The following is a 71,477-nucleotide window of genomic DNA, read 5'->3' as shown; positions in this document are numbered from 1 at the left end:
ACATGGTCACGACGGGGGTTGCTGAGCCACCGTGGATAGAGCACCTCAACACTCGACACGGGTCAGCAGGCAGGTAAGGGGTGGGGCGGAGTAGCGAGCGGCGGAAAAGCAGGGGGCCCTCCCCTTGCACAGCATGTGTAGGGGGTGGACGTCGGAGAGAGCACTAATCCGATTAGCAAAGAGCGGGAAATCCGAGGCTCCGGATTGGACGAGAGGCCAGCGGATTAGCGGCACGTTATCTTTGATGTAGGGACGATAAAAAGGGAGGGAAGTCAAGGGCAAAGTCTCTTTTGTTCGGGTTCTTCTGGAGTGAGGGATCGGAGGAGTCATCGTGCCCTGCTACTGGAACGTCCGTGAGATGAGTCGCAGAGCAGCTAAGCCCGGTTCCCAGCAAAAGCTACGTGCAGCCTCGCCTTTCCACGGCTTCCTACACCTCGAAATCGGATTGTAAGTACGGAGGAGAGAGGTAAGACAAAGGGGAATATCCCTTAGGGAGAGTGAGTAGGGAGAGATGGGACATATTGAGTCCTAGACCGCCGGGAGATAGGTTAGACCTGCCCTGCTGGCCCACACTGACACGGGTAGATTAGCTTCGTTAATCGGAGAATAAATCGCCAGTAGACAATAAACCTTGTCGTGTTGTCCCTGCGAGTGCGGAGAGGGGTGCATGGTGTTGTAAGCCTTCTCGTTGTGGTTGCCTGTGTTTGCGCACGAGCGTGTATTTTACCCGCGTGGGTGCAATCGCCACTGTGCGGCTCGTGGTTAGCGTGTGCGAGAGGGGCACGGCGGCGTACTCGCGAGGTGGTTCATACAGCCCTTTAAATCATGCCTCGAGGGGCCGCAGCGAGGGGGGGGGGGGGAGTCGGAGAGCAGTGGGTCGCAGATGAGCGGGGAGTCGGGGGTCAGCCTCCCCGACACAGGAATCTCACGGTCAAAGCCGCGAATGGTCGAGCCATGGCAGCACAAACGGTGAACTGTACCTCAATAAACGTGGTGGAAATAGCCAAATCCACGATGGGAAAACCCGCGATGGCCAAGATTTTGGTGTACTTAATTTAATGAAATCAGACAAGTCAACAGCTGAGTCTGCCCTCAACTAAATTTTAACCTCCAACCTTCCAAATGCAAGTTGAGCACTCTGCTAACAGTGCCAAGCAGCTGGCTATTCATTGCCATGTGGCTGTGTAATTACGTGTTCTCTGTCGGAGAGATGCATTTGTCCTTCAGGGGCTCTATAGGTCCCAATTGCAAATGTAGTTAATTAAGTGCATGCTGTGCTGATCATGCAGCGGTGATGTACAGCTCACCTGGCCCGCAGCTGTAGATGGCACGCAGGAGCTGCATGGCGTAGCAAGTCCGCTGGGCAGACACCAGGACTGAGGCTACCAGTCCCAGGGATAGCATGGGGAGCCGTCCCCGCCAGCCCTGAGTGAGACCCCGGACTAGTTCCACGCTGGCACAGCGGAGAACCAGGTATATGCAGTCCTCTGCGAAAGCCACGGGGGCATTGATTAATTAATTTGCTTTGACCGCCAAACAGTCCAAATATCAGTGGTCACTACGCTCGAAAAAGCACAAGCACTTACTCATCTTTATTGGTGGCCCTGAACCACAGAAGGACATTCTGTAACTCCTCTGATGGGGGAAGGAATTTAAACAGGAAGGACTACCTTGATTTGGTGCTTTAGAGACTGCAGGAATTACTCTTTGGTTTTTTCGGTAAAGTCACGTGGAAATAAGAAATAATCATAAAATTACATAATAACATACGACGTTTCGATTGCAACGCAAGCAATCATCATCAGGTATAGAAGAGCTAAATTGAAGAGAGAGAGGAAACACAGAACCGCAGATATATATACAGACAACTAAGTAGAGGGAGTTAACACAGAGACACAAAGAGACACAACGTACGGAGCACAGAGAGATAGGGTCTATGTGCCGAGGCCTTAGCATGTAGGGGAGACAAAGAGAGATGGAGAAGCACATAAAATCGAACAAGATTTAGTAAAATTTGGAAGCAATATAATGCAGCACAGAGGGTCTATCAAAACACAATCAACGGATGGTCTGGCTGATTACGTTATTTCAAAGATTGCTAAATTATAGGTTAAGAGTGATAGAGTACAGATCGCAAACACATATATAGACATCTAAGCAGAGAGAGTTAGCAGAGAGACGTACAGAGAGAGACACACACATGGGACACAGTGAAACAATGCTTCTGTGTCGAAGCCTTAAATAGAGGGATAGGGGGGGGGGCGGAGACAGAGAAAAGGAATACAAATTAGCATGGACTGGACTGAGCAAGTAGAGGAGCCACGCACATGCCGCTGCAGCGTGGTGAGGGGGGGGGGGCACAAAAATCAGATTAGCATGACCACAGGGACTGTGGAGAGAGACAAGACACATACACGTAGACACAAAGGCAGAAACACAGGTAGAGACAACACTGAGACACAAACTTAAGTTAAGTGTGACATTTGAGAGAGACAAGACACATACACGGAGACACAAACAGAGACAACGCAAAGACACATACTTGATACCTCCCCGTAGAGGTGGTTCAAACTTGATTTGGTGCTTTCGTGACTGCAGAAATTGCTCTTTGGTTTTTTTCGGTAAAGTCACGTAGAAATAAGAAATAATAATACAATTACATAATAGCATACGACGTTTCGATTGCAACACAAGCAATCATCAGACCGCAGCCCCTTCGCCAGCATTGACTCTTAATACCTCTCACACCACGGTTAATGGTATGGTTTTACAACATGGAGTATGAGTAGCGCCTCGCAGCTGTCTCTCTCCCCCTCCTCTGTTCCGACCATGGACGAACTCGTCCGTCTGAACGGGGCCCGTAGCTATCCGTGGTGCTAAAGTTGAGGCTTAAAGGCCGTGATCTGAACGTGGCTCTTTCACTCCAGCGCTGTCCTACCAGACAGTCTCGTCCCTTCACCTGATGAAGGCCGCTTGTGTTGTGGCTGAAACGTCGTGAGAATATTATTGTGTTATTTTATTTTATCAATTTATTATTTTATTCTCATTCTACGTGACTTTACCGAAAGAACCAAAGAAGATGAATCATTGCAGTCACGAAAGCTTTAAATCGAAAAATAGAAGAGCTAAATTTAAGAGAGAGAGGAAACACAGAACCGCAGATATATATACAGACACCTAAGTAAAGGGAGTTAACACAGAGACACAAAGACACACAACGTACGGAGCACAGAGAGATAGGGTCTCTGTGCCGAGGCCTTAGCATGCAGGGGAGACAAAGAGAGATGGAGAAGCACATTAAATCGAACAAGATTTAGTAATATTTGGAAACAATATAATGCAGCACACAGGGTCGGTCAAAACACAATTAACGCATGGTCTGGCTGATTACGTTATTATTATTTCTTATTTCTACGTGACTTTACCGAAAAAAAACAAAGAGTAATTCCTGCAGTCACGAAAGCACCAAATCAAGTTTGAACCACCTCTATGGGGAGGTATCAAGTATGTGTCTTTGCGTTGTCTCTGTTTGTGTCTCCGTGTATGTGTCTTGTCTCTCTCTCAAATGTCACACTTAACTTAAGTTTGTGTCTCTGTGTTGTCTCTACCTGTGTTTCTGCCTTTGTGTCTACGTGTATGTGTCTTGTCTCTCTCCACAGTCCCTGTGGGCATGCTAATCTGATTTTTGTGCCCCTCCCCCCCTTCACCACGCTGCAGCGGCATGTGCGTGGCTCCTCTACTTGCTCAGTCCAGTCCATGCTAATTTGTATTCCTTTTCTCTGTCTCCACCCCACCCTCTCCCTCTATTTAAGGCTTCGACACAGAAGCATTGTTTCACTGTGTCCCATGTGTGTGTCTCTCTCTGTGTGTCTCTGTGCTAACTCTCTCTGCTTAGATGTCTATATATGTGTCTGCTATCTGTACTCTATCACTCTTAACCTATAATTTAGCAATCTTTGAAATAACGTAATCAGCCAGACCATGCGTTAATTGTGTTTTGACCGACCCTCTGTGCTGCATTATATTGTTTTCAAATTTTACTAAATCTTGTTCGATTTGATGTGCTTCTCCATCTCTCTTTGTCTCCCCTACATGCTAAGGCCTCGGCACATAGACCCTATCTCTCTGTGCTCTGTACGTTGTGTCTCTGTGTTAACTCCCTCTACTTAGGTGTCTGTATATATATCTGCGGTTCCATGTTTCCTCTCTCTCTTAAATTTAGCTCTTCTATACCTGATGATGACTGCTTGCGTTGCAATCGAAACGTCGTATGCTATTATGTAATTTTATTATTATTTCTTATTTCTACGTGACTTTACCGAAAAAACCAAAGAGTAGGAAGGACTACCATTCACTTCCTGCAAATTTAAAGTAATTTTACCAACCCTCGTGAATTTTTGTGTACGTTGAACTTCCTTCAAGGAGTATGTAGCCAACCGTGCTAATCAGAGGTGCGGCAGAAGGACAACAAACTAAAAACAAAAAGCAGTTCTAAAGAAATGAGTTTTCAATCTAGATTTAAGAGTGCATAGCTCCAGTGGCTTCCTAATATCAGAAGGAAGAGCGTTCCAGGAGGTTAAGTTGATCTCAACCGGGAGTTGAACTCATGGGTTCTAAATTGTGAGTCATCTTTATCAAATCATAAAATATATCCATGCAACAGCTCTTCACTTAATTCACTTACACTGCTGGATTAAATTTGTTCCGCCTGAGGACGACCGCTTGTGTTGCGATCGAAACGTCGTGATTTATTTTATTTTATACCTATATGACTTTACCGAAAGAACCAAAGAGTATGGATTCCTGGAATCACGAAAGCTTCAAATCAAGACTTAATTAACTTGTTTATATAACTGTAGACGTTTTAAAACCATGCTTCTGCACAAGTGCACCACAAATAGCAGGTAAATTGCCACCTACTGAAATAAAATCCATGTGGCTGAACAGTGTAGCGTGCGCACAAAGCACGCATCATAACCTCACCCATGCTGAAAGAGTCACAGGTGTAGACATAGGCAAGAGCTCCCTGCACTCGGCCTTGGCAGCACAGGGCCTCAGCTGCCTTCCCGTGGGCACCAGACCCGGCAAACACGGCGTGTGCCAGTACCAAACACAGAGGGGCAGTCGTTGGCTCCGTCTCACCATACCGGCAAATCACATCTCCTAGTGCTTCGGAGAATGTTAGCCTGGATGCAGACACACCATCACACCACACACAAGCATCACCTCTGTATATAATGCCTGTATAGCAATCCCTTGCCAACCGCGGACTTGCCTACCACGAAATTCATGTATACACCTTCTTTGGTTCTTTTGGTAAAGTCACGTAGAATGAGAATCAAATAATAAAATAACACAATAAAATTCTCACGACGTTTCGGCCACAACGCAAGCGGCTGTCTTCAGGTGAAGGGAACAGACGTGTCGGGACGACAGAGCTTCAATGAACGATGTTAGGATTCGTAGCGACTCTTTAAGCTGGTTGGGAGAAGTGAGGCACCTTGACAAAGGGATTTACATATCAATTAGCTGAGGGATTAGCTTGTGACTGGTCACAGAAATGGCTATGTTAAAGTCAAAACCTACACATCCACAGAGGCAACTAGTAATTTAGCATTGAAATAGCTAAGGGATTAGCTTGTGCAAATAGCTGAGGGATTAGCTTGTGACTGGTCACAGAAATGGCTATGTTAAAGTCAAAACCTACACATCCACAGAGGCAACTAGTAATTTAGCATTGAAATAGCTAAAGGATTAGCTTGTGACTGGTCACAGAAATAGATGTTAAAGTAAAGGCCTACACATCCACAGAGCTTCAATGAACGCTGTTAAGATTCGTAGCAACTTTAAGCTGGTTGGGAGAAGTGAGGCACCTTGACAAAGGGGGTCTACATATCAAATAGCTGAGGGATTAGCTTGTGACTGGTCACGGAAATGGCTATGTTATACACGTTTTATTATCTGTATACCAATTTACTAAACGCAGCCTGTAAGCACGGGTCTGCAACACGCAATTTACAAATGTTGTGGGGATGCGGTTCTACTCTGCACCTCCGCGCCACCCATGGGGCTGCGTCGTAGCCTATCAGCTGTCTGTCTGCTCTGTTGTGATTTTCGAAGGCCAAAGACCGTGTCGTATCGCAACCATAGAGGGAGGTGTACCGGAACTTACACTAAAAAAACACAGCATCCATGCATCCTAACTTTTTAAATGAAAAGTACCAACACCACCGATCCAGCCAGCAGCACAACTGATCCAGCCACCAGCACCACTGTGACTGCCTCCTCGCCTGCCTCCTCGCCTGCCCACTCATCTGTCATTGATGACTCGGAGGAAGAGGGGGAGGGTGAGCTGAGCTCCTCCTTCTAACCACCCCTTCCCCCATAATCTTATTTTAGTATCTTGCCCTTCCCCCGCACCTCCGAATAGGACGGTTGGCTATGTACGGTACAAAAGAAGTTCAATATAATACATACATTTTCATCATCACCGTTAATATTAAAGGTATGTAAAGTTAATGTAATGTTCATGTTTATTACGTTATTGTGTAATGTACTGTATTTTATTGTGTTTAGTTAATAAACAGGCAAGTTAATTAAGCTACGACGAGTCTGACCATGGCCCCTATACTTGACCAACCACGGATTTGCCTACTGTGGCTTTTTCCAGGAACCTAACCCTCGCGATTAGCAAGCGATTTCTGTACTTCGTGCATTGTGTTAATATCAGCATTTGGGGTGACATAAGTGGCCAAATATGTGAAGGAAGTGGTGTGAGTGTGATTCTCATGTACATATCGGTGCTGTGTCTGTGTGTGTATCTGTATGTATGTCCATGTGTCTGGTAATGTATCTGTGTGTCTGTATTGGCTGTGTGATGCTGTGTGGAAGCTACCTGGCTTCTTTTAAAAGCTCTGGGTCTTTTGGCCACAATTGTGTCCTCTCTACTCTATGCTTACAAAATTTGGACCCCTTTAAACATACATCTGTGTTAGCTTGAAACATTCAGGCTGGCCTGCCTACAATCCATGCTGGGTTTAAGCAGGCTGGATCGTGTGGGGAGCTCAAACATCTTGAAAGAACTGGAAAGAGTGCCATTCGTGAGCTTCTCCTGCAGGCGAGGTGACATTGGTTGGGTCATGTAGCCTGCATGCCAAGCCTCCTTGTGGCGAAGTAGGTTCTGTTTGACCAGACACAGGGGCACGGCATGGGCTGATGAGGTACAGGAGGATGTGGAGCTGATTTGACTTACCGATGACTGGTACCAGCAGTATCAATAATGGCCTCTGCTTGTGCAGGACACTACTGGGCTGTTTGAGGCAGTCGCCCTCCAACAAGGATGGAGGAATGATGAACATAACAATGAACAGAGTACCGGTCAGTTAAATTACAGCAAGTTGGCACGGTGGGCAGCACAGGTGGTGCATTTGTCTGTCATCTCAGTCAACTCATATCATATGAGGCTGCCCTGTGACCTGCTATCCGCAAACCTTCCACACTTTACATGCTCTCAAAGTACACCTAGCCTGGCATAAGCACCATGGTGACATGATCACGACTTAGTGACGAATGACAGCTGTTGCTGTCTGTATGGGGAATGGTGGCGCCGTGGTTAGTACACTGCACTATAAACTCAGCTTCCTGAGTTCGATTCATACTCAAAGCCAACATTCGTGACAAATATTTGAAATGGTCATGGGCCTCCCCTAGCTCGACTCACCACTGGGGAGACAAAGGCGGCGAAGCGTGGTACTGGTCACACCACCGCCTCGTGTGGCACGCCGGCCTTCATAGGTGCTTGCTAACAGCACTTGTCCTAACAGCATGTGTAGACTACATGGAGGATCTTTGCCTCTATATTCATATGTGTATATCGTACATATTATTGTGATTGTGTATGATTGTCACAGGCGAGTACCGGCAATGTGTCACCCAGTGCATGAGCAGGTCCAGCCTGTGCTCTTGCAGCGAACAGCAGGTGGCCTCCAGACTTGTGCGAGCATCGGGCAGGCACCGAGTGGCCGTCGCAGAACCTATCAGTGTCTGGAACCAGAGCAGCAGGGGCAGTGGCTCTCCATGCTGCCGATGGAGCGCTGGGGACAGGAGGTGTGACCAGCAAAGGGACCAGGGGAGGTGAGGTTTGATCGTAGTGAACAAAACTTTGTTTGACACACGAGTCTTCCATTGACTAAAACAAAGACACCCCATAAATGTATATAGGTGTCTGGGGCCAGTGCTGTGAGTGAGCAACTATTAAGGCTGACATGGCATACAAGGGGGTGGGTGTGGCCAGAATCATGGCTGCCAACCTTTGTTCCCTTCAACCCTGATGTTTACACACTACGCCAGATATACATTTACAGCTGAGTCGACCTAAAGGTAGTACAGAACCAGTTCAAATATCACTACTGTTATTAGCCGTCAATTAAATTAATGCGGCTCTGTTCGTAGCAAAGTATGCTAACCACTGCACTACCACTCCTACAAAAACACACAGGTGTGCACCTGCATAGGCTTATCCAATGACCTCAAGGAGAATCCAAAATATGGTTAAGTCACCACTTAACACATGTTCACACAACATGTTTTCATTAAAACGGGGTTATTCCACGAAGGAACACTTTTCGCACAAAGGAGAACACGCAACGTTGTGATGTGGAACGCTCGCCATTGTAACACGGATCGCTCGCCGTTGTAACGCGGTTTCTGAGCGGTTGACAATGAACTACTTTCTTGAGCTGCACAGCTGAGCGGTATGATGCAGTACGCAAAATGATACAGTAACGCAACATTATACCCTCAGTCATTTGTCCTGCCATCTTACCCTGTGTGCATACATCGTATCTCCCCAAATTTTATCGCTACATTATTTACAGGGAAATAGTTTTCGCTTCATGCCCTTTTCGCTTAACGCAGCACATTTTTTTCTCTTAACGCAGCGCATCTACCACATTACACGAGGACTTACTGTATGTATAAACCGTGGTAGCTTGTGTCTTCAGTATTAAGAGGCAATGAAGTCGAAATGAGTTTATTGGTCTCTGGAAATAAGCAAAGGTGAATCAAGTGGTCAATCCTAAAGATGAACGTTTTGCATCAATGAGCTTCCGCTTGATTATAGAGGGAATGTTGTTCCCCTTAGCTCTGGCTAGCCTATCCTCCTGTACCCAGTTCTCTCCCCGGTTACTCCAGGAATAAGTTATTCCTGTTTACGTTCACAGATCCTGTTGCCCCTATCTCCAGTCACTAATGTTACCAGCTGCTCCTTTGCCTTTGCTGCCATTCATCCCACCCCCTAACCTCGTCACGAGAGCCCTCTAGCCCTGTGACCGGTTGCCCCTGTGCACTGGCTCCCAAAGTCTCACTAGAGAAGCAGTGAGCGGTATGCTCCTTTCGCAGAATTCCGTGGGGGCTGCTGGCCGCATGCTGTGCCGCTTGCTCGTAGTGGCCATCTTGAAGCAACTCATTAAACCTGCACGCACCCACCCAATCACAGACCGCACCGCACAGCAGCATTGTCCGGTCATAGGATAAACACAAGCTGTTATCCTGAACTGCATTGAGTTTGTTTATACATTTGAAGTGTGTTAACTTAGGCGCACACTTGTACTTGGAGGCAACACGTTTATTTAACACAACGGGAAACTCTAACAGGATAACAGCATAGGGTGGTGACCACCATGGCTAACTAAACTGACACTCGGAGAGATAATTCTATAGTCGGACCAGGACAGCTAACTAGCTGCCTGGTCCACGCGTGAAGACCGTAGACCGCGGATCGAGGATAGCGACTTCATTCCCAGAGTTGAACGCCCCGATCCCTCTCGGGACCCTGCTTATAACTCACCTGGTGTGGCCAGCCCCGCCCCTGGCCACGCCCCCCTTCCAGAACGCTCGTGGGGACTCTGGATCCTCATCACATGATCCTCTCACCCCCGACTGGGGGCCCCCCTGCCCCCCTCGTCCGGTCATGTGCCCTCCCGGGTTCACCCCACTGTCATGTCTTGACGCGACCCCCGTCTCAGCGACACCCAGGCTCCACCCTTACAGTACCACCCCTCACACGGCACTGTCTCTACACCGCGGTGGCCCCCTCGAGGCCACCATACATTCATAATGCAGTTTTTGGGTTAGATCACGTAATTATAAATGTGTCGTAATACCACCTCCACCCAACACATAAGGTTTGTCACGTGAACAAAACGTCCCAATTAGTTACTTCAGCCTATCGGTGCGTTGGAGAGCAACCCCACAACATTTACAATTTGACACGTAGGCTTTTGCGACCAATATCATCCATAAGAGGTTGTTTTGGGTTAGATCACGTTGGGCAAACAGGATAAATGATCAGCATGAGACTAAAAGAACATCAGAGAAATATTAAATACTCCCAAATACAACTGTCAGCAATAGCAAAACACGTGTGCCAATAAGGACACTCAATTGATTTTGATAATGTTGAAGTTCTGTGCAAAACTAGCTACTACTGGCCAAGACTAATTAGAGACTCTATCGAAATTGAAAGAAGTAAATATAATTGTAACCGTTCGGATAGCTACCGACTTAGTGCTGCGTGGAAGCGAATCATCAAACAATACATTGTTTAAATGCATGCCTATACAGGGCACCATACTTCAATAGGGATTACTCTTGGTACGGCTATTTTAATACACACAATGAACATGAATGACAAGATCAAAGGGCTCGCATAATGCGCATGCATAATGTATGTTGACACATTAATCCCCCCCGCCCCATTTTGCGCAAGAGCGCAGAAGTGTGGTCACCACATCTACGCCTCTATATAAGGAACGAAACAAGCGGACTTCTCCAAAAATCTGGCTGTCGCCTGATGAAGCTAGATGTAATTGTAGTGACTGTGAATGTCACTGTGTGGTGCCGGCCTTGCGAGGCTACGGCGGATAATATGTTGTCATTATGTGCAGCCCGGTTACTGGGCATAGTACCAGACCTAGCGGGGCTTGGGTGAGCGCTGGTTAGCGCAGAGGCACCACGTACAGTGTGCGGTGCGGGCTCCCGGTGAGGAAGCGAGAGAGAGTGTCAGCCAGCCAGGGTTACGTTGGGGCATGATACGCTGGTTGACCTGCCGATATGTGACCCGATGATATTGGAGGGGGGCCACCAGTGGACGGGAGCCGCTGGGTGGTCACGTGGTATAGAGGAGCTCTCGGGAGCCTTCGGGAAAGAGCTCGAGAGATCTAGAATGTGGGCGGGGCGAGAGGCGGAGCCAGCCCCAGCCCGGGCCGATATAACGGGGGCCCGGTGTGGGGCTCGGGGTTCTTGACTATTGGCGAGTGAAGATCCACGTCGGGTTGAAGAAGCCTCTAGCCACGCGGTCCGGGACCCAGCTCGTGTTTTGGACCGGGATAGCGGGACCGTGTCTAGTTCTGCGGTAGCGTGGTTAGATGGGCGTTCGACACCTGAGTGTAGGTTTCGTTATGTTGTGTGTTGCGTTGATGTAATAAATAGTGTTGCTCCCAAGACAACGTCTGCGACTCAGTTGGACACACTACATAATTACTGGCGAAACGTCATACTCAGATTGTAAATGTTGTGGCTTGGCTCTCCAACACACCGGTGTGCTGTACTTGTGACGAATTGCCATGTTCTGTTTACTAGTTGGCTGTGCTGGGTGTTGGCGGGTTATATATTATGGATTTACAATTTGAGTAAGACATTTCGCTGGTGATTACAACCAGCTTCATCAGGGGATTGCCAGAATTGTGAAGAAGTCTTCCTATTTTCAGTCTTAAATCGAGTAAGGTGATGTTATTACTGTGCGCCTACAAGTGCTAAGGGAGGTTAATGTATCACATAAATTATAATGGCGAAATGACAGCTGATTCGCCACTTTAACACGTAGGCTTTTGTGACCAATATCTATAATAGAGGTTTTGTTGTGAGTTTACTCTCAAACACACCAGTGTGCTGAACTAATAACTAATTGGCATGTTTTCTTTACGTGACAAACCTTACAAATTGGCTATGTCGGGTGGTGATGGGTTTAACAACACATTTATATTTACACGATGTAACCCAAAAAAAGTCTGCTATGGATGATTAACCACTATTTTCTATTAATTCGCCCATTTTTTGTATTCCCCTCTGAAGTAAGTAACTACATGTTCAATCAGCGCATGAAACAAGGTTGGGTATTTTGTAGAAGACATTGCCAATGAATTGGCTGACTGACCTGTCTATGTAGGAAATAACTTGTGCCCCCTCCGATCCCTTGCCAGGTTCATCGTCCCCAGAGCCACCGACCATCTCCATCTCTGCTTGCTCCAGGTCATCTACCCACAGGGAACGTGTTCAATGCAATGCATGCAACACAAACACAGGACATGGTCAGTCTATACCTTGCAACAAAAGGCATGTGGACATCTGTGAAACTACTTGACATCTGTGAAAAATATATTTATAGCTCATCGGATTCCTCCAGTATAAATAAATATTCTGATCCTGATGTGGCCCACAAGGAATTATGTCATTTAAAGACAATGAAAACCACCAATCCATTATGTCATTCAGATGATGTCATGGTTACACACTCCTATAATTGTATCACCACCTTCTGGCGTTGTCTTTCCATTGGCTTTGGACCTCTAGTTGCCATTCTGCATATGTGCCCCACCCATTGTAAACTATTTTTTCTGACTACATCTGCAACACTTTTCTTCCACACTCAATTATTAATGTTCAAACTACTCATTGCATTTTACCATGAAATTCCTCAAATCCTCTGCATGCACCTATATTCAAAGGCCAGAAGAATATTTCTAAAAGAATGATTGAGGCATCATTCCATGATTGCAGTGTATAATTGTTGTTGAAACATTTGTAAGCAAATCTGAAAATTTTCTGAGTTGTCCCCATTTGTTGATGATGTCCACAGTTATATTATCTGGTAGAGGAGCTTTCCCCTTTTTCACATTGCAAACGGCATGGTTTATTTTTTTAAAGTGAAACATCCGGAACTTCTGCCTCTGAATAGCAGAGATGGTAGAATTCCTGGGCTATATGTATTGTATGCTATCCAAGAATTCGAGCTTTAAATTATCATTCAATCTTTCTCTTAAGGCTACCATTTGTGCATTGCCAAAATTCATCCTTTTCCATAAGAGGTTTTTGGGTTAGATCGCGTAAATATAAACACGTCGTTAAATTCGCCACCACCCGACACAGCCAATTAGTAACAAACTTTACTAATATTTATGCGATCTAACCCAAAACATCTATTATGGATAATATTGGTCGCGAAAGCCTACGTGTTAAACAACCATCCTTTTTTATTCCTGTTGCTTACTACGATGTTTTTAATCGTTTTTGTGTTGTGTTCCGAGATTTCTGATTGAAAGTGATAACAGCATGAACGTGTATTAACAGTGAATTATTTGATACATGTGAGAGAAGAAAAATGAGAAAACCGTTGGGAAAGTATCACACTGCAACACTGAGAGTGATGGCACAACTACCAAGTGCATTTTCCTGTGCGAGTCTCACCCTGGTGATGCTCATTCTCCCACACCCCCTGTACCATGACCTCCAGCAGGGAACCACCGCAACGGTTGTGCAGCCGCCACATCCTCGCCGCCCCGCACGAGGCCTTCAGCCTCCTGTACCTGCCACAGAATAAAACATCCCGCCAGAGGCTCATTTTGAAACGTCAACATCCAAGTGTCTACCTTTTCTAATGAGTAGTGTAGATGGCTCTAATCTTCATTGGTAGACTTGAGCCAGTGGTAAAAATTCCACATGGTTATGGCAGGAGCTAGTCTCTTCATAGGATGATCAATGTCAACTTGCCATTCAAATGTAACACATTTTATTTATCCTAGTGTAGTGTGGTGAAATACGTGGTACACACTGTTGTCCGAGGGCAACCGAGGACAAACACGTCCGTGTGTGCAACATGAGGTTGCACGGGCAAACCGCCACCTAATTTGGGAGAGAAGCTGGTGCAGACCAGGTCCGCCTGGAGTTGCACACTGACACCGGAGGTGTTGCCAGGGAGATGTGCGATAAGGGGTGATTGATGGCCTGACAGGTGCCAGGTGCTCAGTCGCCACGTAATTCTGTTCTGAATCTTGACCACGAGACGTGGGCTAAGCTGCAGGTTGATGACGCCTCATTGACGTTGCGCCGTCGTGCTTCTCGGGGACCGGGGCCCGCAGATCGCCCAACCATTGTGCTGCGTGAGGGACTCCTCATGAAATGGGAGGGGGAGTCCTTGGGCTGAGACTCTCCCGCTCCCCCTTGTGGGAGCTCACACTACACGCTATGCGCGGTGCCCGCGCTATCCCAGCACTCACCAAGCCCTGCTAGGGCTGATATTACAGCAATCTACGGGGTGTACGTGATGATGGTGTATCGCACGCTGTGCTATAGTAAAGCCGGCATCACACAGCAACCTACCCAGTGCTGTCCGCGACATAGGAACAATCACACGCCACGACCCTCTCGGGCCGGCACCATACAGTGATATCCCCGATGTTACTACACATGAATGCATCTGTGATTCTCAAGTCTCCCAGTAAAACATGGTTCAATAGAACAACTCTCACTTCTCCTCTACTACTCTCACTATCTGGAAACTCCAACCCCTGGCTGTCCCACATTTATGACTTTCCAGTTCTAACAGTTACCTGCGTCGGCTGGATATGTTTTCAGCAAGCAGCTGGCTACGTGTGCTCATTTCCTGCTGCAGCTGCTGCCGTAGGTCACGGAGGAGCTGCACCGGCACAAAGCGCTCCCGGTTTGCCACACACAGCTCAGCCTCACGAGCACGCAGCTGATGCAGCCGCTCTGTCAGGAACTCCGGATCTGTGGCCTCATGCAGAGAGAGACCTGCAGAAGTACTCACACACACACAGCAATACATGTAAACAAGTGAAAAAAATACGTACACATATACATACACACGTAAATATATATGCACACATACACATGAGTAACCATACACTCTAAGCACTGCCAACCGGCAATACACATATATTAAGTGTTATACAGTTTAGGGAAGCATAGGGAATGTAGTGTTAACAGCTTGCTTGTTCACACACACCGTGTATTGGTTTGAGTGGTGGCATGGCATGTGTATCTGCTGCATCTGGAATGGGCTGATCCAATACAGATGTAGTTGGTGACTTTCGATGGTGCAGTTGAGCCTCCAGTTTGGCATTGTTCTCTTCTATAAGGGCAATCCTGTGGCAACAGAGCAGTGCAGACAGACACCCTCCTTTACTAACACCTGAACAATGTAGCCAGCCATATTGGTGATTATAACTTTTACGATAGCTTTTTTTTAGCAAAGAGAAAAAAAGATTTATGGACTTATGAAATATGGAGTTAAAATATGAAGTTGTGAATTCACATATTAGCAGTCTTCTGTTACCAGGTATTGGGTAACAAACTATCACTTAAACATTCAAGCATGTGTAATGTAGACATTTGTCGAAGTAAAATTGAGTGCATATTTAATGACAGGTTGGTTGTGCATAAGCAACACCCCTGAACACGGTGGTGCAACCAGGAGGCATTGTCCAGTCTTCAATCATGAACCTCTTTATTTAGAAAACATCCCGTTACGTTGGGGACTTGCTTAACAAATAAAAAATAATATAATACACAGCCTAAGGGTACCTACAGACATATATTATGCTCAATACACGAGCAGTGATCATTGTTGAGAACCCCCTGCGCTATGGGAGGGCACACTTCAAGCGCTAACTGCCGTAGGGTGTGCGAGAGGTGAGGTGGTCTACTTAGGCACACCATACACTTACAAGGACTTGATCAACACAGGACAGAGCCCAGACCCACACCGATTAACACGGTTGGCTGTGTACTGTACGAAAGAAGTTCAACAGAAAAGAACACCAAAAGCACCCTCTGGGCAGTTCTTAAATAGCCTGAAGTCAACCAGCTCTGCCTGGTTCACCCACAGACTATGGACACCAAAACAGCTCCAATCATCCCATTACCACCCAATTCGCTTACAAATGATTAGCTCGTCCTGATTGGGCTTTGTTTTGAGCCACCGCACCTCCGATCAGAAGGGTTGGCTATGTAGAGTGCTAAAAAAGTTCAACATGCCAAATTGGCCAGATTCTTGGAACTTTCTCAAAAACCCTTCCTTATATGCAGGCCACCTGAGTTTGTTTTTCCACAGCTAGGCTGGCTATACACCAAACCTGGCATTGACGTTGTGGTGACATCACCACCACTGAGTGGGATGTGAGTTGTTTGGCTAGAGTTTTGCTGAAGTAACCAGCGCCAGAAAAAAAAACCCCAAAAGAGGGCATTACCTCTCCTGTAGCTCGGCTGAACGCCGTCTGTAGTAGGCCAGGGCAACAGGCTGTCCTGCTCGGGCCCTCACAGTGGACTGCAGAGAGTGAGCCTCTTGATGCCCGGCACGCAGAACCTCGAAGAGAGCCTCGTACTCGGACATGGTGGCCATCAGCACCTCCCTGTAATCGCTGGTCCTCTCCAGCACCTACCAGTAGCAACAACCATCATATTGGCGGCGGTGATGACCATGATTAATTAAATATTTTATCACAGAAATTATGATCACATTGCTTCGTGTAAATCATGAATCACGATGATCGTAATGAGGAATCGGTAGCTTGTTGAATGTGAGGGGCACTAAATGTAGTGCAGTAACCCCTTGCTATTCACGAGTTCTGCATTCTCGAATTTCGTGTATTCACGTGTTACTAAATGCATACTAATCCCCTATATTACAACTCCGACCCGCTGGACTATTCGCGAATGTCCATAGTAGCAGACCATCGACAACCGGGGAAGGTGTGCACAGAATGTTTTATTTGAAACTGTCTCCGAATATTAGGCACAATACCTCGGCTGCCCGCTTTTTCCTCAGTCTCGCAGTAATATAGTGTACCACGAATAGGTACTACCATTGCAGCTACTCTGAACTCTCAATTGTGCATTTTTAGTTTATACATACTGCAATTGCCGTTAGTGCACTTTTCTCTCTCATTGTATTTCCCGAGGAGTTATCCTCCTGAATTCCTAATCATCACCACCACCACCTCCATCGTGGTCAAATCACCATCATCAAAGGTAGTTAAAATTAAATAAATTAAATAAACCAAGTTTTCTAATGCACACACTTTTATTTGCACTCAAAAGTAGAAAATACACTATTTTGACCCTAGAATGAATGCAATTTCATGTGCTTCATAAACGTGGGTGGCTTGCATAAAGAAAATTAAACATATCGAAAGAAAACCACCCACTTTTATTCAGCACATAAAATTGTATTAATTCTGGAGTAAAAAATATTTATTTTCTACTTATGAGTGCAAATAAAAGTGTGTGCATTGAAAAACTAAGTTTTTTTACCTAATTTATTGGATACATTTTAGTCTTAGTATTTGCTTTCAATTCTTTGAGGATTTATATCTCCCGAAAATCTGAAATAAAATATATTAAATAACGAGGTAAAATGTGTAACGTTTTTATTGTTATAAAATATTAATGACTGTTCTGTAAATTTGAAATTTCCTTATTAAAACAGTTACAATTATTTTGAAAGAATAACTATATTTATATGTATACGATAGGGCACTTCTCTCAGTTGATTAATCTCATCCAGTACCTTCTTGCTGCACACATTGCTTCCTGTATGCTTGGTGCATTCCAATTCTTCCAGTTTCAATCCATCTAGTGATCGCACTCTGCTCAATGCAACAAACGCCTGACCAGCAGCAAACACCTTGGAACCTACATTGACAACGGCATAGTTTACGGTGGATCCCTGCATTTTGTGCACCGTTGAAGCCCAACAAAGGATGAGTGGTACATGCGTCTTTCTGCAGTTCCAAATGAATATTTGGCAGGGAACTGGACAGACATCGGCTCAATCTGGTGAACTCCAATCTCTCCAAAATATACCTTTACCGATGGAATGTCCTCTGCATACAATTAAGCTCCACGGAAAATAGGCCTGATGATTTCAGGAATCTGTCCCATCACTCGATTGACTCGTCATTTTCCAAAATCGATATTGTAACGAAGCATCACCTTTAGCACCTGGAAACAGGGTCTTCGGTTTTGTTGACATCCGATGGAATACATTTTTCCAGATCAACATTGTCTGTGCTTCGTGATGAGTCAACAATACGATCCTGGGCTTTGATCACATACATTTTATATTTTGATTGCGATAATACTGATTGATTGTGATAAAGCGTTGTTATAACGATTATTTCAATATTAAACTTGGTTGGCAACATACACATTTTTTCAAAATGTTTAATATTTTAAATTGGCAATTTAGCTGGGGAGAGTGGAGATAGTTGAAAAAAATGTAATACTGTATAACATTTCATTTTACGTTATAGTCTCATTGTCATTTACTGAAATAAGATTTGAATAAAAATTCTGGTCATTTTCATACAGTAAGCTTATGTAATGTGGAAGTTCAGCAAAGAAATTAAAAATAGCATTCGTATCTCTGTTTATCCATATCCAAATTTTCATCAGATTTAACAGAAATTGGTTGAATGCTTTGAATTCCAATATTTCTAAAATAAATTGCATCTAAATTATTTGACCCCAGAATGAATCAAATGTAATTTGTAAAACACTTTAAGTTAATCTTTTAAATGTAATGTTCATTTCTATTTTAAGTGTTTTTACAAAATTGTATTTCTATCTTGTCAAATAATTTGTAATTGTACATATTAATTCTAAGATCTCAATCCAGACAATAACAATCGCTCATCATTGTCTGGATAATTTTAATATATTTTAAATTGTGCAATACAAAATTAAGTAAAAAACACAAGAGGCACAGGATCGGCAGGACCTGGACCGGTTCATTAAATGAAATCTTAAAATTGGCACGCGAGACGACGAGTCTGTGTAAACAATTTCAGATCGTTAGGCTTCATAGATCCGAAGATATTAAGCGTCAACGATTTGAAAGAATATAAACAGACAACAGGGCCAGTTCAATAAAAGTGTGTAATAATAGAAAATAACATTGTTCCTTATAATGTATTTATTGTAGGCATTATTATTAATAATAATAATGCCTACAACAACATTCTCCCCCTGTTCACTCGTACCAGAAACGTAACCCATTTTCCCGTTGAGCAAGGTTTTTCTGCATAATTTGTACATCAGTGAAAAGGCAATCTTTTGCCAATTTTGGCCTTTGGTAGAAACATCTCTAAAGGAGAGATGGTTGCGTGACAAACTTTGCTAATTGGCTGTGTCGGGTGGTGCCGGGTTGAACGACATTTATATTTACGTGATCTAACCCAAAATACCTTAATTATGGATAACTAAAGGATTTGACCGTGTGTAGTGGGTGGACTGTTGGACACTCCGAAGTGTCCCATGATCCTACTACCACAAGCCCTCTAATATCTCAAGTGGCCCATGACCCTACTACCATAGGCCCTCTAACGTCCCAAGTGACCCATGACCCTACTACCACAGGCCCTCTAACGTCCCAAGTGGCCCATGACCCTACTACCATAGGCCCCCTAACGTCCCATGTAACCCATGACCCTACTACCACAGGAACGTCTCAAGTGACCCATGACCACACTGCCACAGACCCTCTAACGTACCTTGCTCAGGGCCCCTGCGTACACGGCCAGACGCCCAGGACCCGGCACGGCCCCAGTCTTGCCCAGCGCCTGCAGTTCGGCCGATATCTCCTCGCGCAGCCTCCGCACGAACGCGCTGTCCCACTCCAACTCCGTAACCTCAGACATGATGACGCCGCCTCTGCTCTGCGTCAACTGGATGCACTGCAGGAGGTTGTGCGTGATGCGGGGCCAAAATACTCGAGGTTTGAGACGAGGGTCCTGGACAGCAGCAGCAACCAGGGTTATAAAGAACCGGAATGCAGGAGTCGCAGAAAGTCCATGATGAAGAGATGCTTGATCAATGGCAATCTTGGATGATGAATGTTGCAGGATCTCTGAGAGGTCTTGTGATAGAAATGGTTTGAGAAAGGTATATCGGTAATCCGGAGTAATGGAGATACAAGGTGGCACGGCTTGACGAGACACACGATGATGTGAATGGCGAAGGTTGTGGGTAGGAGAGGATTGAGGAGGATCTGTAAGAGGTCCAGAATAATTCAAGTTCTGGATGGTCCTGGAAGACGGAAGTCAGATGCTAATTAATGGACATTTGAGATGGACCTTAGTAGATATTTCGGGTGGTAATCAAGAAGTCCAAGAGGTTTTGACGACCTGCTGGACGTCCTGGAGCTTGCTACATTAGGTCCTGGATGACGGAGGATGTATTTGTAGCCATGTGAAGTCCTGGGAGATAGGCGCGAAATGATTTTCTTTCAAAGGTGCACTACCTATGAAGAACATCCAAAAGTCTTTATTTATCGCTGAGAGATAGGAGCGGGAGAGAAATCCCTGACTCGTCGCCAACGTCGTCGCCTAGGGAACAGCGAGCTACATCCGGCAACACAGCGCGCGTTGACGTCATGTCACAAGCAATGACGCCATGTCGCGCGGATGACGTCATGTGGCGCGATGACGGCATGTTGCGCGTGATGACGTCATGTCACGTATTTATCATGGGACCTTATTTTTTGCCAGAAGCAAGATTTTCAAACACCAAATAGATAACTTTTTGCATAGAATTGCGTCCGCATTAACCACACGTACTGGTTGTGGTGAAGAGGCAAATAAACATGCTCTGACAACATATACGTTTTTTTTTTAAACCGATTGGCTATCACCAGAAGCAAGCGGCCTTCTTTTATGGCCGAGTCTCAGTAACTGTTCGCCAAGAGGCGTCTTTCACGATGCCCATCCGGGCGATTCTAAAAACTTGCGCGATGACGCCACCACGACGCCACCGAGAAATCCTTGCGTCAGCGAGGTGACGTGTTCGCGGCCCGCATCGTGACGTCATCGCGGCCGGCGTCGCGTCGTCACCAAGACCGGCGTCGTGACGTCATCGGCAAAGTTAGGTCACCTCGCGTCGCGAGTTGCGGTTTTGTTTTCCTCTCCCCGTTCGGCGTTACCCGGACGGCGCCGTTGTTTGGTTGCGCGAGATTCGAGACGGACTCAGCAGGGGCGCGATTCGTAAGAAAAACCACCGAAGCGATTGGAATCGACGGTGTCGAGCGACGGCGTTCTGGGAGGCGATGCCGCGCGACCAGTCGCGAGTGCGGTGGGGGGAGCTCGCTCGCCTTCGCATTTCCCTTGGAATTTTGTTGCAAAATAATTTTAAGAACTAAAAAAAACCTCGCGGCTTTGTGGGTGTGGCTTCAGCCCGGCGGCGTGACCCCACCGCCAACGCCAATTCATGGTCTGGTCGATTACGCAAACAGCACAGAATTGTTGCTGTTATTGAGACGGGGGTGGGTGGCAGCTATGGTCTGATTATTGTCCATTGGAAGTGGTGCACATGTGGTACATGCAACAAACACTCAACAACACTCATAACAAGGCTAAAAGGAATGTACGCGGTGATATAATATTCGATGTTTCGGGTGATGGCTCTTCAAGAGCTCGCTGAATATTGCACATGAACGAAATCACCCAAAATGTTCTCCATCTCGTCAGGCGTCGAAAACTCAGCAGGCCTGAAGCGTGGGTGGGCGACTGCCGTGTACACACAGGTGTTAGACGCTTCTGCGGGCTAATGCAGTGCGGGGAAAACAAAACTGGCCTTGTATTTTACAGTACAATGTTCCTGGGACTTTGCTCCCCACCACCTACCAGCGTAGTGAAGTATGGTAAATCGCCAACACCATCATTGGCGTGAGGAGGCCCGCATGCAACTGTGGATTGACAAATCGGGCGGCAACGTGTTCACTTGGGGTAGATAAAAATACCAGTGGACAGTCAAATTGGTGGTTCTATGAATCAACTTGTAAAGGTCGTAATGTGGAGTTACCGGCACTGGCTCAGTGCTAGATGGTGCCGGGGTGGAGAGATGTTAACTACCTCGCCTGGTATGCAGGAGTTCGTGGGTTCAAGCCTGACCCTGACGCCTGCTGTATATTTGAAGTTTACGTTGTCTCCTCGTGGTCGCGTGGATTTTTCTCCGGGTCCTCCAGGTTTTCCCTCCACATTTAGAATCGTGTGCTTCGAGTATTTGGCTTTATAAATTCCACATGATAAGCCACTTTATTGGGCTGCCAATTGTGGCCAGGTCGCTTCTGAAAAAGGACTACGTAGCTCAGTGGGCCTTACTTGCAATTGATGTTTATCGTCGTCACTTATCCAGCCGCAATTCATAAATACTATTTTAGTAATAATGAGTAACATAGCAACATGGAATTGCCACCACGAGCTCAAGGCCAGCAATGGAGATGAGGACCAGTCACTATGAAGTATGATGATTATTAGGATGAGACGATTTCTGACCAGACGGGGCGCTCATCCCCTCGGTCCTGCGGAGGGCTTGGGGGGCCTTTAGGCTTAAATTATAACCTATGAAGCCTACCCTAACGTACTGATATGCAATAGTACAATGCAAACTATTTAAAGTAATACATTAATAGACAATATTCAGGATTTTTTATCTACTTAAAAAACGTAATAATTTTACAAAATCTTTTGATCGACCATTATCCATGTAGTTTTCATCTTTGTCTGGATACAAAGCCTTCTCAGCTAGAATTTTCATGGCTTTGCTGAATCCAATGCGCGAGTTTGCCAGATGTAATATTGGCCGTGACTAAACGTGCCAGAAGGGAGCAATATTCCAATTGTCTCCGTTCGGTGTTTGTCCTTGGCTCTTGTTGGCGGTGACTCCAAAAGCAGGACTTACGTTCCCAAACACAGGCTAGAAACCCAATTTTTCACAACAAAAAGGCTGGAAGTATGAGATGTAGTCGATTATGTATGAAGTATTAGGCATTCTTAATGCTATAATATTCTTAGAAAACAGTCCCCTAATGCTGTAAATTCATAGGACAAGAATGTTACACGTACAGTACTGAACATATTTTTAAAATAAAAGCAATTTGTACAAATTGTTTCAATTATTTTTTCTTGCCTTGTCTTCTTCTTGTGATAAGTGACTTGACCTTTTGAAAGAAAAACCTCATTGATTTTTAACTTTGTTTCACAGTAGAACATCTATGTTCAAATCTGTCGAGTCACGTCGGAAGATGCGGCGGTAAATGAAGTCTCTGCATCGTAAACCGATCCATGGTGGCATTAAATAAAAAACACTTTTTTTATTTCTCCAGGTGAGGCCCACTGAGCTACATAGCTCTTTTTCAGAAGCGACCTGGCCACAAATGATAGCTCAACGAAGTGGCTTATCACGTGGACATTTATAGCAGACAAATGTGGAGGGAAAAACTGGAGGATCTACGCGACCATGGGGAGAAGGTGCAAACTCCAAATATACAGGCGTCAGGGGCGGGATCGAACCCACGACTTCCTGATAACAAGTTGATGGAGTTAACATCTCACCACCGCAGCGCCCATTATATAAACGTCGTAAATGTGGGTCGTAAGTTAGCCGTCGTAAATTAGAGACTACCTGTAATTCATATTCTTGGTTCTTTTGGTAAAGTCACGTAGATAGAAAATAAAAATAAATGAAAAATAAAAGCAAAACACGTTTCGATCGTAACACAAGCGGTCTTCATCTTTTCTCACCTCTTCCTCCTCACCCCTAACCTCGTTCTTCTTACCCCTCACCCTATCCTCCTCACTCCTCACCTCGTCCTTCTCACCCGCTCCTGATACGGCCACGCACACGCCCATGGCAACCTCACTCGGGCATGACACACCGACTTAGCATTACCCTCATACCTCCACGTTTATCGGCCTCGTTCTATCGTGACGGCCGAGATGCTGGACGGCTGTGAAAAAGAGCTTCGTAGCTCATCGGATTCCTCCAGTCTACAAAGAAATATTCCGGTTCTGATTGCTTTACGGCGCCAGTGGCGTTCATAACTCGACTCCCAATGGCACGGCTACGGCGCCCTCGAACGCTGTGTGTCATCAACATTGTTGTGTGTGATTACACTCAACACAACAACGTTGTTGTATGTGATTACACTCAACACGCACAATGTTGTGTGTGATTACACTCAGCACAATTGTGTGATTACTCAACACGCACAATGTTGTGTGTGATTACACTCAACACAACGTTGTGTGTGATTACACTCAACACAGAATTGGGTGTGATTATGCTCAATACAACGTTGTTGTTTGTGATTACACTCAACACAACGTTGTTGTGTGTCATCAACATTGTGTGTGATTAAGCGTTGTGTTTAACAATGTGTGTAATCATTCACATGTTGAGTGATTACACACTCAGCGTGTGTGTCTGTAGCAGTAGTACGTTCGCCGCTTATCATAGAGGTTCGCAGTTTGAATCCAGCGGCCGCCCTGTTTAATGCTACAGGCTTGTTCACCGCAAAGGCACCACGTGCCGTCTACTTCAGAGCGGACGTTGAAGATCCCAGCGTCATGGACCATATTTACTGAATTAAATACAATTGCCTGCAAATTACCCAGTTGGAATGTACTGTGCAAAGTAATTATTGCTGGGAAATGTAGTAGGACCCTCCTGAAAAGAGCTATGAGACTCAGTGGGGCTATCTTGGGTAAAACTGACCACCCACCCCCTCGTGTGCCATGCTGGCCTGAATAGATGCTCGCTAACAGCACTTACTTGTCGAACAGACTGTTAAACGCCATGTGTGAAGGGACTGTCTTCGTTTGAGTCCGTGACTGTAACCTGGTACATAATAAGGGTGCCGCGTTGGTGGGATGGTAACTCCTTCACTTGGTATGCAAGAGGTCGTGGGTTCGATCCGGACCCTGACGCCTGTATATTTGGAGTTTTCATGTCTCTCTCCCCGTGGTCGCGTGGATTGTTCTCCAGGTCTTCCGGGTTTTCTCTCCATACTTAGCAACATGCGTTTAGAGTATTTTACGGCTACCAATTTCCACAAGATAAGCCACTCCATTGAACTAACATTTGTGACCAGAGCGTGAATCGAGTTCGGGTCACCGAATTCATCGTAGCGCAGCATGCTAAACCCACACGCCCACAGACAGGACTCCAACTCATCCACCTCTCGCACCTGTGCCAGGAACTTCCAATTGTGGAGTGACGCTCGAATGAAGCGACCCGACCTCCCGTTGGGAGACGGTGGCTAGCAGGCGGTTGAAGCTACCCTGCAGGAAGAAAGCGCAAGTAACCCACCTGAGCGTCACGAGGCGTGCCCTGCAGGTGGTATCACATGGGATGATGCATGTGCGTCCATGCCATGGCCCTTTCACGAATCTCTACTGTATGGGGACCTCCCCACTGCCACGTCCTCGTGGATCATTGCGGTGTATTTGATCATACGTCACCACGCTGGTTGGTGCGGGTTGTTTACTGGCATGGGGAGCGGGGAACAGTGCAAGGGTTCATATTTCTGGACTGCCCCTTTTCTGACCACGTGACCCTTGCCAGATTAATTCTGAGAATGCGCAATCGCCGAGCCGGTGACAGCGCCCCCAGTTTTGCCACATGTAGCTCTTGTAGACGATGACAACAAACACGCACCCTGCTCTACGGAGCCTGACAGTGGTCATTATGGTGGTGATGGTTCGCGTGGTACCTTCCCATCAGAATGAAAAACTAAACAATTTTTTTTTATTTTACCTGGTAAAGGTCACTGAGCTATATACGTGTTTCTCAGAAGCGACCTGGCTATCGCAAATGATAGCTCAACGAAGTGGCTTATCACGTGGAAATGTATTGCAGCCTCGATATCACAGCTGAATACAAACCCTCTGAGCGTAACCACGAACCCGGGCAGCAGGGGGGCAGTTGGCAGATGGTAAGGGGACAAGGAGCAAGGGGGAGGATGGAGAAGGGTAGCGGGGAGTGGAGCAGTGGTGCGGCACGTTCGAGTGATGCAAATATTAACTGATTTTTATTGAATACAACTTGAACAATTTACACCGGTGCGTTCATCGATATGATGTTTATTATAATGTTTAACTATAATTATGTTGAGATTAGGATGTGCAGGAGATAGTGGTGATAATGCTAATGTCTTTATGCATGGTGATGGTAGGGAACTATCAATCTGGTGATGATGTAATGATGATGGCTTGGAAAGTTGAAGATAGTGATGATAGTGTTCCTGTTGGTGGTAATTCAGATCATAATTACAATGCTGCGACTCTTGCTGTAGCTGCTTATAATAATAACTAGGGGTTGTTCGGGGGTGCCTGCGGCGCCCCTCATAACCAATTACAGCTATGGCCAGGAAAGTCACAAAAAAATTGCACACGAACGATGCATTCACACAAGCACCCAATGCTCCGTTTTGAAGTTTTTAAATTAAATATCTTTTAATTGTACAGTCATACCTCGATATACGACCGCTTTGGAATACGTCGAATCTGGTATACGTCATGTTTTTACGAGAAAAAAATGTCTTGGGATACGACGCCTTGCTTGGGATACGACGCGTTTGCTAGAACTTGTATGGGTCGGGATGAGTCACCGCGTACCCGCGTATACCCCGTTCACGACTGAAAGAAAGCACCGCTCCTCAGTCAACAAGCCGTAACAATATTGTGTGGAATGACCAGACAAATGTCACACTTCAGGAACATTCTTAGAAGAAGGCAAAAACAAACTTCAATGGACAGGTTTTTAGTAAAACTCAAACCTGGTGAGCCTCAACCAGGTCCAAGTCAAGAAAAAAGACAGAAAAGAGAAAAAACCCCAGAATTTCAGATAATAATTGTACCGCGCCTTATGAGGCGTGGGATACACCTGAAGTCACGGAGCCGGCTCAAGCCTGCGCATCGACTCAGGGCGGAGGTTGGAGAAGGGACGGCATGGCACGACGGGACGACCTCCAATGCCGGGGGAGGACATCACCTCGTCTTGGTCGCGGCCTCGCTGCGTGCTGCAACTGCAGTCTGCTGGGACACGTCTCGTCGGGTTGCCTTGCGCCACGGCGACGCCACTCCGGACCACCGCCGTCATCCGCTTGCCCACCGATCCTCTCCACTGCACCCTAAGGTGAGTCGCGACACCTCACACACTCGACCTCTGAATCCATCTCACCCATCTTGTATCGCCGGGTCTCATTCGTGTCGTGCATCTGTGAGAGTGGGTTCGGAAGGTGACTGGGCCGACTGGCCGCTCCGGCTGGGTCAGTGGTTGGAGCTGGCTCATAGAGTAGTTGCCACGACCGCTGGTTCGTCTGTTGTTGTTGGTTCGATCGAAGGAGTCGACATTAGGATGCTTGTCGACACTGGTGTGTCGGTGACCATCATTTCCGAGCTAATCTATAACATTTTTCCCACTAAATACCATGCCCTATGCCCCGTTGATGTTCCGTGCTTCGCCGCAAACGGTGGCTCATTGGGCATCATTGGTAAAATATCCGCACAAGTGTGTGTTGGTGATGTTAACGGGACCGGTTCTCGTTTCAACATCCCTTGCGGTACCATGCGTGCTCAGGACAGATTTTTGGGTAAAATGCCAGTAAAAATTATCATTGTCCAAGGGTGCATTGAATTGCCATCGGACCGCCATATGGCATTTTTACCCTCTCTCGCTCGGATGTGTACGGCCAACGACACTGTGCAAGCCCTGGCATCTAAAACAGTTCGGATTCTCCCTGGCGTGCAAATGTTGATCCCCTTATGGTTGCACAAGCAACACTGGGTTAGACCGTGTTAGCCCATGTGTCACCCGCACTTCATGAGGGATGTGTTGTTGGGGGTGTGGAGATCGAGTCTAACATGCCGCCGCGTAAGGATCTGGACGGCGAGTGGTCTAAATCGCTTTGTTCGGAGAGTGTGGACTTGTCCAAGTCCCAGAGGGATGAATTGAGGGCGCTCTTACATGAGTTTGCTGACATTTTTAGTGCGGGGAAATTTTACATCTGCCGTACTACGCTTTTGAGCCACCATATCGATACAGGTGATGCTGCTCCGATCCAGCAGAACCCTTACTGGCTGAGCCTTGCAGAGAAGGAACATGTTCGGTTAGCAGTTGATGAGATGCTTTCCGCAGACATCATTTCGCTGTCCATCAGCTCGTGTTAAAAAGCAAGATGGTAGCTTGCGCTTTTGTGTCGATTTCCACAAGCTCAACAAGATATCTGTGTTGATTTGAAGCTTTCGTGACTGCAGGAATCCATACTCTTTGGTTCTTTCAGTAAAGTCACGTAGGTATAAAAATAATAGATCATGACGTTTCCATCGCAACAGAAGCAATTGTCATAAGGTGGGACAACCACAGCAGAAAATAATAATAACGTCATGATCTATTATTTTTCTACCTACGTGACTTTACCGAAAGAACAAAAGAGTAAAGATATCTGTGGCTGATGCTTATCCTCTCCCTCGGATGGACGATTCCCTGGATGCCCTAGCGGGCGCCCACTATTTCTTTACCCTTGATCTCCTGTCTGGATTTTGGCAGTTGCCACTAGACGAAGCCTCGAGGCTCAAACAGCCTTTCGTACACATCAGGGCCTATTCGAATTCAATCGGCTTCCGATGGGGCTCCACTCTGCGCCGGCTACGTTCCAACGATTGATGGAGCTGGTCCTAGCTGGACTTCAGCCGTACGTTCGAAGAACATCCTGATCGGTTACGTACTGTCTTTCTCAAAATGCGTGCGGCCAATCTCAAATTTACGCCGCAAAAGTGTCACCTCCTTCAAAAATCCATGCAGTATCTCGGTCATATTTTCAGTAAACCGGGCATTGCGACGGACCCCGACAAAACCGCATGTGTTTGGACTTGGCCGACCCCCACGTTGGTGGGGAAGGTGCGTAGTTCGCTATCATTGCAAAACCCCTCCATGCCTTGATGGCTAAGGGTCAGAAGTTTCACTGGGGGAAGAAGGAGGCCGTATTTGTTGCGCTCCGGAATGCCTTGGTGAACGCCCCTCCGCACCACTACCCCGACTTTGCCGTGCCGTTTGTCCTTGATATGGACGCGAGAAACACCGGCATTGGCGCGGTTCTGTCCCAGGTTGTCAATGGGGTGGAGTGCATTGCATATGGCAGCAGAGTGCTGTCGCCGGTCGAGCAGCAATACTTGGTCACGCGCCGGGAACTCCTAACGATCGTTTTCTTCGTACAACAGTATCGCCCCTACTTGTATGGCCAACGATGTACGGTGCGCTCGGACCATGCAGCGCTACAGCTAATTCCTTTGTCAAGGCGCTTTGTTTCTTCTCACACAGCTTAAAGGTCGCGATCTGAGCGTGGCTTTTTCACTCCAGCGCTGTCCTCCAGACAGTCTCGTCCCTTCACCTGAAGAAGGCCGCTTGTGTTGTGGCCGAAACGTCGTGAGAATATTATTGTGTTATTTTATTTTATCAATTTATTATTTTATTCTCATTCTACGTGACTTTACCGAAAGAACCAAAGAAGAGCATTTCTTTGTCAGTGGGCAAACGTACAAAATCAGCAGGGGATCAAATACTTTTTTCCCTCACTGTACGTTTTTGCCACATGCCACGTCACATTGAGGCACTGCTGAATGCGACAAAGGCATACAAATAATCTGCCATTGAAAATTAATTGAACTTTAAATACATATTTTTTTACCTCTTGTGTCCCTGTATATGTATTTCTGCTATCTTGTACCTCGTATTTTTCACTCTGTCTATGCTGGTATGTTCAACCCAGAGGATGAACACGAAATTTAGCACTCTTCTGAAATTCGTGGTCTGCCAGGCAAGTGTCTGTGTCGTTGGCCGACTGGTTTTGCATCATGTAAATTTTTCTTAGGTTTGTTGAATTCTCGTCTCTCATCCTCTTATTGTATTTACCTCCGTGCAGTTTAACGCTCTCTATGTGTTGCTTTGATGTCACCCTATGTGCTGTTTGTTTTTTACACCTGATGAAGATCGCTTGTGTTGCGGTCGAAACGTCGTGATTGATTTATTTTAATATAATTTAATGGTATTTCTACATACGTGACTTTACCAAAAAAAACAATGAGTAATTTACGCAGTCACGAAAGCTTTAATTCTTTATTATTCACGTAAGAGTTCACCCACACAAACCCCAGCAATTCGATGAATTGTTACAACTCGGGGGCATCGATTCGAGTTCTGTCTTTGTGCGTTTTTTTTACTTCATACAATTAGCCTCAACGTTACATTGGCAAGTCATTTGCATATGTACGCACATGGCACATGCGTGGCTTAGCCTGTCTGCCAATCCACTGCTGGTTAAGCGCCTCTGTGCAGCTTGTAGGCTGTGAAGATTATTTGACCATACTTCACCTGACTGGTCAATGCAGGTTCGTGAAGGTAGGGAGGGCACAGAACATTAATGGATGTTTGTGGACTGCTTTCTGCTGCCCACAGTACCTATTTAACCTGTCTTTTAGGCACGGTCATCACCCATCAAAAGTTATTCTTGAGTTCCAAACCTACTTAGCTTCTGACAAGACTGACCACATATACTGAGTGAATGTATACTTTCTGCGTACAATTTGCACGAAACAATAATTTCACACACGTGCAATTCGATGCATGTGTCATGAGCGGAAGTTTCTATTTTAATCATTACATGATAATTAAGGATTTTTTTGTTAACAAATGTGTCGTGACATCGCGGATGTCACTGTGTGGTGCCAGCCCTAGAGAGGCACGGCGTGCGATGTACTTACATCGCGGATATCACGTATGTAGCGACATCGTGGATGTCACTGGGTAATGCCGGCTCTCGCGAGACATGGCGTGTGATGTATTTACATCGCGGACACCCCGTATATGTGGGTGTAGTACCAGCCGTAGAGGAGCTCGATGAGCGCTGATAGAGTGTCGGGGAGGCTGGCCCCTGGCTCCTCGCTCAGGTGGGATCCACTGCTCCCCTCTTCCGTGTCCTGGGGAGGGTTACTGCTCACCGACTCCCCCCCCCCCCCTTCGCTGCGGCCCCTCGGGGCATGATTCGTGGCTGGCACTTAGCCACCTGCGATCAATTCACACAATCTCCGCGCACACTTACTCACACCTACTCACTCGAAATCCGACGTCGCTCCTCTCTCGTGCCACACACCAATCGCGTGCGGGACTCTGGGTCGGGGGTCAGAGGGCAGGGACATCACTCGCACACGTGCAGCCGATTGGGGGGTTGTCTCGGAGATTTATTTAAAGGGCTGCATGAACAAACTCACAGGTACGCCGCCCGTTCACCCCACACACACGCTAAACAAAAGGCCGCACGAATAATCTCGCGTGTACGCTGCCCGTTAGCCTCACGCACACGTTAAACAAAAGGGCGTATGAGTAATCTCACGTGCCCCTGTACGAGTCTGCTGCCGCTCACCACATGCACGCGAGCTACACACATGGGCGACTGCAAACACGTGGGTAAATACACCCTCATGCACAAACACAGGGTACAACGACGCACACCAACATGCATCCGTTCCACCCTCGCAGAAACCACACGACAAGGTTTATTGATCCCCAGCAGTTTATTCTCAGTGAGTCCAAGGTTAAATTACCCGAGTAAGTTTGAGTCAGCAGGGCAGGTCTAACCTATCTCCCGATGGTCTAAGACCTGATTCGTATCGTCTCTTTCAAATCACTCTCCTAAGACAATCTCCCAATGGCCTCAATATCTCACTCTCGGGTACTCACGGTTCGACTCGTACGGAGCTGCTGGGTCGGATCCTCGGTGCACTTCGACTCATCACACGGACGTTCGAGTGGCTGGGAAGTCGACCGCCCCGAGCGCTGGCTTGAGTAGAACACGAACTAACTCTCTCTACCTCTTCTACCCTTTTTATTGTACCCTACATCAAAGATAAATCGGCGCTGATCCGCTGGCCTCCCGTCCAATTAGGTGGCTCGGATTTCCCGCCACTCTCCCCGGACCGGTGCTCTCTCAGACGTCCGCTTTTCACCCTCTAAACAAGCACATCTGTCCTACCAATCAGAGGACCGGCCCTGTTTTTCCCGCCGTTTGTGACTCCGTACCCCCCTACCTGCCTGCTGACCCGTGTGTATTGTGGGTGTTTTCTATCCACGGTGGCTCAGCAGCCCCGTCGTGACCATGTAATTACAACCCAAGTCAAGGTGCCGCGGTGCACGTTAGCCTCGGGGGAGGTCGCCCAATTCCCTGGTCGCAGGAAATCGTGAAGTTTGGTCCCATGAGAGGGCTTCTGGGTGAAAACCTGTCGGCCAGGTGACCTCCCCTCAGGGCTCTATGTGGGGGTGTGTTTGTGTTCATGTGGGGGGTGGTGAGGGAAGAGCAGGGTCGGCCCCGTTGCTCGGAGGTGGCGGCGTCGTGGCCAGAGTCGGCAGGACGGCTTCGCTGCTGTGGCATCACAGTTGACGGAGCGGCTTCGCTGCTGTAGCACCACATAGCCCCTCGAGGTGCCAGTCCCCGTCCCGGGTTGACTGGAGCACCTCGCCTGGGTTGCCCCCACGAGGTAGCGCCGCGGGGTCCGCGGGACTCGCCCGGCCCTCGTGGCCGGCCTCGGGAGTGGTGGCTCTGTCTCCTGGGGTTCCGGTGGTGGTCTCCTCCTCCACTCCAACGGCTCTTCTCGTCCCTCGGCACCTGCGGGCTGGGGAACAAACTCAGAGGCAGCAGGTTTTAAGGGCCGTCGTTCCCGCCCCCCCCCGGCCCGGGCCGTGACCCCTCGGGGCCCGGAGCCCCGTGGGGCTCATATACCGTGCGAGGCCTCTGAGCATGGGGGTGTGGGGACCCCGGGATTTCGGGTTACCCGAACGGCGGGGTTCTCCCTCGCTGGGGCTGCCCTCCATGGTTTCAATCGGCGGATGATGACCACCATCTCTTGGCCCCTCTCTCCGCCTTGAATCAGCACCATCCAGGGGGAGATCTGTCGCCCCACGGTCCAGGGTCTGCGCCAGTAGGTGGTCAGTTTCCCCACCTGTCCGGTCCCAACGTGAGGGGTGTGTAGCCACACCTTAGAGCCTGCCGAGTAGAAGGGGGGCTCCATACGGGGTCGGCCGCCCTGCTCTTGCCGCCGATGCGCGGCCTCTCCTTGCGGGTAGGCCTGGTCCCGGGCCCCTCGCAGAGTCTCCATCAGGTGCTCCACGGGGCGGCTCCCCTCCTCCTGTTGCGGTGGGGGAACGCCGAACAGCAGATCTGCGGGTAGACGAGACTCACGGCCAAACATCATTAGGAACGGGGTCTGTCCTGTAGACGTGTGTACGGTGGTGGCGTAGGCGAACAGGGCATAGGGGAGGTGTTCGTCCCAGTCGTACTGATTTGCGGCCGCCATGCGTTTGAGCTTCCCGGCTAGGGTCTGGTTCATATGCTCCACCATCCCATTCGCCTGGGGGTGGTACGCCGTTGTTCGGTCCTTCTGGATTCTGAACTCGCGGCACAGCGCCTGAAACAGCTCTGCCTCAAACTCACTGCCTTGGTCGGCAATGACCCTTTTGGGGATCTCGTGCTTAAGTACGTAGTGCTCCACTAATGCCTGGGACACCACAAGGGCCGTCTTATCGGGGATGGCCACCGCCATGGGATAGCGGGTGAAGTATTCCACCGCTACGAGGATATACCAGTTGCCCCGATGGGATCGCGGGAACGGTTCCTGTAGGTCGATCCCGACAAGCTGGTTCATCCGACTGATGCGGAACGGTCTCGGGGGCACCTGGTATCGCGCCGGTTTCGGCACGCACTGCTGACAAGCGCGGCAGCCCTGTACCCAGGCGGCCACATCTTATGTCAATTTGGGCCAGAGATACTGGCGACGTAGGATCTCCCGGGTACGCCGTTCTCGATTATGGCTTCTGAGCGGGTTGTCGTGCACCAGCCGTAGCAGCTGAGGTCGCACCTGGGCGGGAACACAGATGCACCCCGGCTGGCCGGCCTCGGTTAGCTCCCATACCACCCCGTTCTGCACACACAACCGGGCGTACAAACCACTCCAGGGTCCTGGTAGGGCGTCCTTCTTCTCCCGTAGGTCCGCTTCCACCGCCGCCAGATCCGGATCCCGCTGCTGGGTCCGTCTCAGCTGCTCGTCATTCAAGCCCGGGAATGCGCAGCCGACGTCCTCTTGGATCCGCCCGGTCAGGGTGGGGTGGTCCGTCGGGTCCCTTGCTCCTTCTGCAGGGGTCTCTGCGGCGCATACTGCACTCTCTCTCGCGAGAGGGGGTTTAGTCTCAGCACGGGCAGGCCTCCTCCGCCCTCGTCTCGGCGCACACCGCGTTTGCATGCGTCCGCCCAGCCCGGTACGCGATCGGCAGGTTGTATTCCTGCAACTGCGCCAGCCATCGGGCCATCTGTCCGCGTGGTTCCTTGAAGGTGAAGAGGAATTGCAGAGCATAATGCTCAGTGCGCACCCGACATTTCCTGCCATACAAATACGGCCAGAACTGTTTACACACGAAGATTACGGCATACAGTTCTTGACGGGTCGCGCAATGGTTCAGCTCGGCCCCGCTCAGGGTCCAGCTGGCGTATGCGATGACCCGCTCCGTCCCATCCTGTACCTGTGACAACACCGCGCCCAGCCCACTGCTGCAGGCGTCGGTGTCCAAAATAAAATCGGTGGTGAAATCGGGAAAAGCCAGGGTAGGGGTGTGGGTGAGGTGATCTTTGAGGGTGGTGAAGGCCATCTGGCAGGCCTCCGTCCACTGATAGGGGAAGTGAGTTGGGTGAGGGGGCGTGCAATCTCGCTGAATCCCTTTACAAATCAACGATAATAGGTGGCGAGCCCTAAGAATGACCTGATCTCCGTTAGGTTCCTTGGTCGTGGCCAATCCACTACGGCGCGTACCTTCTGCGGATCGGTGCGCACCCCTGCCTCACTGACTTGGTGTCCGAGGTACCCCACCTCGCGCTGTGCAATGTAACACTTACGCGGTTTGAGCTTGAGATGGGCTGCTCGCAGCCGCTGGAATACCTCTCGCAGCCTGGACCAGTAATCAGACAGAGATCTACTGAACACTATCACGTCATCCAGGTAAATTAGGCACTGTTCCCACTGCAAGCCCCGCATCACCAACTCTATCAACCGCTGGAACATCGCGGGCACGTTAGTGAGTCCGAACGGGAGCACCCGAAACTCAAACAGTCCCATTGGGGTGGTGAATGCGGTTTTTGGCCGATCCTCCGCCATCTCTACCTGCCAAATACCACGCTCCTGCGAGGCTGTCAAAGGTGTCATCAATGAGTAGGATGGGGAAGGCGTCGCCGAGGGTGACTACGTTCAACTTTCGGTAATCAACACAAAACCGGGTCGACCCATCCTTTTTCGTCACTAGTACTACCGGGGCAGACCAGGGGCTCGCTGAGGGCTGGATTATGTTATCGCGGAGCATATCCACAACTGCCTCTTTAATCTGGCCCCGTTCAGGTGCGCCCACTCGGTATGCGGGGATTTTAATGGGTCGGGCGGCACCGGTGTCAATTTGGTGCTTAACAAGGTCCGTCCGACCAATGTCTGAGTCTTGTTCACTGAACACGTCGGCGTACTCCCGCAGTAACCCGCGCAGCTGATTGGCCTCCCTCTTAGGTAAATCTGCCCAAGGTACGTGTAACGCGTCAAGCAGGGGGACGGCCTCGGCTCGGGGAGTCAGGCCGACTCGCCAGGCCAGGTCCTGGTAGTCCTCGGGGCGACCAGGGTCCTCAGCCCAGAGGGCAAACACCGAGTCGTTAGAGTGGCGCGCGTGCAGAGGGTGTATGGTGGCTACCGTGGTGCGTCGTCGTAGCATTGCCAGGGTACTGTGTAGGTTAAATACCCGCATAAACAGTAGGCCCCCGTCTGCGTTGACCAGCGTGGCTGATCCCACAACCCCGTACCGCGCCACCAACTCCGGGTGAGGAGTTAGCATTACCTCGCCCGATGGTCGGTGTGTGGGGTCGGTGGAGGGTGTTGCCACTGGCAGCAGCATCTCGGTGAGCGGCCCGATGGTGACGGCCGACACCAGGGAGGCGGCCACGGGTGTGAAGCGGGGGCGATTCGGCTCTTGTCCCAGGAACGGAATCCGCTTCACACTGCCTTCCACGGTGGCGCATCGCTGGCGGGGCTGCACGTTGAGCCCCAGCTTTTCCAGGAGGTCTGTACCTGCGATACACTCATGGCACAACACACTCGAGACATAGAATTCCTGGGTGCACACCTGGTGTCCGAGACGGACCTCGAGGGTGACCCTTCCCAGCAGCCCCATCCCGGCTCCGCTTGCAGTGTGCAGCACGCGATCCGGGGCCTGCAGGTGGTCCACATCAACCCCGAGTACGCTGCAGTGTGTGGCACTCACGAGTGGGGCCACTGCCCCCGTGTCTAACAGAATCCGGGTATCCTGCCTGTTTACCTGTCCTTCCACCAGCGACGTTGGTGATTCCCGCCACTAACTCCCGTAGCCAGTCGCCAGGAGTCACCGCGTTCTTAGGTGCTGTTGTCGGAATCTGTGTGGAGGTCACTCGCTCACCATTATTATTATCGTCATTTTGTGTTGGGACCGTGTCGATTGCACTCCTAGTTGGTCCACTCTCTGGGGGGCGTTGGCATTTAACTCTGGGGCGTTTCTAACGCGGGCGATCTGAGGACAGTCTCTCATGAGATGCCCTCGATGGTCGCACAGGTAACATGCCCGGGGGGCGGCCCCATAGGAGGCCCCCTGCCCATTCCTTCTCCTCTCCCCGATACGTGTTTGCCCAAGCTCTGCCTCCAATCGGGACGCTCGTCCAGTTAGCCCCCCTACTGTGGAACGCAGCTCTCCCATTTCGGACTGAATGGTCTCAACTGTAGACCGTACGTGGGCCATCTGGCCGGCTATATCTCCCATGCCGGTCTGTAGCCCTGCTACCCATCCCGGGGTTGTCTCGCAGGATCCCAGAGGCTCCCTTGCCCGACCCCTTACCGTACTGGCGAGCCCCTCTTCCTCCTCTTCCTCCTCTGGGAGCAGGCTCGCAATGGCGCACTCTCGTCCCAGCCCCCGGAGCTGCGCGCGTTCACTGGAAATTCGCTCACATTTACACGCGCGCTCGACCAGGGTGTTAAAGGGAAGACGTGCACAGCTTATATCGGGCTGCCACCACGAGGTACGAGCCAAGTACCGCTGGATCTTTTTGGCGGCGAGGTCCTCAATTACCTCGGTCGCGTACCCCGGGCATGCGATCTGTGTTAGCGCGCGCACGTCCTCGGCATAGTCACGAAAGTCCTCGCCGGGTTGGCGGCGGCGTGCCTCTAAGGCTGCCTTTGCCTCCTCCTCATCACGCGCGCCAAAGCGCAGGTCAAGTCGGCGCATCAACTCTTCTAACTGTGTTTGCGCGCTTGCGGGTAGGGCCTCCACAAAGTCAGCTGCCCGCCCATCCAGGTTCCTAGTAAGTTGTCATAACGCCTGCGCGTCCGTCGAGCCATTAATATCTTTAGCCCCTATGATGTTGCGGGCAAACTCTTTCCATGAAGGGGTCCCCTGGCCGGTGGCTGGGAAGTCGACCGCCCCGAGCGCTGGCTTGAGTAGAACACGAACTAACTCTCCCTACCTCCTCTACCCTTTTTATTATACCCTACATCAAAGATAAATCGGCGCTGATCCGCTGGCCTCCCATCCAATCAGGTGGCTCGGATTTCCCGCCACTCTCCCCGGACCGGTGCTCTCTCAGACGTCCGCTTTTCACCCTCTAAACAAGCGCATCTGTCATACCAATCAGAGGACCGGCCCTGTTTTTCCCGCCGTTCGTGACTCCGTACCCCCCTACCTGCCTGCTGACCCGTGTGTGTTGTGGCTGTTTTTTTTTTTATCCGCGGTGGCTCAGCAGCCCCATCGTGACCATGTAATTACAACCCAAGTCATGGCACCGCGGTGCACATTTGCCTCTGGGGAGGTCGCCCAATTCCCTAGTCGCAGGAAATCGTGAAGTTTGGTCCCATGAGAGGGCTTCTGGGTGAAAATCTGTCGGCCAAGTGACCTCCCCTCGGGGCTCTATGTGGGTGGGGGTGTGTGTGTGTTCATGTGGGGGGTGGTGAGGGAAGAGTAGGGTCGGCCCCGTCGCTTGGAGGTGGCCACGGAGTCGGCAGGACGGCTTCGCGCCTGCGGCCTCACAAGAGCGCTGATTGGTACCACGCTCGGCATGCAGTGCTGTCCCCTATAGGAGGGGGTGTGAGAGTGCCGGCCATGAATGGGGTTAATGTAGGCCATGGCACTCTGGTTGACCCTAGAAGGCATGTGATGGGTAAAGTCTACACAGGGGCCCCAAGTGGGGGCTAGGGATGGTCACGTGTCGGGGCGAGATCCTGCTAAATCATTCGAGAAGGTGGTCGTGGCCAAGTGCAGAGCCAGCCACGACCCGTGAGGATATAAACCGGGTCCCCAGAGAGACCGGGGTTCAGCGTTGCTGTTGTTATCCTGAAGATCTACGTTCTACGTCCGAGTCACCAACACGTGGACCTGGACCCAAGCCGGTGTCCTGTCCGTTGTAGCTACTCCCAGTGTAATTAGTGTAGTTAGCCTGGTGGTCCACCACCATAGGTTGTTATCTGGTGAAGGGACAGTTACCCCTTTGTGTTGGTATCAATAAATGTGTTGCCTCCAAGGAGTACGTCTGCGACTCAGTTGAACCCACTTAAATGCGTGCTCTGGTCTAACACTGGTGAGACTAGGCCCCAAAGAAGGCTGTCTCTAGTGTAGACCAATCTGTTTCAAAGTCAATACAGATATTTTCAATGTATGTTTTTTGCTTGCATGTTCACCACAAGTACGTGTGGTTAATGCAGACATGACTCCTTAAAAAATATTTATATTTGGTGTTTGAACATCTTAACACCTGTTTTAGTACCATAAAGGGTAAAACCTATTCTTATTTTTTTTCATACTTGTGTAGTGGGTATAAATGGAGAGCGAGGCGTCTCTGGAGGCAACACGTTTATTTCAACAATGTATCCTAACATGAAGGGGTAGCTGCCCCTTCCACCAGGTAACCTAGGGAGGTAATCTCTCCGGGCTAAATCGCCCTAACACAACTGGGGTAGGCTGTCAAGCCGGGACCCCGACTCGAGTCCAGGTCTTGTCTTCAGCTTCTTCTTTCAGGAAGACGTCTTCATGTCTTCAGGTGAGCAACAATCAGCGGACCCGTTCAGGGGTCCGGCTTAAATAATCGGTCCCGGGGCTTCCTCCGCCCCTAGGCACGCTTCCCTTCTCGAACCTTCCTGAGGCATCTGGAACCGGTCCCGGGGTCCCCCAGCCTCCTCTTTGGGGGCCCCATCCCTGGTACCTCCGGCCACTAGCCCTCCTGGTTCATGCGGAGTGCCATGGCCCCCTGTTACCCCTGTGCCGCTCCAGGCACTCTCGCCCCTAGCCTTCAGGACTGGCCCTGCACACGGAGTGCAATGTCGCACAACTGCCATGTTGTGGGTGGTGTAAGCAGTGTGTACCCTGCTTCACACACAGGCCGGTCTTACCGTATCATGCAGTGGCATCCCCCGATGCCACTACACTTGGAATAAACAAATTGACCTTCAAGGCCCAATTTAAAAACAATCGAATGCCAATGCAAAATAATGCACAAAAAATCGTGATACTGCACTGGCAGTTGAACCGCACAAGACAAACAGCACAAACTCAACGAATTCATCAATAACACTTCCCATAAGAGAAATAAATATAAAATAGGTGACGTTTAGGCAAATGGTCCTTCTCGAAAGGGCAACATTATTGACAACCGTGTTGAGTCTTTGTTAGTTGTGTGTATCATTTTAGATTAGTACTTACGAGATTAATTCATATTCAGGGGCTATCTGGTCAAGGGAGGAATGCATCTACTGGGTTTATGATAGTGCTATCAATCTCACGACTCCCAACGTGAAAACGTGCCCATTGATCAATGAGGCATTGTTGCATGAGGATGGGCGCATTGATCTCTTGGTGGGACTGAAGGATTTAAAATTTTACGTCAAGTAAAGGGGCAGTTACCCCTTTGTACGTTACGTGTTGATGTTGATAAACGTGTTGCCTCCAAAGTTACGTCTGAGTGTCCGTTTGAGCCCACTACAATACCATGACTGATAACTATATAATCATTTGTTAAATAGAATGCACGCATGAAATAATATTAATTTCACCTACATTTTGGGAAAAGGCTAGAATGTTTTGCACATTTGATACTGAGTTTAGTTTTTCACGACTATAATTAATTATGTAAAAAGGTAGAGTGCAGCCCTGCAATTGCGGAACTAGAGAGAGCTTGAGAGAACCCCTCCAGAGAGCCCCCCTAGAGAGCCCCCTAGAGAGTCCCTCTAGAGTGCCCCTTCAGAGCCCCTTCAGAGCCCCTCTAGAGAGCCCCTCTCGAAAGCCCCTAGAGAGCCCCCTCTAGAGAGCTCCTCTAGAGCAGGGGTGTCCAAACTACGGCCCGCAGGCCAACTGCGGCCCGCCATCTATTTTTTATTGTCCCGTATCAAAGTCTAAAAATATAATGGACTATGGCCCACTGTATTTCACTTCTTATTTTAAAACTAGGTGGCGCTATTGTCTTGAACAAGGCAGCGTCTCCACAAAGCAAGCAATCGAAGAAAAACATTGCTCTGGGTCACCAGAAATGTCGGAACCGAAGAGACGCAATATTGCAAGCGAGTGCATAAAATTTCAGACTCGGTGGAAAAATGAATATTTTTTTCATAGAAACCAAGGGGAAGTGTGTTTGTTTGATTTGTAATGAGAGTGTTGCCGTGATGAAAGAGTACAATGTACGACGGCATTATGAAACGAAGCATCAGACCTTCACGTCCTACATTAGCGCCGAGTGGAAAGAGAAGGTAAAGCAAATGGCTGCTAGCCTGCTAACGCAGCAGCAGGTTTTTTTCCGTGCTAACAAAGCTCAAGAAAATGCAACAATTGCCAGTTATTAAGTAGCTCAATTCATTGCCCTTAACGGGAAACCTTTCTCAAACGGTGACTCATCAAACAGTGCCTCACTAAAGTCGTGGGCATAATGTGCCCGGAGAAAATGCAGGATTTCAACAATGTTAGTATGTCCAGAAATACGGTTGTGCGGCGAATTGAAGACTTGTCGGCTAACTTAAAACAGCCAGTGTCAGATAAAGCTTGTGCTTTCGATTTTTACTCGATTGCATGTGATGAGAGCACAGATGCCACGGACACTGCACAGCTGTTATTTTTTTTGCGGGGAGTTGATGATAATTTTTGCATTACGGAGGAACTGCTCGATTTTCGGAGTCTAAAGGAGACAACAACTGGGAAGGACATGTTTGAAGCTGTGTCAGATGCAATTGACCAGGCTGGACTTAAATGGGATAAGCTGTGTGGAATTACAACGGATAGGGCTCCAGCAATGACAGGCGAGTGCAAAGGAATGGCCTCTATGGTGAGTGCCAAGGTGCGGGAGAGCGGAGGTGAGGCTGTCAAAATGCACTGTATCATCTACCAAGAAGCCCTCTGTGCCAAGATAATCCAGCTTGGCGATGTGATAAACACAGTTCTGAAAACTGTCAACAATTCGGGCAAGAGGGCTTTACCACAGATAATTTCAAGCGTTCCTCTCTGATGTCGATGCTGAATACGGGGACCTACTCTACCATTCTGAAGTGCGCTGGCTCAGTCGCGGCTCCGTGCTGCAGCGGTTTTATTCCCTGAGATCAAATATCGCCAAGTTTTTGAAAGAAAAAGGCAGACCTCTCCATGAGATCAGTGACTTTTTATGGTTGGCAGACCTGGCTTTTTTTAGTTGATCTGACTGATCATCTCAACACCCTGAACAAGAGACTACAAGAGCAGCTGGTACCACAGCTGTATGCGCACATGAAAGCATTCCGTGTGAAGCTCCGTCTCTCCTAGTCACAACTGCACAACTTCAATGTAGCGCACTTGCCCACGCTGACCGAAATCAAATGCGCATTTCCAAATGCCAAGCTCTCTGCAAAAATTGGAGAATATGTGTCTGTGATCACATCTCTCATGATAGAATTCAGTCAGCGCTTACAAGATTTTTCTGGCATTGAGAAGGAAATCACACTGTTTGCGGCTCCGTTTTTAATGGATGCAAAAGAAGTGGAGGAGAGTGCAATTAGAGCTGATAGAAATTCAGTGTGATGATTCTCTGAAGAATCAGCATCAGCTTCTCTCCCTACCTGACTTCTACTGGAGCTTGGAAAAGGCCAAGTTTCCTCTGATGAGACTCCACGCAAAACGAATTATGAGTCTGTTCGGCTCAACATACATCTGTGAGCAGACATTTTCTCTGTTAACGCTGAACAAAAGCAGACTGAGAACCAGAACAACCAACAGCCATCTCCGTCACGTCCTTCGCATCTCAACCACCAAACTTACTCCTGACCTGCCAGCTATCCTTCAGACCAAAGCGCAGCATCACTGCTCTCACTGAGCGCAACATTCTTCCCATTACAGGTGAGTTAAAAGTATACACACAGTTTTCATTTGTTAATAAGCCCAATTACTTAATAAATTCAGTCAATTAAAGTTGATGACATTTTTTTTATAAACGTTAGTTGATATGTTAACAAGCTCAATAATTTATTTGTGTAATAAGCTTGAAATATCCACATCCCCTATTTATCTTCTTGTCTCTCCCTTCATACAGGACAATGAAGGGGGATCAGCACCCTAAGAACCAATCTGAGGCTGTCACTGAGAGAATGACCTGCCAACCTTTTTTTAAAAAATAAAATGAAAATCTACTAATGGAGAGCTATGATGGAGGCTTTTTTTCTTCAAACATGTTCAATTATCAAACGTAATTTACCTGCATTTGATTGATTTTGCCAATATTAGTGCATGAGAAGTGAGGCAGTATACCTCACGTCTAGTGAGTGGCCCAGTCTTTCATGTATTTTTATGTATGTGGCCCTCGGGAAAAAAAGTTTGGACACCCCTGCTCTAGAGTGTATTTGGTCTACACTTTCGTGCTACCCAGACGTTTTGGAAGAGGTGGGTGTACCGCACTTTACCCTGCCGAGGGACTCACCTTAGTGTACCAATGCATACTGCTGGATGGACGGAGGGAGCAGAAGTACAGTATATAAGAAACATGCCACTCGTTTTACCTGCCACGTCAGGGCTACAAACCGAAGACTTCTTCGGTACACTAACCATGCCACCATGGCAGCATCTTGGAGTTCGTGTATAATGGAGTAAAGTACTTCTTCTTTGGTTCTTTCGGTAAAGTCACGTAGAATGAGAATAAAATAATAAATTGATAAAATAAAATAACACAATAATATTCTCACGACGTTTCGGCCACAACACAAGCGGCCTTCATCAGGTGAAGGGGCGAGACTGTCTGGTAGGACAGCGCTGGAGCGAAAGAGCCACGTTCAGATCACGGCCTTTAAGCTGTGTGAGAGGAACAAAGCGCCTTGACAAAGGAATTAGCATATAATTTAGCATTGAAATGGCTGAATGATTAGCTTGTGACTGGTCACAGAAATAGCTATGTTAAAAGTTAAAGCATACACATCCGCAGAGGCACCCATTGTTAAAGGAATTAGCATAGAATTTAGCATTGAAATAGCTAAGTTAAGGCATACACATCCGCAGAGGCACCCCTTGACAATGGAATTAGCATAGAATTTAGCATTGAAATAGCTGAGTGATTAGCTTGTAACTGCTACAGAAATAGCTACGTTAAAGTCAGAGCATACACATTCACCGAGGCACTTAGTACAAATCAAACAGGAGAATTGAGCATTGAAATAACTAGGCGAATTTAGCATTGAAATAACTGAGTGATTAGCTAGTGACTGGTCACAGAAATGACTACACATCTGAGCTATTCACAGTACTATATAGTGAACCAATAAAAACTAAAATATAAATTACCTTCATGTTATCAATAAACTCTATATTCTCCAATCAGCTAAGCTACCAACAATAAGTCGTTATATATCACAATGCTATATGGCGAAAAAATGGGTGGATTCTTACCCTCAAATTTCAGCACCACGGATAGTTACGGGCCCCGTTCAGACGGACGAGTTCGTCCATGGTCGGAACAGAGGAGGGGGAGAGAGACAGCTGCGAGGCCCTAGTATACTCCATGTTGTAAAACTATACCATTAAACGTGGTGTGAGAGGTATTAAGAGGCAATGCTGGCGAAAGAGCTGCGGTCTGAAGGTCAATTAATTAAGAACAGAAATGATTTAAAACATTTTTCCAGTGGTTACTGAGCCTGAATCCATCTTCTCGGTTGAAATTGTCTCTGTGCTTGTACATGTGAATGGCCTCATGAACGAATCTCTCATGGTAGCCGGTTGGTTTGCAAAGAACCTCCGTCTTGGAGAAGTCAATGTCATGTGAGCCCACTGAATTATAACAGTGATCTGCCACGGCAGAGGAGTTCGTCCTACCGTGTTTCAAGTTTGCTTTATGTTCGCGGATGCGGTCCGAGATATGTCTTTTGGTTTCTCCAATGTAGCTACTACCACAGAGGCACTTTAGTTTGTAAACGCCCGGGTACTGTATGTCTGGAACAGCATCTTTTACAGATGGAACTAAATCACGGATTTTATGTACTGTATTGAATCGGACCTGGATCTTGTGTTTATTCAGGATTTTGGAGATCTTTTTAGTGACCCCTGCAATGTAGGGTAAGGTGATGGTTTTGAGTGGCTCCACAAGAGGATCCTTCTTCATGACTGGAGTGATGGCTTTGCGGATTGTGTAGTCGGAGTAGCCATTAGCCCTGAGAGCCTGGTGTACGTGCTTGAGTTCACTGGTAATGTGTTCCTGGTCGGAAATGCATTGGGCTCTATGGTATAGAGTCTTGATGAGGGAGTTCTTCTGGGATGGATGGTGGTGGGAATCCGGTTTCAAGTAAGCATCTGTATGGGTAGCTTTCCTGTAGACAGAGTGGCTCATTGAACCATCATGTCTCCTTTTAATTAAGACATCCAAAAAGGGGAGTTTGCCATCTTTTTCGACCTCCATGGTAAATCTGATGGCTGGGTGTATGGAATTGATGTGGTCGCGGAATTGGTCTAGAGCAGGCTGGCCATGTGGCCAGATGACAAAGGTGTCATCAACGTACCTCTTCCATAAGGTCGGGCGTAGAGTGGCAGTCTGGATGGCGTCAGTTTCAAATTTTTCCATGAATACGTTGGCTACAACCGGAGATAGGGGGGAGATAGGGGGGAGCCCATTGGGGTGCTAATGGCTACTCCGAGTACACAATCCGCAAAGCCATCACTCCAGTCATGAAGAAGGATCCTCTTGTGGAGCCACTCAAAACCATCACCTTACCCTACATTGCAGGGGTCACTAAAAAGATCTCCAAAATCCTGAATAAACACAAGATCCAGGTCCGATTCAATACAGTACATAAAATCCGTGATTTAGTTCCATCTGTAAAAGATGCTGTTCCAGACATACAGTACCCGGGCGTTCACAAACTAAAGTGCCTCTGTGGTAGTAGCTACATTGGAGAAACCAAAAGACATATCTCGGACCGCATCCGCGAACATAAAGCAGACTTGAAACACGGTAGGACGAACTCCTCTGCCGTGGCAGATCACTGTTATAATTCAGTGGGCTCACATGACATTGACTTCTCCAAGACGGAGGTTCTTTGCAAACCAACCGGCTACCATGAGAGATTCGGTCATGAGGCCATTCACATATACAAGCACAGAGACAATTTCAACCGAGAAGATGGATTCAGGCTCAGTAACCACTGGAAAGATGTTTTAAATCATTTCTGTTCTTAATTAATTGACCTTCAGACTGCAGCTCTTTCGCCAGCATTGCCTCTTAATACCTCTCACACCACGTTTAATGGTATAGTTTTACAACATGGAGTATACTAGGGCCTCGCAGCTGTCTCTCTCCCCCTCCTCTGTTCCGACCATGGACGAACTCGTCCGTCTGAACGGGGCCCGTAACTATCCGTGGTGCTGAAATTTGAGGGTAAGAATCCACCCATTTTTTCGCCATATAGCATTGTGATATATAACGACTTATTGTTGGTAGCTTAGCTGATTGGAGAATATAGAGTTTATTGATAACATGAAGGTAATTTATATTTTAGTTTTTATTGGTTCACTATATAGTACTGTGAATAGCTCAGATGTGTAGTCATTTCTGTGACCAGTCACTAGCTAATCACTCAGTTATTTCAATGCTAAATTCGCCTAGTTATTTCAATGCTCAATTCTCCTGTTTGATTTGTACTAAGTGCCTCGGTGAATGTGTATGCTCTGACTTTAACGTAGCTATTTCTGTAGCAGTTACAAGCTAATCACTCAGCTATTTCAATGCTAAATTCTATGCTAATTCCATTGTCAAGGGGTGCCTCTGCGGATGTGTATGCCTTAACTTAGCTATTTCAATGCTAAATTCTATGCTAATTCCTTTAACAATGGGTGCCTCTGCGGATGTGTATGCTTTAACTTTTAACATAGCTATTTCTGTGACCAGTCACAAGCTAATCATTCAGCCATTTCAATGCTAAATTATATGCTAATTCCTTTGTCAAGGCGCTTTGTTCCTCTCACAGCTTAAAGGCCGTGATCTGAACGTGGCTCTTTCACTCCAGCGCTGTCCTACCAGACAGTCTCGCCCCTTCACCTGATGAAGGCCGCTTGTGTTGTGGCCAAAACGTCGTGAGAATATTATTGTGTTATTTTATTTTATCAATTTATTATTTTATTCTCATTCTACGTGACTTTACCGAAAGAACCAAAGAAGATGAATCATTGCAGTCACGAAAGCTTTAAATCGAAAAAGAGTAAAGTACTTATTTTTTCGTGGCAAAATTCAGCAAAACAAAAAAACGCAATGCTGCAATACCACTCTTTACAATTGCCGTGCATGGAATTGTCCACATAAATTGTATGCCATTGAAATTCGATGACTTTTTGTGATTTCATGCCATAATTCAATAAAAATAAATGCACTCTTATATCAATACCGTTGTGAACATAGCAGCCTCCAGTGGTAGCAATGGCTCATGTGGACCAATTACATATAGAGTAGACAAATCTTTAATAATGAATTGTTACATGTGTAGCGCTGTAAATGCGCTGTGTACACTTACCTGCAGGAGTAGACAGGGTCCAGAGGGGCAGTCGCTATATTCCCAGCCCCAAAGCAGGAGGGGGCTGCGGGGTGTTCTCGGATCCCTGGACCGGTGTATAAAAGCCGGACCTCTGGAAGGGTCCGGGGTCAGTCCAAGACAGAAACTAGAAGACCAGCTAGCTAGTACCCTGGGACGCTTAGCCCTGCTGCCCTTGTAAGGACCAGGACTCTGTGGGCCAGTGGTGAGACCCTGGGAACCCCCGGCCCGACGTCCTTGTAAGGGCCGGGTCCGAGTGGGCCAGTGGTCTTGACCCACACCTTGGCTGGGTCGGGTCAGTGCAGCCTCCCCTAGGGCACTCGTAGCCGGAGGACCCAGAGCCCGTAGCCCCATGACCAGGCCTTCGCAGCATCGGTGGCGGGGAGCCGGAAGGCGGCCGATCGTCAGCCCCTGCGAGCCCGCAAACAGCGTGACCGACCAGCCGCATGCCCGGATGGCGCATCTATCACCTGTTACAACTGTGGCCTGCGGGGACACGTAGCATCTGGCTGCCAGGCCCCCCGACGCCGCACCCCCGGACCTCCTCCGCCAGCGCCTCGCTCACCTTCGGCTCCACAAAGAATCCAGGCAAGTCGCGGCACCTCACGCTCTCGGCCCCCACTCTAATCGTGCACTCACCTTCACACCACACAGGGTGGCCATGCGTCGGATGGGGGGGATCCGAGGGGTTCGGTACTCGACAGGGCGCTGGGACCGGGTCAGTGGTCCGAGTTGGCCCATATGGTCTTTGCTGCGGCCGTGGGATCGTCCGCCGTTCTGGGATCCATCCAGGGGGTCCTTGTCCGGATGTTGGTTGACACGGGTGCATCAGCGACCATCATCTTGGACCTCATTTATAACATCTTGTCCGACAAGTGTCGTCCCCTGCGGACTGTTGATGTACCGTGCTTTGCCACCAATGGTGGTTCATTAGGGATAACTGGTCAGATCAACGCTCAGATCCGCATTGGCGATGTTAAATTGGATGGGCCTGTTTTGGTTTCATCGACCCTCGCCGTTCCATGCCTCCTGGGAACGGACTTTTCGGCAAAAATGCTCATCAAAATTCTCATCGACCAAGGGTGCATCGAGCTCCCCTCCGGCTGACGCATGGCTTTCTTGCCCTCACCCACTCGCTTGCGTACGGCGTTTGCCACGGTTCAGGCGTTGGCGTCTCGCACGATCCGCGTTCCGACCGGCTCTCAAATGCTTGTTCCTCTCCAGTTCTGGAAACCCCTTAACTCGGATGCGCTTGCTGGAGACGTTCTGTTGGGACCCTCCAACACAGCGGTACACGGGTTAGATCTTGTCGGTGCGCAAACGCTCGTGTCAGGGGACAGTGAACCGTTCATACATATTCTGAATGCGGGATCCAGGACTACTGTTATCCCCCAAGGTACGGTGCTTGCACACGCAACACCGGCCCTTGCGGGAGACTCGTTGGTGGGTCATGTGGGGGATGTGTCGCGTTCTGCCCCGCATTCACGATCTGATGACGGGTGGATTGATACGCTTTGCTCGGGATGTACGAACCTGCTGCCATCCCAACGTTTTAAATTACATGCGCTGTTGCGGGACTTCGCCGATGTCTTTAGCAAGGGCAAGTTTGACATCGGCTGCACCAAGTTGCTCAGTCACCACATTGATACGGGTGACGCCGTTCCAATCCAGCAGAATCCGTTCTGCTTAAGCCAGGCCGAGAAGGAGTACGTGCGGATAGCCATTAATGACATGCTGGCGGCCGCTATTATCTCGCCATCCACCAGTCCATGGGGGGCGCCTATTGTTCTTGTGAAGAAGCATGACGGTAGCCTTCGGTTCTGCGTGGATTTCCAGAAACTTAACAAGGTCTCTATGGCTGATGCTTATCCACTCCCCTGCATGGATCACTCGCTCAATGCCCTGACGGGCGCATGCTACTTATCGACCTTGGACCTTTTGTCCGGTTTTTGGCAATTGCCTCTCGATGATGTTTCCAAACCAAAGATGGCCTTCTGTACTCCGCAAGGCCTCTTTGAGTTCAATCGGATTCCTATGGGATTGCACTCGGCCCCAGCGACGTTCCAGTGCCTGATGGAGCTGGTCCTCGCTGGGCTCCAGTGGAATTCCTGCCTGATTTACCTTGACGATGTCATTGTTTTCAGTCGAATTTTCGATGAGCATCTCGACCGGTTGAGAGCGGTCTTTCTTAAGATGCGAGCAGCGAATTTGAAGTTTAAACCACAAAAATGCCGCCTACTGTGCGATTCCATTCGCTATCTTGGCCATATCGTCATTCGCTCCGGCATCGCTACGGACCCCGAAAAAACTGACTGCGTCCGCTCTTGGCCTATCCCCACCTCTGTTGGGGATGTGCTCAGTTTTGTGGGCTTTGCCTTGTATTATCGGCAGTTCGTCGCGGAGTTCGCGTCCATGGCTAAGCCCCTCCATGCACTGACGGCAAAAGGGATGAAAGTTCATTGGGAGGATGCAGAACAGGTCTCGTTTGACGCTATCCGAAAGGTCCTGATCGATGCCCCTCCCTTACGATATCCCGACTTCTCCGCACCATTCATCCTGGATACGGACGCCAGTAACACGGGCATAGGAGGGCTGTTGTCGCAGGTGGTCGACGGAGTGGAGTGCGTCGTCGCCTATGGCAGCCGAGTGCTATCCCCCATGGAGCAGCGCTTCTGTTTAACCCGTCGTGAATTACTCGCCATTGTCTTCTTCTTCCAGCATTACAGGCCGTACCTGTATGGTAGACACTTTACCATGCATTCGTACCACGCAGCGCTCCAATATGCCTTGAAGGTCGACCAGCCATCTGGCAAAATTGTCACGCTGGCTCGAGGTCCTTCAAGATTATTCATTCACGATGGGCTATCAGAAGGGTATCTGGCATGGTAATGCTGACGGCTTGTCGCGCTTGCCTACCGCTGCAAAGTGCGCCTGTTTCTTGGGCTCAGGGTGTTGTAAGGTTCCTGACCAGGGTTTGCCTCTGTCCCTTGCTGCCACTGTGGGTTCTGACGTTGACGGACAGGTGGCGTCCCGCACGCCCGTCACACAGTAAGCGCTGTTGGGCCTAAGTTTAGACGAATGAGGACTTCTCCAAATGGAAGACGTCTCTCTCCTTAACTTATGCCGCCACACTGGGGAGTCGCTTGGGGATGGGGGCCGGAGGGGGCCCCATTTCATCCGTTATACGGGACGGCCTCCTCATGACCTGGGATGGCGTTTCGCAAGTTTTTAAACTGGTGGTGCCCACGTCCCTACGGGGTAAAATTGTGTGGGCCACCCACGAGCGTCTTCTTCATTTGGTCGTCCACAAGACTCTCGCTACTCTACAACTCGTGTTTTTCTGGCCGGGCATGGGAAGGGACGTGGCTGACCTTCTCCAGGGCTGCACCGAATGTGCTCGCCGAAAGCCGCCCGCGTGGCTGTCCTGCCCGCCTTTGCAATCCATTCGCGTCTCCCGGGTGAACAAAATTGTCGCGTTGGATATTTTGGGATCATTTCCAGCTACTCCACTGGGTAATAAGTACCTGTTGGTTGGGGTTAAATACTTCACCTGATGGGCCATGGCCTGGCCACACCCCAACCAATCGGCAGCAGCCATCACGGAGGCCTTTTTCCACGGTTACGTCCTGGATAAGGGCGCTCTCGAACGGCTGCTGACCGATCAAGGGAACATTTTCTCGTCCACCTTGTTGCGGGATGTGTGCAACCTGCTTGGCATCCATAAGATCCGCACTTCGCCATATCATCCGGATGGTATGGTCGAGCGTTTGTGACTCGCACACCAGGTGTGCGAGTCACAGACGAATTGGGACCTCCACATTCCCGGCGTGTTGACCGCATATAGAATGTCACCCCATGCGGCAACGGGGTTTTCACCATTGTACCTCATGTATGGTAGAGAAGTCTGCCCCCCGGTGGACGTTCAGCTGCGCATTAAACAGCCGTCGGCCAAGTCCAAAATTGCTGACCATATCCGCGCGTCGGCTAGCTAACGAGCGCCTGCGGGACCTTCGCACGTCTCGCCATGCCTGGGTTGAAGGGGACCGGGCTTGGCTTCACTGCCCCCAGGTGCCCCTGGCGACGTCTCCCAAGTTGCTTAAACCCTGGAAGGGTCCCGTAGAGATCGTCCACGTAGTCCGGCCCCAATGTGTGAAAATACTGTACGGTAAACAGTGTTGGTACATCCACCCATCGTGCCTGAAACCTTTCGTTCCTCCACACACCCCTACTACACCACACAAGGGCCGAGAGCACGTTATGTCTGACAAGCCGGATCATACACCTATGGAATCTAACCCTCAGCTCAGCCATGTCGTTCCGCCCTCAGGAGCCGCGGGAGTGAGGTCACCCCAGCTGCCAACGATGGCCGGTTCTGGAGACGGCCGGTCACATGCCATCCCGCGCGTCCCACCTCCACAGTCCCCTTCTGCTCAGGATGGGCCGGCCACTAGGACTCACTCAAAGTCCCATAGGTTTTCATAACCGCCATGAACTTCGTCCCCCACAACACACACTCACCCTGCATCAGTTGGCCTCAACTGCCATTTTGTTCCTCACCGTGTTGACAGCTGTCGGCCGTGTTGTTGTTGTCCGATGTGTCGCGTGGATGTGGGTGGGGCTGGGGACTCCGTGTATATACGTTGTTGTGTTCTATTGTACAGGTGGGCTGGAATATTTATATGGGTTCGTGCGGCTTGGTATTATTCACGTTCATTCATTGAGGCACACGTACACAGGTTTTTTTTATTGTTCTTATCATTTATTTATGTTATTGGTTACAGTCGGGTCGGCTGGGTGCTACGAAGGGGGGGGGGGGGGTGATGTAGAGCTGTAAATGGGCTGTGTACACTTACCTGCAGGGGCAGACAGGGTCCAGCAGGGGCAGTCCCTATATTCCCAGCCCCAAAGCAGGAGGGGGCTGCGGGGTTTTCTAGGATCCCCCGGGACCCCTCCCAATAGGAGGGGGCTGCGGGGTGTCCTGGGATCCCCCGAAGCCATCCCTGGAACTCTCTGGAAAGTAGGCGGGGCCAGGGGCTGACACACCGGACCGGTGTATAAAAGCCGGACCTCTGGAAGGGTCCGGGGCCAGTCCAAGACAGACGCTAGAAGACCAGCTAGCTAGTACCCTGGGACCCCTAGCCCCGCTGCCCTTGTAAGGGCAGGGACTCCGTGGGCCAGTGGTGAGACCCTGGGAAACCCCGGCCCAACGTCCTTGGAAGGGCTGGGTCCGAGTGGGCCAGTGGTCGGGACCCACACCTTGGCTTGGCTGGGTCGGGTCAGTGCAGCCTCCCCTAGGGCACTCGTAGCTGGAGGACCCAGAGCCCGTAGCCCCGGGATAGGATACACTAGCCCGGAGGCAGTACCTCCCCAGGCGGTAGTTAGAAGGGCCATTGCCCTGTGTAAGACTGGGGCTGTACTGCAGTGCTTATTTGAATAAAAGTGTTGCCTACAAAGATTCGTCTCCGCCTTCCATAAAACCCACTACACATGTGTCGTGGGTTGTATGGAGACGGAGTCTTCTTTAGGAGGCAACACGTATTTATTTAACAATAACAATAACATACGGGGTCCCTAACACGAAGGGGTAATGGCCCCTTCTACCCGACGCCCTGAGGAGATATAGCCTCCGGGCTAATGTGCCCGAGTCACTGGGACCACCTAATCTTAGTTCTCCGGCTAACGGGACCTAGGGAAGGCTGACCCGACCCAGCCAAGGTCCTCAGGTCTCGATTACTGGTCCACTCAGACCTGGCCCTGATAAGGACATCGGGTCCGGGGATCTTCAGGGTCATAGTCTTCAGGCAAGCTCTTCAGTCTTCGGCTTGACACTGACTGCCGAAGCCGCTCTGGGGTCCGGCTTTTATGGGGCTCCCAGGGTCACTCCGCCCCCGGCCACGCCCACTCTCTGGAACCTTCTGGAGGGACCTAGATTGTTGTGCAATCCCCCAGCCCCCACTGGGGGCCTGGGGTGTCCACCTCCGGTTCCTAATCGCCCTCCAGATTGCCTGACCCACGAGTCCTACTTGGTACAGGCCGGACCCGCTATTGCCCCCTGTTGGGCCCTGACTGGAGCTACATATTTTCCAGTAGTGGTGGCGGCGTATTACGCCTGACAATTACCCACCACATATGCACGATTCAACGTGCATTGTGACCATTAGAATAAATTCAAATCGATTTTGAAATTTTGGCCAATTATCGTTTTGTTATGCTTGTGACCCAGGCCCCTCTTACGAATGAGACTCCTCCTGGTGTCTTAAGTTCTCACCAGGTTAAACGAAATAAGCTTGAAGTTGAACTTGAACCATGATAGAAGGAAAACATTTCACATTCAAAGCCCACACATTATTTTCCTTTGCCAACTTGACCATATGGGCGTTGACTGTTATTGTGTACGATATTGACCGTGTTCAGTCTCCGGCCAAGCAATAAAAACAGAACAACACGACCTCCCATGGGGATCCACAACGGTCTGAAAAATGGACAGCGACAGCGAGGAGGAAGAGAAGGGAGGAGGGAGGCATTGCGCACTGCCTTGCGTCGCTGAATTTCCATCCTCTGTGTACCTCAAGGACTTTTCCCTTTCATTGCCGCAGACTCCACCCCCCCCCCCTCCAGTAGGCGAACCCGTAAGCAGCTGCTGCCACTGCAGCCGGTGCTTTGGGATCGGGCGATCAGGGAGGATCGGGGGGGGGGGGTCAGCCGGGCATTACTGACAGAGAATGATAGAACGACAGCAGCGAAAGGAAACTGCTGCGCTTGAAAAATACACGGCCATTGTGGCCGTAGTGCGAATGCGACAGGGATTTTTTTTCAGATTGCAAAATAAAAATTTCCTCGCTCTCCTAATTCCCCTACCTTTTCACTGTTTAGTTTGTTTCAGCAAAAAAAATGCGTCCGGTATTTCACACGTGCGTTGTTGGATGCTGCATTGGCAATAACGTACTGCACTGCATATAGTTGTGCCACCTCTGCCCTTAAAATGACCTTCCCCTCTAACGCCTGTGGCAGTCAATATGCCGGCATTCTGCAGCAACTCCGCTCTTCGCTTATTATATAATTAGCCAGACAATCCGATGTGCTATGAAGGCCGCTACAAATAAATTTGAGCATTACAATAATTTATCGCGTCATGTTTACATTTTTGACAATTGCAATGTCAAAAAATATGTTTATGTATTTATTTATTTCCTTCATAAGTAAATGCATAATGGACTGATAAAATTGCTGAAAACGTGTTGAGACAAATATATAAAATATCTTATTACAGTGTCTTGCAATGTGAGAGTCATAATTTGTCTGCCAATCTAGCCATCCATACATTAATTAATTGGCTGAGAAATTATTATTTAATTTGTACTTGTGAATGCTGTATCAAGTCATTGTATTTAATGCAAAACAGTTACAAGGGGGGTGGGAACTATGCAGCAATGATGATGTCACAACAATGACGAAATTGTTTGAGAGGTTAAAGATAGAGAGGATGATGCAATGTTGTGAGAAACTAAAGCATGGACATCAATAGGTGGTATTTAGTAAGCATTAGAGTCACCACCGCCATCATCATCTTCAGACGTAATGTATCCACTGCTGGATGACGGCCTCCCCAAGCCATCTCAATCTTTCAAAGTCTTACGCTTCGACAAATCGTCATTACCTTGCACACGAGATGATTTCATCACTCCATCTCCACGGCGTGTTTTACCTCCTTTAGCTGCCACTCTGTCGGTAGTCTCGGCCACTGGCCATCATCCCTTTCCAGCAAAAAAATAACTATTGAATATATTTTTGTTACATTTTATTACCAGGTATTGCCCACTGAGCTATTCAGCTCTTTTTCAGAAGCGACCTGGCCACAAATGATTGGCCAACGAAGTGGCTTATCACGTGGAAATCTATAGCAGCCAAATACAACAAACGCATGTCGATTCTAAATGTGAAGGAAAAAAACGGAGAACCCGGAGAAAAAATCCACACGACCACGGGGAGAGAGACATCCAAACTCGGAATATACAGGTGTCAGGGTTGGGATCAAACCCACGACTTCCTGTATACCAGGCGAGGGAGATAAAATATCACTACCGTAGCAACGTGTCCTGCACATGTCTATGTGCTTTGCAGTGTCCCTAACTTGCATATGTTCTCCAATTTTCTCCAATCCATGTTTTTCCTCATTGTGTCCCTCAGTATAATTCCAAGCGTGCACCACTCCATCATTTGTGGGACATTATCAGCTTTTGTTCCACTCTCGAAATTTCCCTATTTCTGATTCATATGTTATAGCAGGTGATATACACTGATTAAACACTGTATAGGTAAACCGAGAAATTACTAATGATCAGATTTTGCATGGTGATGGGCATTTCAAGTAACCATTAGAGGCATATGTGAACTTAAGCAGTCCTGTTTACGACCACAACGGCGCTTGATGTCTCTATTCAGGCGGCACTCGACACAGAATGGGTTTCCATGAACATGCAGAAGTCGACAGGTACCTCAAGACTAAATACAACTTTAGTTTAAAAACATCTTCAAGGATTACAGGACGAAAATGAATGAGAGCTCATGAATCACTCACCACATACAGCATTTCAAGTTCTGTAGGCCAGATCATTAATAATTATAAATGAGAAAAAACATTCATAAAATAAGGACAAAACAAAGGTTATAAATGCACTAAAATCGATAATTTAAATGATCTGGAGATATTGTTTCGATGATGCACAATTATTCAGTGGCACATGTTCAGCATTTTCAAGCAGAGTATTTGAGCCAAAATTTTCCACATTGTATTTGTCAAGCCTTTGGTTCGCGACCTTTGTGGTAAAAAATTGTATTGATAGCAATTAATTGGAGGTAAATCACATCATATTTTCGTTTGTAATATCTGCTGGTGACATACGTAGTCTTTGTGTTGGTTGTGTGGCATGCTCTAAAACTGAACATCAATATACTGTACTGCAATTCAAAGTACTGTGACACATTAGAAAGTAAACGTATTCTCAAACTCAACATATGGTCTAACAAAACCTAGACAGGTAAATGTTATGAAAAAATGAGGTCACATGTTAATGTTTGCAACTTTAAAAAGGCAATGGCACTATCACTACAGTAATCAAGCAATTAGTTAATTAAAATGTATTGTTTCAATCATTCTGGTGACCCTGAGTTAATTGCAATTGTCAATCATACCAGTGACTGCATCAGCACATGCGCTCTCTGTCTTATGGAATGCCCTCATTGTTGTTCAATACTCAGTCGTGTTGTTCAGCGTAACTACTCTGATCCGGAGTATACTTGTGACAGTGACTAGGGCACGTTAGCCCGGAGGCTACACGGTCTGATGAGCTTCGGTAGATGGCAAACGAGGCCCTGAATTAACCAGATTTCTAACTTCTTCTTCATGATTATTTTGCTTTTTTTACCAAGGAAAGCCTCGCTGAGCCTCGTGACTCTTTTTCAGCAGGGTCCTGCTAAGTTTTCGCAGTAGGAGAGGGTGGTGCAATGATTGTTCTGTATATTCCAATAGAGTTCTTTTTTTCTTTCAAAGTTGGCAATATTGGATCGTAATGCTGGAAAATAATGTAAGGCTATTCACACTGTGTACACGTTGTGTCGTCTATGTCAGCCATTCATTATCTGCTGAATCATACAGATGCCAATGTCATCGCTTACTGTCAAAAGGGTAAAAAAGTAGACATTCGCTGTTTAACCAGCCAGGCTTATCCTGTTATATCTGAGAAATTACTTGAACAAATTTGTCAGGATTTGTTGTAAAGGTCAATGATTAGCATCTTTGCCTGATATTTCTTACCCGATGAAAAGCATACGTGAATAGCATTAAGGTCATGAAGTCCCGCGGTGTGTAAAAACTGCTACAATAATAATATCAAATAGATTTTAAAATGAATAGCTAAATTAATCTCAGTATTGTATTCACCTTCTGTGTCTGACTTGCAAGGTGCCTATTAATTCATCTTGTAAATTAATCAATTTAGTTGCAGAAGAGAGATCACCAACGGGTTAATTTACTGTGTACAGTATACAGTTTAAATAATACCGCAAAACAAATCAAATTATATGGGAACCCATATTATCATCGAGGTAATGTGCACTTCAATGTATAGTGGCCATTCACCTAGACTTGTTTTCAGAATGGTCCTGCATTTAGGATGTTGGACATTTCCATTCATTCGTGTTTGGCTTGTTGTGACACCACCGGAGGACCGTGGGAGATCAGCATTCGGGGGTGGGGGGTAAATAATTAAAGCTTCGCACAGTTTGATTTAAGAATACATAGCCATGCAGCCCCCTGTTTACCATGTCACGTGGCCACACTTCAGCACGCTAAACAGCGCGTTTTTTGAAGACGGCGGTGGGGGGGGGGGCATAGAGGTCGTACCAGAGTGCAGTGGTACCACAATGGAATTTTCCCCACGCCCGCTACTGACAACCGTGCAGTGTTTGAGCACGCTGAGGTTTTACAACGTAACCAACCAACCCGCCGCATGGCAGACGGGAGGCCCGACCGCGATCGGAAGCGTCCCCCCCCATGCAACTCACCTAGATAGAGCGAGGCGTTCTCCTCCTTCACGTTGTCATCCAGGTAGGTCGGCCCCAGGATGTAGATGGGAGTGGAGCCCATGCCCACCAGGATCTGGGCGCTCATAACAGCGCCAGGTAAATCCCGTGGCTGCCTCCCCCGGTGTTCCTGTCGCAGGGCTTCGCCGCCTTGGAAGCGCCTGGAGACAGCGAGCTCGCGTTGGCGTTGGCGGCGTCGCCGCACAGAAATTTTGTCGCTGTCACGGTGCTCGGCCTCGAGCTCCTGGAAGCGTGCGGCGTAGTTTTCGTGGTAAGGCGGCGAGAGGAAGTGGGGCATCGTGAAGATGACCGCTCCGAGGGCAATGAGGGCTCCGCCGACGGCCAGCCAGCGTGGCCGGTGACCCCGGCCGCCGTAGTAGCTGACGGCCACCACCACCAAGAGGTTGCCGATGTCAAAGCAGCTGACCAGGAGGCGCGACTCGGAGCTCTTGAGGTTGTAGCGCTTCTCCGTGGTGGTGATGACGCTGCTCAGGTAGTCGGACACCATGAGCGCTTGGATGAAGGTCTCCTGACCTGCAGATGCAGAACAGGAAACAGCGCGAGTCGGCCAACTCTTTCGTGCTGATGTAGCTCCTGACCCGCAGGACCACTGCCTGCCAGGTACACGTCAGGTCCGTCGCACCGCCGTGATGATGGCCGGCCACCACGGTCCCACCACCACTCTCGTTCGCCACCCGATGGACGTCCCCGGCCACGCCACTGAGGTCGGGAAGGCTCTTGGACTTCATTCGCTCCTTGTTATCGTCCGCCTCTTCTTCCTGCCGCTGCTACTGCGCCGGTCGGCAAGCCATGGTCACGAAGAAAGCACAGCTAGAGCAGCGGAAGATTACGATGCGGAGCTTGTCGTCGTTGTTGTTGTTGGGTTCTGAGTGTGTGTGGCTGCTGCTGATGTCCACTCCTGTGAGCTCCTCGTCTGCACTAGCGCAGGAGCGGCATGCTGCACGCAGTGCAATGCGGTGGCGATGCAGAGTGGGTAGAGTGTGTGTGTGACTGTGTGTGGGGAGCGATAGTGTAGCGGTTAGCGCGCTGCGCTATGAACCTGGCGACTCGGGTTCGATTCCCGCTCACGGCCAACACCAGTGACGATTATCTGAACCGGTCCAGGGCCTCCCCTAGGTCGACTCAGCCTTAAATTAGTACCTGGTGCGGTGTGTAAACATTGCCACTAGGGAGACAAAGGCGGTCGGGCGTGGTGCTGGCCACCCACCCCCTCGTGTACCGTTCCGGCCTTGATAGGTGCTCGCTAACAGCACTTGCCCCTACAGTCTGTTAAGGCTATATGGGGGATCTTTATATTTGTGTGTTTGTGCTCTCGGAACACAAACGCTAAAAAAAGCGCAGAGCAGCAGCGTATTGCCACCGGAGGCGAAGTGTTCATTCAGAGGACGTCCCGACACACGCTTGCCTGTGTGGGTACGTCTGTTACCCTGCGCAAAACGCATGCCGCCGCCGCCGCTATTGACGAGGAGGCGCAAAAAGCAGTTGTACGGAGGAAGACACTGGACGGGAAAATGCGCATCCTCCTGCTCCCGCTGCTTGCTGCTACTGCTGCCCTAAAACCCCCGAGCGCTGCTCGGTTGAAGTTCTGGGTGGCTGTGATGTCACGCCTGGGCTTTGTGCTCACTCAGCGGGACGGCGCATCCACGAACACGTCACCCGCATGCACACCCTGGGAGCCTCAAGCAATGACGTAACCGCCCTTTGAAGTCTGCATGTACCGCCGCATGTATCTCTCGCTCTCTCCTCGTATTCCGCAGCGTGCGTTAAGATTGAACCCGCATCAAGGGGCATTTAGCTGAGCTGTCGCGAATCCCGCACGTTCACACCGAGCCGTATGAATCGTAACATACAAAAAAAACTATCCATAAGTCCGCTTGTTTGAGCCGCGGCCATTTACTGCTTACGAGACGCCTACACGTACCTTAGTTTGGCTCTGTGAGCCTCAGGCATTAACACTGAACACGAATCAATGAGCCTTAATCTGGCTCTATGAGCCTCATGTGTTAACTTTGTATATAATTATATTACAATATGGAATATACGTATGAGAAATGAAACTGTGGTAGTAATAATAATAGTTTCTGGCATGTGGTGCGACTTCACATCGCCCTGGGTTCCACACGTTATTATGTAGACGTTAACCTATAGGGTAGAAAGCGTGATGATTGCTGACACAGCGCGGGGAGTTCACACAACAGTAGATTGATATTGGGCTTGTTGTTACAATAATAATAGAAAGTATGAGAGAAAATGGAATGAAACGTGCCCGGGGATCGCGTATAACAAGGAGATGGAGTTGTGAAATCACATCGTGTTTTGTGCTCGGTGGAATATTACATCGCCGAATTGTGATAGTTGGTAACGGCTTTGAGAGGTCTGCATCCAATAGTGGATTGATCATGGCTGTTGATAATGATCATTATGAATCGGTAACGAGCTTTGACTGCTTTTTGTTGGTTTAGCGTCACACTCAGTGAGAAGCACATTACCTGGTTCACTGATGACTAGGAGCATATATCATGGGATCTCCTTTGCCAGTACCAAAATATGATAATAGGGTTTTCTCCTTTTTTTGGCAACAAAAACAGGTGTTAAAATGTTAAAAAACGAAACTGAAACCTTTTACAAGGAATCATGTCTGCATTAACCACAATGCTTGTGGTCAGAATGCAAACAAAAAACATTCTGACCACCAGCATTGTGGTTAATGCAGACATGAACTACGCAGCCATGTCAAAGAAAGCGGGTAAACGAAATAACTTACTCAACTCTTCCGACAATGAGAACGATGAGGAGGTTGTTCCCGCCACGGCTCCCGAGACTGTTGCTCAGCCGGCGGAACCAGAGGACCGGCTGCCCTCGGCGCAAGTCAGCGAGCGTGAGGAAACTCCGGCCAGCACAACCAGACGGAGTTGGCGGGACATTGCTGCACACTTGGAGACCACGCTGGCAGCAGTTACGTACATGTTCAACATGCTGATGGCAGCAGAACGGACGACGTCTACGGGGACGGCGGTGGACGCAGCTGCTCTCCACGTCGCTTCAACAACGCCGATCGTGTCCGACCCAGCGGGCACGGAATCCGCCGTTGCGTCAGATTGCGTCAGACTCGACATCGACTTCACCAATGGGGCACACAGCTGCGTTGCGCCGGCTGCCACAAGTCCACGCATTCTCCGCGACTGAGGGTGACTGGACGGTATTTCATCTCCGCTTCAAAGCAGCATATCGCTCCATTGACTGGTCGGAGCACGAGGCGTTGCGGGCCCTGCCGACGGCCCTCGATGATGACTCATTGGCCGCCTTCTACTCCTTCCCCGAGACCGATCGATCATCACTCGCTGGTGCCTGTGCTGCGATGGCGGCTATTTACGAACCACCGTCGACCATCCGAAGGAAGTTCCAGCTCAGAAAGCGGGGTGACACGGAGTTGCCCCTGGCATTCCGCAGTGCTCTGTTAGCCCTCGGACAGGTGGCCTATCCTTCCATGGATCGGGCAGCTCTTGACTCGCTTGCTTTGGAATGGCTACTGACGGTGGCGAAGGAGTTGGGGGTCGTCCTCTCCGTCGCTGATGATGACGACCTCTCGTTCCTCCAAGTTGCGAAGAACATTCAGGCGTATCTGGGCCTCAGGGAAGAGCCAGCTGCGATAGCGTGCACAATGGTGGAAGGGGACTCGATGGCCAGCGACAGCACCACGGGATACGCAACTGGATCTTCAAGGCCACGACATGCAGAGATGCGGGGAGGCCGGTCGCCATTTGGGTGGTCACCACGTCGCCGACTGCTGAGGGGATACGCCTTGCGCGGAGGCTACAACTGCGGGCGGACGGGCCACATCGCCAGGAACTGCCGGCTACGCATTGGCGGTCCGCCGGGAGCTCCTGCAACCTACGACGTCAACTTCTCCTTGTCCTGAGGACCACAGGCGTGTCACGACGCATCATGCACATGGCAGTTTCATTCCCATCACTCATCCGCACCATGTTGCCCTGTAACCGCTCATCCCGACGGGTTGTATGATGATAGTAAATGGTGTGCATTGGCGTATCGGGCGTTCGGTGCTGCGCTGGGTTCGTCGGACGTTATTGCATTTATTCAGGGAGTAGAGGTCTGTGTGGTGATCGACATGGGTGCTTCGGCTACCCTCATTTCATTGCCGACTTTTCGTTCGTTGCTGGCCTCACCTGGCCGCTAGAGCAGGTGGATGGGCCATGTATTGCGGCAAATGGTGGTAGTCTTGGGATTGGGGGTCGCATGATTGTTACGATACAAATAGGGGATGTACGCATGGATGGCCCTGTGTTGGTTTCCACGACTTTGGCCGTGCCATGCTTATTGGGCGCGGATTTATTGCGCAGGATGTCTCTTAACATTCGGCTGGATAAGGGCTGTATTGAGATGCCATCGGGGCAGCGTCTAAAATTCTTGACAACATTTATGACGACCGTTTGTGTTATGGTCGAAACGTCGTGAGAATTTTTGTTTTATATATATTTTTATTATTTTATTGTTTCCCTTCAACGTGACTTTACTGAAAGAGCTAAGAATATGAATTCTTGACAACATCTACGAAATATACCGCAATCAATGCTGTTGTGCAGGCTATGGTTAGCCACACGGTACGCGTTCCACCAGTCATGCAGATGCTTGTGCCATTACGATTGCATAAACACTTGCCCTTGGTGAACCCGGCGGAGGGAATCTTGTTGACCCCCTCGAATGCGGTGTCGCGGACACCCTCTTTGGTGGGGGCATTGACCGTGGTGTCAGCGAATAGCGACCCCTTTATTCAAGTTGTTAATGCAGGGCATACGCCGATTGTTATTCAGGAAGGCACCGTATTGGCACACGCGATGGCAGCCGTGGGTATGGAACACAGGGCATGCATGTCAGGGGAATTGGCACAGGCTCTGCCGGTATGCGATGCTGAACCTGAGTGGCTGCGGCAGTTGTGTGGGGAAAATCAGGATTTGACAGCCGAGCAGCGGGTGCAACTTCGCCGGCTTTTGCATGAGTTTAAGGATGTTTCAGTGATGGCAAATACGATATAGGCCGGACAACCCTTTTACAGCATCATATTGATACAGAGGATGCACCCCCGATTCGATTGAACTCTCACAGGATGAGCCTGCATGAAAAAGATTGCATTTGTGAGATGGTGGACGAGATGTTGGCGCAAAGCATTGTCTCTCCCTCCACCAGCCCTTGGGGGGCGCCCATTGTGTTAGTCAAAAAGCGTTTTGTGTAGATTTTAGAAAACCTAATAAGGTTTCTGTGGTGGATGCGTACCCGACTTGGACAATTCTTTGGACACCTTGTCTGGTGCGCGTTTCTTCTCGACCCTCTATGTTTTGTCGGGATTTTGGCAATTGCCTTTGGATGAGGAGTCGAAACCAAAAACAGCTTTTCGTACACCGCAGGGGTTGTATTACTTTAATGTCCTTCCGATGGAACTCCACTCCACGCCGGCCACCTTTCAGCGTCTTATGGAACTGGTTTTGTCGGGATTGCAATGGGAATTATTTATTTGGATGACGTCATTGTTTTCGGGCAAAATTTCGAAAAGCACTTTCAGCGGCTGTGCTCTGTTTTCTCCTGGGTGCGGGACGCTAAATTGAAATTCAAATCACAAAAATTAAATTTGCTACAGACGCCTGTTAAGTATTTGGGTCATGTGGTTAGCACGTTGGGAGTCGCTACTGACCCGGAGAAGACGAGCTGTGTGCGCACGTGGACAACCCCCAAATCAGTGTCAGAGGTCCGCAGCTGTGGGCTTTGCCTTGTACTACTGCAGATTTGTTAAGAACTTCGCAACAATCGCGGAACCGCTCCATGAGTTAACAGCTAAGGGACACAAGTTCCATTGGAGCAAAGCACAGCAGGATTCCTTTGAAGCGCTTCGTGACGTGCTGGCTGATGCACCGCTGCTTGTTTACCCGGATTTCTCTAAGACGTTCATCCTCGACACAGACGCTAGTGATACGGGCATAGGCGCCGTCTTGTCCCAGGTGGTCGACAGAGTGGAGAGAGTGGTGGCCTACGGTAGCCGTGTTTTGTCCCCTGCTGAGCAGAGGTATTGTGTTACATGCAGGGAGCTACTGGCCATGGTCAACTTTATGCAGTTGTATCGTCCATATTTATACGGCAGGGACTTCCTTTTCCGATCTGGCCACGCTGTGCTCCAGTACTCTCTGCGTGTAGACCAACCCTCCAGCCAAATGGCCCGTTGGATGGAAATTTTGCAAGGGTACTCCTTTACTGTGCAGTATAGGAAAGGGACCTGCCACGTTAACGCGGATGTGCTATCGCGCCTGCCGCCGCCACCCGACTTATGCAAGTGCATAAGTCGGGTGGCGCTATCGCGCCTGCCGCCGCGGCCGTTACAGGCCCGACAGGCGAGGTGCACGCGCTGGACGATCGCATTTTGGGGCTCTGTTGTATATGTCGGTTATGAAAATTTGATGAAAATAATAAAAATTAAATGAATTAAAAAAATGCATATTTATCCGAAAGTATGTTAATTTATGTAATTATGCACATAAATTATGATAATTTGAGAGCTAATCGTATTCGTTTAAGCTAGTGGGTGTGATTATGCTAATGCGAGCCATTATGATAATTAGGCCCTGCCTCGCTGACGAGGGTCGTATCATCAATTGGGATAATACCATTATACGTATTAAGTTATGCAGGTGTGCTGTAAAGTATGTTAGATTAAACTCGGTTTCGTTGTCTAGGTTCGTATTAACGCTCGGCAATACAATTATTCTCGCTTTAACATTACTGAGTGTATTAGTGTGTTTATGTCAGGTCTCCAAATTCAGATCTTAACGCAGAATACAGTTCTTGTAAATAAGATTATTATACATGAAATTCAGGAAAGAAACACGCAACCACTTCTGTGTTAATCAATTTTATTTTCTAACGAAACCTTAACTCTAGAAGATGGAACTCACGGCTTGGGATTATCAATACAGTACCAACACAGTAACCAGCAACAATTGCGTTGTTTCGCTTTGAAAAACTGCACATATGATTAATTCCACCACGTAACGCGAGCTCAGTTGGTGAGAGTGAGAGTCGTTAAAACATGCATGCACGCTACTCTAAACAAAAACCTTAACACTATAATATGCAAATTCGTATAGTTGAAATTGGCCACACAGTACTGCACTCATTCATTGATCCATATGCAACGCTCAATGCACGTCTTGCCACGTTGTTAACAGGGTAGCAGGACCATTGATTATTATGCAGAGTAACCCGAGTCGGTACGGCAATTAGGAGCGAAAGGTCCTTAATATTATGCAATGATATTCATACGAAATGGCAGTCAAAACAATTATTATTCCCAAAGGCACAAATATACGTCAATAGATTCATCGGCAAGATTATATAATTAAAGAAATGGCTTGGAGTAAGGGCGTGTGATGGTGTATGTTTCTCTCACGGGAGATTAATTAATTCGTGGACAAGATTGTATGATAAGGAAACCAGGTTAACCCGATATTCTCCCCGTGAGCGTAGCTCCGTGGCGAAGGTGTCAAGGATTAATTCGTATTGATGAATCTATTGGTAATTTATGCGATTAGAAGTACAATCCAAAAGAATTAAGAAGGAAAAATTATAATTAATGTACTTATAAACGACGGATTGCTATCACTCTATCACTCGGTCTGCCGCGATGCCTTCACGGCCACTGATTGTTCACGTCTTTGATTATCAGGCTTCTTGTTAATGATTCGTGTATGTGTTGAGTGATAAGGATTGGGTTGAGTTGGTCAGTGTTCGGAATCAATTCTTTGCGTCAAGCAGACGTCAGGTGATGTGGTGGCAGTGTGGGGCCGAGTGCATATCATACGAACAGCAGGGTTTTCCTCTTTCACGCAGTCGGCTGGAGTTCGGCTGATGCAGATTGACGAGTTGACACGGTGCTGTAGTCGCGATGATCCATCAGTAGATGGCGCTAGTAGCTCGTTCGCTCGCAGCGAGCGCAGTTGTACGCCGTCGGCGTGATGATCCCTGGTTGCGCGCTCTCTAGTGCTGAACGCTCTCTGGTGGCTGACTCTTTTGCTCACGGGCGGCTGGTCAGGCTCTTTCCACTGCTGGATGAGCCAAGTCACATGTGCTCTTCGCTGGTTCGCTGACCCTTTTTGCTCACGGGCAGCTGGTCAGGCTCTTTCCACTGCTGAATGAGCCAAGTCACACGCGCTCTTCGCTGGTTCGCTGACCCTTTTGCTCATGGGCGGCTAGTCAGGCTCTTTCCGCTGCTGGATGAGCCAAGTCGCACACGCTTGGCCGCTGGCAGCTGGCACTCGATGTAGAAATAAAAGTATTTGAGCGATACTTCATCTTTCAGCTCTGAACTCACGCTCGTTGATACAGGCTACTCGGCGAGCCTCGCCATTCTCAGTTGATCACGGGGCCACCCCGGGCCTGCCGCTCGCCGCCCTATTCTGTAGCTCCTGAGCTGATGAGCTGAAAGTGTGTGTCGTGCTGCTGTTATATCTGAAAATCTCCGCTCTGCATTGGTGGGGGTGGGGGTGTGTCCATGTGTGCGTGTGTGTGTTTGTCCGTGTGTGTGTGTCATTTTATTACATTGATCACCGTCCCCTCCTCAAGCCATCCCTTCATCCGTGGGATACAGATGGCTCCCCCTTGCAACAACAGTGTAATTTCCCTGCTCTGGTGTTACATTCCTTTCTCGTGCTGCGGGAAGACAAAGGCGGCCGGGAGGCTCTGATTTCATGGAATACTTTATCTGGTCTTTGTGTGTTAGACCTATTTCTTGTACCTCTACTAAATTACCCCAGGTCTAATCTCTTGTGATTATTATTTGGTTTATTTTTAACCAAGATTTGTAATGTACCATTTAGATGTTACCACCATGATTCCGGGCTTTGCTAAGCTTTTTTCTCAGTCCGTGTCGCCATGGGTCGGTGTTTATTCACGAGTTATTTCCGATATCCGGAGGTTGGATATATAGCTTAGTTTGGACTTAAGCTTTCGTGATTGCAAGAACTCATATACTTTGGTTCTCTTGGTAAAGTCACGTAGATAGAAGATACAATAAGAAACAATACGTGAGTTGAATAAGGGTGAAATAAAATAAGTAATAATAAAGCCACTAATATAGACTTATTCTTATAGCCAAGCGTTAACTTTTTCCGTGAAGAAAAAAAAATCAGTTCTAATGTTTGTTTGCCCTGTGCTCTGTGTCCATGTCTGTGATTCTGGGCATTTATTTGTGAACCGTTCTTTGGCGATCTGGAGATCTGCAGATAGTCATAACCTCTCTTCGCCCCGGAGTTTATTATTTATTTTAATGGCCTTTTTACAATCTCCATCTGCTGTTTACTGGGATGAGGTAGCTTGCCGGTTCGAGGGTGCTATTATTTATTTATCGACTATTTAAAAAAATATTGGCAAATATTATAATTGATATTAATTGCGGAAAAAGGGCCGTATACAAAAGCTCGACCTCAGTGAGTGGGGACGCCTGCCGGTAGCGGATTCCTCCCTGTTCAGGTTGCGGTGCAGGGCTTTCCGGACACCGAGGTCAGTTGAGCGCCCATTTTTACGGCTCGTGGACGGACTCCTCTTGCTTTGGGACGTCGTGCTTCAAAGGTTTTGCATTGTTGTGCCCACAAGCCTGCGATGGCAAACTTGTACACATGGTGCACGATAAATTGATGCATTTGGGAGTAAAGGAAACGTCGTTGACTTCAAAGAAAGATTTCTATTGGCCGGGTATGGACAATGATGTGCACTTGTTAATTAAAGCTTGCCCTGAATGTGCACGTCGGAAGGCGCCTGCGCAACCGTACAAGGTGCCACTGCAGTCCATAACAGTTTATCGAGTCAACGAATTGGTGACATTGGACATTTTGGGTCCACTTCCCATTACCCAGAGGGGGCACAAATATTTGCTGGTTGGGGTTGAGTATCTCACCCAGTGGCTGATGGCGTGGCCGTTGGTCGGCCAATCGGTGGCATCCATAACCGAAGCCTTTCTGCAGGGGTACGTGGTGGACAAGGGTGCACCAGAGCAGTTGCTCACTGATCAGGGTAAAACATTTTCATCGAAGTTGTTAAAGGAAGTGTGTGATTCCCTCGGCACTAAAAAGATTCGGACTTCCCCGTACCACCCACAGACAGACGGGATGTTTGAGCGCTTACATCGAACCTTGACATCCATGTTGTGTCAGCAAGTTAATGCAGCATAAACCAACTGGGATTTGCATATCCCGAGGTTCTGGCCACCTACAGATTGGCCCCACATGCCTCAACGGGGTATTCACCCTTCTATTTGATGTATGGGCGGGAGCCTGAGGCTCCGGCGTTGGTGAAATTGGCCGTGCGTCTGCCGGGTAAGGCGTCGGCCATGCCGGTTCTCATGCAGGTGACCCTTGAGTGATTGAGGGAGGCTCGTGAGGCCTCCATAAGTAATTCGGCACGGTGTCAGATGGCCAACAAGCGCTTGCGGGGTACGCAACCTCCACACGATCCATTGCACGAGGGTGACAAAGCGTGGCTCCATCGCCCCATGGTGCCTTTGGGCACATCACCCAAACTACATCGCCCGTAGCAAGGGCCGGTAGAGGTCATTGATGTTCGTCGACCCCAGTGCATTCGTATTAAATTCGGGCAACGCCGGTGGTATGTGCACCCATCACGGCTGAAGAAGTTTGAAACGGCTTGTGTCAGATGCGTCTTACGAGCCTGTCACGCCGCCCCGAGCGGACGCGCCTCAGGTGCCTCGTTCCCTTTCGCCCACTGGATCGCGCCGACTAAGGCAAGGTGGGCCGACCGGCCGGCCATTGGAGTCCGAGGTTAAGGACCAGCCGCAGCCGGGTTGTTCGTTTTGGCATTACCGGTTAGCAGTAGAGAAGCTAACAGAAGAGATAGGGAGAGGCTAGCAGTAGAGACGCTACCGGAGTGTATAGTAATAGGCTAGCAGTGGAGAGGCTAGCAGACTGCGTAGTGGTAGGCCAACTGCGGAGCTAGTGAAGCGAGCAGAGCGTGGCAGGCAGTCTAGCAGTAGAGAGGCTAGGAGAGTGAGAGCGAGAGCAGGCTAGCAGTGGAGAGGCTATGAGAGTGAGAGCGAGAGCAGGCTAGCAGTGGAGAGGCTATGAGAGTGAGAGTGAGAACAAGCTAGCAGTGGAGAGGCCAGGAGAGTGAGAGCGAGAGCAGGCTAGGAGTGGAGAGGCCAGAAGAGTGAGAGCGAGAGCAGGCTAGCAGTAAAAAGGCTAGGAGAGTGCGAGAGAGAACAGGCTAGCAGTGGATAGGCTAGGAGAGTGAGAACAGGCTAGCAGGGGAGAGGCTAGGAGAGTGAGAGCGGGAGCAGGCTAGCAGTGGAGAGGCTAGGAGAGTAAGAGCGAGAGCAGGCTAGCAGTAGAGAGGCTAGGAGAGTTAGAGCGAGAGCAGGCTAGCAGTAAAAAGGCTAGGAGAGTGCGAGAGAGAACAGGCTAGCAGTGGATAGGCTAGGAGAGTGAGAACAGGCTAGCAGGGGAGAGGCTAGGAGAGTGAGAGCGGGAGCAGGCTAGCAGTGGAGAGGCTAGGAGAGTGAGAGAGAACAGGCTAGCAGTGGAGAGGCTAGGAGAGTGAGAGAGAGAACAGGCTAGCATTGGAGAGGCTAGGAGAGTGAGAGAGAGAACAGGCTAGCAGTGGAGAGGCTAGGGGAGTGAGAGAGAGAGAACAGGCTAGCAGGGGAGAGGCTAGGAGAGTGAGAGCAGGAGCAGGCTAGCAGTGGAGAGGCTAGGAGAGTGAGAGAGAGAATAGGCTAGCTGTGGAGAGGCTAGGAGAGTAAGAGAGAGAACAAGCTAGCAGTGGAGAGGCTAGGAGAGTGAAAGAGAGAACAGGCTCGCAATTGAGAGGCTAGGAGAGTGAGAACAGGCTAGCAGTGGAGAGGTTGAGAGAGAGTGGAGCGAGCGAAGCAAGCAGAGCGAAGCAGGCGAGCAGCGCAAGCGGGAGAGTTGTGACGGAGTCACGAGGTGGTGTCGAACGCGAGGAGTTATGTTCAATAAAAAGTGACAGGAGAAAAAGAAGTTGTCCGCGTGAAATAAAAACACTACATATATAGGGGTGTTGTGGGAAGGTAACACACAGTGTGGGAAGGTGACACAAACCACACCTTGGTGGCTACAACCACGTCCGCTATAGCCCCGCCCTCAGTGGTGTATGGGTATATAGGGCGGGGAGCCAGAGAGCTCGGGGCAGTGTGTTGGGGCCAAGAATGAAGAACCAGTGAAGAAGGAAGGCCGGCTAGATAGACCCTGGGACTTCCCTGACCGCTGCCCTTTTGAGGGCCGGCAGGGTAATCCAGTGCTTCGGCCCCAGAGCCTCAGAGCCGTGATCTGTGCTTGACCAGGGCCAGATCAGATAGCCTCATCTAGCGCCTGTAGTTGGAGGAACTGGGAGCACAGGAATTAGGCAAGATAACCTAGGGGGTGTCCCAGCGTGTATACGGGTGAAGGGGCCGTTACCCCTTCCAGTGTAACCCTTGTTAAGTTGAATAAACAGTGCTGCCTCTACTCCACCGTCTCCGTGTCCCGTGAACCCACTACACATATTAAAAAAGTGCTGGTGGCATGAGTTCATTAAGGGCACATTGGCCCTTGACACGCCCTATCCTCCTTTGTCTTCCTGGTGTTCTGTGCTCTTATAATAAATATAGAGCAGCGTAGTGATCATATCAATAAATAAACAAATGATAAAGAAGTCTTGAACAAGCAAAATAATGCCCTTCATTACCACTGCCTTGTTTTTTTCAAATATAGTTTGCAGACTTAATTATTCCAAGACAGTGGTAATGCACATGTGCAGCATTCATTTCATATTCTGCATAATTCACAGCATTGCCTATGACCAAAGTGTCCGTGATGTGCCAGATCTTATCACATTTCAGAAGCTAGGCAGGTTTGAGCCTGGATAATACTTTGGGTTCGCGACTGTTACACATCACCGGTTTTATAGGCTGTTGGATTACGCGGTTGAGCAGGAAGAGGGTGATTGGAAAAAGTGTTGTACTATATACTATACGTGTACGGTCCGACGTCTATGCTCCCTAACTTTACAAACCCACCACTAATGAGCGTGGTGAAATAATCTATACCATGGGGAGAAGACCCTGCTCCAGACCCTGGAGCAGATAATTATTTAAACAAAGCGATTTGAATAAATCCGAGATTAATTTGAATTCGTATTCAGCAGTTACACGTTTCCCTGATTCTGCAGAACCCTCTGCTGCATGAAGGATTTACATCAACGAAATGGCCCAAATAACCCAGGTGTACCATTCTCAATGCAGTTCCTGAACGGGTGGGTAATATATATTCTTGGTTCTTTCGGTAAAGTCACGTAGAAGGGAAACAATAAAATAATACAAATATAAAATAGTTGACAGACTATATATAAATTTGCAAGCCAATAAAATCTATCCATAGCTTTTAAAGTAATGGCAACTGTATCCATTTGCAATTGGTGCATTATATGGGCGGAATCAAGTGAGTCGTTGTGTTGCAATACAACATAGGGTTTCAAACTGCCTTGGTTTTCCCGAGATCATCCTCTTACTGAGGTAGCTGATGTCTTGGAAAATCTGTCAGTCGTCCCAGGACATTCGTAAACGTCCCAACTTTTGTCACAAGGCATAACAATACACCAGTGACGACAAGGCATAATATATACACTCAAGACGATGCATAGCAATGCACCGGTCAAAATAAGTCATAACAATACACCAGTCAAGACAAGGCATAACAATACACTAGTTAAGACAATGCATAACAATACACTAGTTAAGACAAGGCATCATAATACACTAGTTAAGACAAGGCATCACAATACACTAGTTAAGACAAG

The 71,477-nt window shown here is 48.8% G+C and overlaps 3 protein-coding genes across 5 annotated transcripts in view; all 3 read right to left on the bottom strand.

The window, feature by feature from the left end:
* LOC116938307 (clathrin heavy chain linker domain-containing protein 1-like) overlaps positions 1-25,429 on the bottom strand; it is a 28,117-nt gene extending 2,688 nt beyond the window's left edge. Inside the window, exons 1-12 of one of the 2 annotated variants that reach the window (XM_032945409.2) lie at positions 25,222-25,429; positions 21,756-21,817; positions 19,629-19,868; positions 16,326-16,513; positions 15,083-15,222; positions 14,667-14,868; positions 13,525-13,643; positions 12,215-12,314; positions 9,366-9,472; positions 7,919-8,093; positions 4,984-5,186; positions 1,308-1,487 (exon numbers count right to left, since the gene is read on the bottom strand). In XM_032945409.2, the coding sequence (XP_032801300.2) occupies positions 1,308-1,487; positions 4,984-5,186; positions 7,919-8,093; positions 9,366-9,472; positions 12,215-12,314; positions 13,525-13,643; positions 14,667-14,868; positions 15,083-15,222; positions 16,326-16,513; positions 19,629-19,775 (1,561 nt within the window). In that variant the 5' untranslated portion in view covers positions 19,776-19,868; positions 21,756-21,817; positions 25,222-25,429. Of the gene's footprint in view, positions 1-1,307; positions 1,488-4,983; positions 5,187-7,918; positions 8,094-9,365; positions 9,473-12,214; positions 12,315-13,524; positions 13,644-14,666; positions 14,869-15,082; positions 15,223-16,325; positions 16,514-19,628; positions 21,088-21,755; positions 21,818-25,221 lie in introns of those variants that run through there. The other variant, XM_032945410.2, reaches the window with a different exon arrangement.
* Positions 25,430-31,462: 6,033 nt separating this feature from the next.
* LOC116938309 (uncharacterized) lies at positions 31,463-36,156 on the bottom strand. The gene is made up of 2 exons (XM_032945413.1): positions 35,824-36,156; positions 31,463-34,121 (listed from the first exon to the last, which is right to left on the bottom strand). Exons 1-2 carry the CDS (start codon positions 36,154-36,156, stop codon positions 33,705-33,707), a joined length of 750 nt encoding a protein of 249 aa, XP_032801304.1. The 3' UTR covers positions 31,463-33,704.
* LOC116938310 (solute carrier organic anion transporter family member 5A1-like) lies at positions 31,463-59,289 on the bottom strand. 2 transcript variants are annotated; one of them, XM_032945415.2, is made up of 2 exons: positions 57,573-59,287; positions 31,463-36,943 (listed from the first exon to the last, which is right to left on the bottom strand). In XM_032945415.2, exons 1-2 carry the CDS (start codon positions 58,096-58,098, stop codon positions 36,846-36,848), a joined length of 624 nt encoding a protein of 207 aa, XP_032801306.1. In that variant the 5' UTR covers positions 58,099-59,287; the 3' UTR covers positions 31,463-36,845. The 2 variants fall into 2 exon arrangements, with proteins under 2 accessions (XP_032801306.1, XP_032801305.1); XM_032945414.2 differs by lacking the exon at positions 31,463-36,943 and adding an exon at positions 50,287-52,043 and having other exon boundaries at positions 57,573-59,289.
* Between the last annotated feature and the right edge of the window lie 12,188 nt (positions 59,290-71,477).

Source organism: Petromyzon marinus, chromosome 15 (assembly GCF_048934315.1).
Source record: "Petromyzon marinus isolate PM22_M1 ecotype Great Lakes invasive population chromosome 15, UKy_Petmar_22M1.pri1.0, whole genome shotgun sequence".
NCBI lineage: Eukaryota > Metazoa > Chordata > Hyperoartia > Petromyzontiformes > Petromyzontidae > Petromyzon > Petromyzon marinus.
Note: the sequence above shows the minus strand (reverse complement) of the source record. Positions and strands in the feature narration are given on the sequence as shown.

Coding starts and splice junctions, on each gene's coding strand:
- LOC116938310 (XM_032945414.2), bottom strand. CDS start 58,098: ATGGTGTCCGACTACCTGAGCAGCGTCATCACCACCACGGAGAAGCGC. Junction 52,044..57,572: donor GAACGCCTCGCTCTATCTAG/GTGAGTTGCATG, acceptor CCGGTGTGTCAG/CCCCTGGCCCCGCCTACTTT.
- LOC116938309 (XM_032945413.1), bottom strand. CDS start 36,156: ATGGGGCTGCTGGGAAGGGTCACCCTCGAGGTCCGTCTCGGACACCAG. Junction 34,122..35,823: donor CACACCGACCATCGGGCGAG/GTAATGCTAACT, acceptor CTCGCGAGAGAG/AGTGCAGTATGCGCCGCAGA.